Source organism: Henckelia pumila, chromosome 4 (genome assembly GCF_033568475.1).
Source record: "Henckelia pumila isolate YLH828 chromosome 4, ASM3356847v2, whole genome shotgun sequence".
NCBI lineage: Eukaryota > Viridiplantae > Streptophyta > Magnoliopsida > Lamiales > Gesneriaceae > Henckelia > Henckelia pumila.
Genome location: NC_133123.1, coordinates 147,835,062 through 147,907,150, shown reverse-complemented (window position 1 = coordinate 147,907,150; position 72,089 = coordinate 147,835,062). Strand labels below are relative to the sequence as shown.

At 34.3% G+C, this 72,089-nt stretch overlaps 6 protein-coding genes across 8 annotated transcripts; 2 read left to right on the top strand and 4 right to left on the bottom strand.

Annotated features, from left to right (window-relative positions):
- Window positions 1-21,555: 21,555 nt before the first annotated feature.
- On the bottom strand, window positions 21,556-22,295 carry LOC140867785 (EPIDERMAL PATTERNING FACTOR-like protein 8). Its single transcript, XM_073272847.1, has 2 exons — window positions 22,167-22,295; window positions 21,556-22,018 (listed from the first exon to the last, which is right to left on the bottom strand). The coding sequence occupies exons 1-2, from the start codon at window positions 22,261-22,263 to the stop codon at window positions 21,732-21,734; spliced, it is 384 nt and encodes a 127-aa protein (XP_073128948.1). The 5' UTR covers window positions 22,264-22,295; the 3' UTR covers window positions 21,556-21,731.
- An 11,587-nt stretch (window positions 22,296-33,882) lies between these two features.
- LOC140867416 (uncharacterized) lies at window positions 33,883-34,746 on the bottom strand. The gene is made up of 2 exons (XM_073272484.1): window positions 34,486-34,746; window positions 33,883-34,397 (listed from the first exon to the last, which is right to left on the bottom strand). The coding sequence occupies exons 1-2, from the start codon at window positions 34,637-34,639 to the stop codon at window positions 34,165-34,167; spliced, it is 387 nt and encodes a 128-aa protein (XP_073128585.1). The 5' UTR covers window positions 34,640-34,746; the 3' UTR covers window positions 33,883-34,164.
- Window positions 34,747-35,743: 997 nt separating this feature from the next.
- On the bottom strand, window positions 35,744-40,143 carry LOC140860139 (phospholipase D alpha 1). 3 transcript variants are annotated; one of them, XM_073262968.1, is made up of 4 exons: window positions 40,026-40,143; window positions 39,705-39,807; window positions 36,529-38,428; window positions 35,744-36,445 (listed from the first exon to the last, which is right to left on the bottom strand). In XM_073262968.1, the coding sequence occupies exons 2-4, from the start codon at window positions 39,795-39,797 to the stop codon at window positions 36,012-36,014; spliced, it is 2,427 nt and encodes an 808-aa protein (XP_073119069.1). In that variant the 5' UTR covers window positions 39,798-39,807; window positions 40,026-40,143; the 3' UTR covers window positions 35,744-36,011. The 3 variants fall into 3 exon arrangements, with proteins under 3 accessions (XP_073119069.1, XP_073119067.1, XP_073119070.1); XM_073262966.1 differs by having other exon boundaries at window positions 39,958-40,104; XM_073262969.1 differs by having other exon boundaries at window positions 39,905-40,038.
- Window positions 40,144-56,987: 16,844 nt separating this feature from the next.
- On the top strand, window positions 56,988-57,783 carry LOC140863106 (ethylene-responsive transcription factor WIN1-like). The gene is made up of 2 exons (XM_073266267.1): window positions 56,988-57,110; window positions 57,226-57,783. The coding sequence occupies exons 1-2, from the start codon at window positions 57,031-57,033 to the stop codon at window positions 57,728-57,730; spliced, it is 585 nt and encodes a 194-aa protein (XP_073122368.1). The 5' UTR covers window positions 56,988-57,030; the 3' UTR covers window positions 57,731-57,783.
- A 4,446-nt stretch (window positions 57,784-62,229) lies between these two features.
- On the top strand, window positions 62,230-63,787 carry LOC140863108 (embryo-specific protein ATS3B-like). The gene is made up of 3 exons (XM_073266269.1): window positions 62,230-62,419; window positions 62,508-62,615; window positions 63,368-63,787. Exons 1-3 carry the CDS (start codon window positions 62,297-62,299, stop codon window positions 63,644-63,646), a joined length of 510 nt encoding a protein of 169 aa, XP_073122370.1. The 5' UTR covers window positions 62,230-62,296; the 3' UTR covers window positions 63,647-63,787.
- A 139-nt stretch (window positions 63,788-63,926) lies between these two features.
- On the bottom strand, window positions 63,927-65,410 carry LOC140863107 (DCC family protein At1g52590, chloroplastic). The gene is made up of 5 exons (XM_073266268.1): window positions 65,195-65,410; window positions 64,952-65,009; window positions 64,359-64,466; window positions 64,155-64,247; window positions 63,927-64,076 (listed from the first exon to the last, which is right to left on the bottom strand). Exons 1-5 carry the CDS (start codon window positions 65,373-65,375, stop codon window positions 63,995-63,997), a joined length of 522 nt encoding a protein of 173 aa, XP_073122369.1. The 5' UTR covers window positions 65,376-65,410; the 3' UTR covers window positions 63,927-63,994.
- Between the last annotated feature and the right edge of the window lie 6,679 nt (window positions 65,411-72,089).

The window sequence follows — 72,089 nt, the reverse complement described above, 5'->3', positions numbered from 1 at the left end:
GATAGAATGCTCAATTGAATTGATGATTGAAATGATATTTGAATGCATGAGATGACATATGCATTCATATTGAGCCGATTGATTATTCATTTTGAATTAGACGTTCTGGTGATTATAGTTGAGTGGTCTTGTAGGCGAATTACTACATGTGCGGAAATAGCTCTCTATAATGCCCCGGAGTCTAGAGGATTAAAATATTCCTCGTCCATCTCGAAAGGAGTGTCGGTGCGATTGTAGGATGTTTTAACCTCGGGATCCCAAACCGAAGAAAGAAAGAAAGAAGAATTCCATTTGATTATCTGAGTCTGATAATCCAGAAGTTTTAAAGACATACATATAATTTTAATTCAGTACTTGGATGAATTACTTGATTTATATTGATGCAATAGATATTTGGAAATTGATACATGTCATGTCTTGATGTGTTTTAAGTGATATGCATGATAGTCTATTTTACTGGGAATTGTATTCTCACCGAATTATCTGGCTGTTGTCTTTGTTTGTATATGTACTTGGCAACAGGTGGGGCGGGACCGAGTCAGAGGCAGCATGACTAGGTGGTTGAGATGATAGAAGTGAGATTTTGATGTTTAGGAGTCGTTTACGTTTTCGAACTCCTTTTTGTAGTTGTATAAGTTCAAACTAGATTGGAGCATGCTTGTTATATTTTGAAGAATTGTATGAACTTAGAATTGAATACTTATATATCATGTTGAATGAAATTTATCTTGTTGTCGTATCGATTGAGTTGAGATTGAATTGAAAGAAAGAAAGAAAAACAAATTCTTTTTCTGGGTTGAGTGTCTCGCTCGATCGGCAGACTTTCACCGATCGAGCGAGCACCCCTTTCAGCGAGGCAGAGGTTGTGATATTTTGTGCCCACTCGATCGGTAAGATTTTACCGATCGAGCGGGGGTCCTGAATTTTTGGGCAGTATGTTGGTTTGTTTTGGCCCGCTCGATCGGTAAGATTTTACCGATCGAGCGAGCACTGTTTGAAAATAAAATAAAATAAAAAATTTATTACTTTTAATCTTGGATCTTGAATGCCCTATTGTTGTTTAATTCCGAGATTAGATGTTTAGAATCGAGGTCTCACATTAAGTGGTATCAGAGAGATAAGATTCTTGGACTGAATTTAGAAGAGAGCGGGGTAGATTGAGTCCGCTTGAATTTAATTCCTCGCATGTGATTGATTAATTATATGATTGAAGAATATGCGAGCATGCTTTATGATTGAGAATTATTTGAATTACTTGAGAATGTGATTTAAATTTTAAAGCATGAATTAATTGAGATATGAACTGTTTCGGGTTACTTGTTGCTTTAATACTCTTGAGATCGATTGAGTATGTCGAGTTGAGGTTGTGGGACACCGGATAGATGTATTTGAGATGTTGTGTCCTAATCCTCTTAAATCAGATTTTCTACTCGGCGAGTTTTGAACAGGATTCAACTAGTAGCGAACCCGATTATACAGAATTGTTCTGTGACTGAACTGATGGATGACACACCGACTCTGATAGAAGCATTACTGATGAGATTTCAGTCTATTAACCCTTCAACTCTGAGGAGTTCTGAGAATGAGTTTGGGTGTGAAAGCTGATTAGAAGAGATCGATCAGATGTTTGATTCTTTTAAACTACAGCGATGAACGACGGATTCAGTTAGTTGGTTACCAACTGCAAGGCTTTAGTACTTGCTCGAGGATTCACAGACTCTAACTGCTCTTGACGATGATGAAGCAGGTAACTGTTCGATTCTAGTCTTTTGACTCTGTTGCTGTTAGATATTGATGCAACTTTTTTCTTCTTATTGAGAAGTTAGATTAATACTTCCTCTACTTTTGAGTATCTGAATTAGTTGCGGTGAGTTTAGTTTGAATTTTTGAACTTTGATTCGATGAGAGTTGATTGTACTGAACAGTACTATGCTTCGGTTATCAGATTTGATTATATTATCGATGTAGTATATTAACCGAGTACAGGGCAACCGAGGTTGATTTCAGACAGTTGCCAGATTCAGATCCGAGACGATAGACGAATGGATTTCCTTCGGTAAAACTCCTGAATTAAGAATTCCTTTCTTATTGATTGTTGATTACCGTTTGTTACAGAATGGTACGGAGGAATGTTTGAGGTATGCAGATGATGTCTTCAATCAGCCGTGTTGGTTGATTTAACAGAGTTGTTGAGTTTGCTGATGTTGTTCTGGTTGAGATTCCAGATTTGCCTCCGAGTCGAGAGGATGTGTTCAGCATTTATTTTAGATCAGAAATCATCGACTGATAATCTGAAGGGTAGAAGTTTCAGAGATTGAATTCGGAATGAGGTACGACCGATTTGAATTTTTATCGTACAGATTGAATTGGAATTGCATCTGCAATAATTATGAGTCCTTTGAACCGAATCTTCCAGAGAGTTGTAGATAAGTTCTTGAGTATTCTTATCGATGAATCTCTTATCCTTCGAAGATCCGTATTGATCTTTCAGATTCTTTAAGAATTGTTCGCAGATTTGCATGTCGATCAATTATGCTATCCTTTTGACGTCTGAATCTTGTTGAGACCGAGTTGTATTTTCCTCGATCTTTTCTCTGGGAAGATGGAATTTTATTGAATACCTTAAGACTAGAGCTGTTATGAATTGATCTGGATCGACGTCCTTATCTGAATTTAAAGATTCTTGGATTTAGCGAGTTCTATCGCGAATCCTTTGAGGAATTCTTATTGTTGATTAGACGAATACTCAGCAGATTATGTTCTTCTGTTTAGTTTGTATCTTGAGACCAGTTCTTATTGAATTGAAGGAGAGATTGATCAGCACCTCAGTATTATTGATTCTTCGGTATTGATGACCTTTCGGTGCTTTGCACTCCTTCTTATTGAGAGTTGAGACTTATTCTTGTTCAGAAGAACTCCTTGTTTTCTTGAGCATCGAAGAAGTTGAAGACGCTCGAGACGCAATGTTAGTTTCCGATTTGAATCTCACGGAGATCTTATTGCTTGGAAGATCTCAGTAATCTACTCTGATCTTGGAAGATATAAGTTTTGATTGTCGCAGTCCGAACTGATTATGAGTTGGGAAAGAGAGTTATGCAGGGCGATTAATCTGACTGCGAATTTTATTGTTATCCGGAGAACTGATGGTAACAGCTACAATTGTAAGCTGTATGATCTGATCTTATTTTATCTACTTCAGTTGTCTTCTTTGACAGATGATTGCTGCACTTTTGATAGAGTCTGGAAAAGATGGAACGTTTATCTTGACTCTTTCATTCGACTTCGAACTAGAGTTGATTGAGAAGATTGATAACGCTTTGGAATCTGATTCGATATTTCAGAATCCGATGAAGATAGATCAGATCTGAGTATAATCTGAGATGCAGAATTTTTATTGATGCCTTATTAGCGAATAACGATGTTGTGCCAGATGTTTTGGTTTGAGACAGAGTATCAAGAGATTTGCACTTTGAAGTTTATTCAGAGTTCTTCCAGATGATCGGAAGATGTTTGTTGATGAATTGAGGAATCGGATTGAATAGAGGATGATGAAGTATGCGATTCGAAGTATAGTTTCTGATGTTGTGAACTGTCAGCAGTCAGAAAGAGAACGATCCAATTTTCTGTTGTACAGTCTATTCTGATTCAGAATGGAGTTGGGATCACAATTCATTGATTTTAGTAGTAAGACTACTTTGTTGAGTTCGAGATGAGATGTTATCTGAGTATCATTGAGCGAGTGATGGAATACTCCGTTAAGAATTCTCGATTCTAAGAATTCTTGATTTATTCTGTTGAATGACTATTGTTACAGAATAGTATGAACGAACTCTCGAAGCTTTTCAGTTGATGTTTTGAATTGTAACCTGAACTGGTTGATGTGTCAGTGGTTATTGAACGACTGAAGTTGTTCGGATTGAACTTCTAGATTGGTCCCGATTGTCAGAACGAGTTCGACATTGAATGGGGATCCGAATTTTATCTTCAGGAAGTTCGTGTTGAGAATTTTCTCAGAATCGTTTCCGAATTGAGGTATGGCCGTTTTGAACTTTTTACAGGCCGTTTGATTTGATGAATGCTCCTGTATTGATGAAGAATTTTCTGTTGACCAAATCTCTCAGAAGTATGAGTTGAAATTAGGAGTTCTTATTGATGAATTCTTGTTTTCTTGATGTGAGAATTGTACTGATCGTTCAGAGCTTCAATCTTTTCAGAATTGTACGCCGATCAGTTGTAGACTAATCTCGATGTTTGAAATTCTGAGCGGAACGAATGAATTTCTTTGATCTGTTTATCTAATGATGGAATTTTTGGTTATCCGTTCTTCTATATTCTGAGTTTCAGTACTGATGATATTGCAGTACTTGGTTTTCTTCTTATTGAGAATTCTGTTTTGAATCTTTTTAACAGAAGGAGTTAATGCATCAACTGATGTTTAGAACCGAAGAATTTGTTCTTATTTTATCTACTGTCTGATTTTGATTGACCGTTAGTCAGGATCCGTTACAGTTGTCTGTTCAGAATGATTATGATGTAGAGGAGAGAATGAATATCTTGTCAGAGGTTGTCAGATGTCATGAATTGCCGAAGTCTGTCAGTTTAGACTGAGATCCTTGATGCATTGTCCTTTCGGCATAGACTTAGAAGAGAAATTTGTTGTTGAATTCATCTACTTTCGATTCAATACCCTCAGAACGACGGCAGTCAGATCAGATGAGTCAAACTTTAGAAGAATTGCTTTGAGTAGTAGTGCTCGACTTAGCACTAGTTGACGGAATTCTTGATGTTTGTGGAAATTTCGTGCAATGACAGAGTTTGACGAGTTATTGGAGGCACATTATAGAAGTTGTGCGAGAATAGACGATGATCGAATTGAATTTTGAGATTAATTCCCTTTGTCTCTTGGTTTAGAGCGTAAGATGATTCGAAGTGTGACTGAAATTAGAGGGATTTTCTGACGACGATGAGTTGACTTTTGATAGATGGACGGAGTGTTGATGAAGTAATCGACTAGAGTTTCTGACATTCTCTGATTGATTGAGATGTCGAACTGTTTGAGACGAACGATTCAGAGTTTGATTAGAAGCAGATTATGGACTTAGTTCCGAGATGTAAATTCGTATTGCAGTCCTTTGATTCAAGCCTCGACATTGTGTTAGAATCATGTTTGATTTCGAGGAAGAAATCGATTCTTAGAGGGGAAGAATTATAACGCCCCAAAATTATCTTAATGGACTTTATTTGAGATAATCAGAGATTTTAGAAGTCGAGGGCCGATTCGATTTTGATCAGGGACTAGAATACAATTTTTGGAATTTTCAGGGTCTAAAATGCAAAATATGGAATTGTTATATATTAGAAGCATTGACTAGTCTCCTCATCACTTCACCCTTCTCCTCCAATCCATCTCCCTCCATTGAAGGCGAGAGAAAAGCTTCCAAGCTTTTGGGATTTCCTTTTTAGCTCGATCCGTCCGTTGGAAATTGATCTGAAGTTGATATTTGCGATCACAGCGACGAGTGCTCCGTTTGAAAGTAAGTTTATCTTATTTCTGAGAGGTTTGAATTTTTGGTTGTCTTTAGAATTGATTTATATTCGGAGAGGATGATTATGAGATAGTTGTGATAGTATACCTAAGACGGTTCGAAGAAATAACGACGATCGGATTTGATATGAATTTTCTTGTTATTTTCGAAGATTGGAGTTTTGAGATGTGTTGGGATTAGATTGGAAATGATATTTGATGATTTAATTGAGTTTATTGAATTGATATCTTGCTGTCTGCGTTTTCGGTTTGATCAGTTTATAGCCGTTATGCCGTCAGTTTGAGTTTTGGACTTCGTTCAATATTTTGATCGTATCGAGTTTGATTGAGCTTTTGGATGTCGATATTGATCCTTATGACTTCTTCTGATAGATTGAATTGAAGTCAGCAGAGTTGCGAGATAGCAGCTTTGGCCAGTTGGAAGATTGAATTCGATTTCAGTACCTTCGAAGAGAATAAGGTAAAAGACGACTTAGACTTGAATGGAACGATTAACTCGAATTAGACTTGATTCGAGTGTTCCGAAGAATTCACATACTTGCATGATTGAATGCTTATTTGAAATCATGATTGAATGTTTATTTGAAATCATGATTGAATGATTATTTGAATTGATGAATGAAATCATGATAGAATGCTCAATTGAATTGATGATTGAAATGATATTTGAATGCATGAGATGACATATGCATTCATATTGAGCCGATTGATTATTCATTTTGAATTAGACGTTCTGGTGATTATAGTTGAGTGGCCTTGTAGGCGAATTACTACATGTGCGGAAATAGCTCTCTATAATGCCCCGGAGTCTAGAGGATTAAAATATTCCTCGTCCACCTCGAGAGGAGTGTCAGTGCGATTGTAGGATGTTTTAACCTCGGGATCCCAAACCGAAGAAAGAAAGAAAGAAGAATTCCATTTGATTATCTGAGTCTGATAATCCAGAAGTTTTAAAGACATGCATATAATTTTAATTCAGTACTTGGATGAATTACTTGATTTATATTGATGCGATAGATATTTGGAAATTGATACATGTCATGCCTTGATGTGTTTTAAGTGATATGCATGATAGTCTATTTTACTGGGAATTGTATTCTCACCGGATTATCCGGCTGTTGTCTTTGTTTGTATGTGTACTTGGCAACAGGTGGGGCAGGACCGAGTCAGAGGCAGCATGACTAGGTGGTTGAGATGATAGAAGTAAGATTTTGATGTTTAGGAATCTTTTACGTTTTCGAACTCCTTTTTGTAGTTGTATAAGTTCAAACTAGATTGGAGCATGCTTGATATATTTTGAAGAATTGTATGAACTTAGAATTGAATACTTATATATCATGTTGAATGGAATTTATCTTGTTGTCGTATCGATTGAGTTGAGATTGAATTGAAAGAAAGAAAGAAAAACAAATTCTTTTTCTGGGCTGAGTGTCTCGCTCGATCGGCAGACTTTCACCGATCGAGCGAGCACCCCTTTCAGCGAGGCAGAGGTTGTGATATTTTGTGCCCGCTCGATCGGTAAGATTTTACCGATCGAGCGGGGGTCCTGAATTTTTGGGCAGTATGTTGGTTTGTTTTGGCCCGCTCGATCGGTAAGATTTTACCGATTGAGCGAGCACTGTTTGAAAAAAAAAATAAAAAATTTATTACTTTAAATCTTGGATCTTGAATGCCCTATTGTTGTTTAATTCCGAGATTAGATGTTTAGAATCGAGGTCTCACAGTATGGCTTTGGTTCCCTATAGTAAATAGGGAGTAGGCTATAGTTTAATTAAGGCTTTTAGAGCCTAGTAGGTGATGTTTGGCATGCTAGGTAATGCATGGTTATTTATGCTGTAGTGCTGCATGGTAGGCTTGGACCTAGAGGGGGAGCTTCTAGGATCTGCCTTAGTAAGGTACGGAAGTATTATTCGAGATATCCAGATTGAGTATGCATGTATTATGTGTTTGCATGGATTATGTGATTGCATGTTTTATATGCCTTTATATATACAGCATGTCATGACTGTATGTTGCATACATGAGCATATTGAGCTTTTACCTTAGAGGTGTCCTGTAGTAGGGCGCTCACCCTACGAGTTTGTGGATGGTTGGATACGTAAGTCTTGTGTCAGGTCACCTTTATGGTTGAACACATGTACTAGTATCTGGTCACCATTATCCACTGGGTATATGAGCCACCTCCTAATGCGACGGCGCAGCGTGATATATACCCTGGGCCCAGTCTATGAGCTTGTTTCTTGACCTGAGAGTCTTGGTATCCAGTTCACTTGCATACATGCACACATAACACCGTATACTCATACTCTCATACTGAGCATGTTAGGCTCACTTCCGGTTATTTTTCTGTTGGCTGGATGCCCTATTCCATGTGGCAGATGCAGGTCGTTCTCCCGAAGACAGGGAGGTTAGGTGGTGACCAAGGCTGGATAGCGGGGTTGACCACTAGGTTTTTCTTACCTGGTATTTGACTTACTTTAATTCCGCAGTTTCTCTGATTAAGATTATTTTATTAATTAATTGCATGTTTAAATTTTGATTAGTAGGTGATCATGGTGCGGGTCACTACAGATTCTATCTATAAACGTTAGAATACAATTGATGAGTTATTATCCAATTTGACTTTCTCACGGGCCCAAGCCCAATGACTCAATCCATATGGGTCTCATATTACTCCGATATTTATTTGGACATTTTATCAAGGCCCATAAATACCTAAAAGCCCATAAGAGGCTCAAGCCCATGAACTCTCTGAATATCTATAAATAGCTCAAGTTCTCTCATTATTAAGGTACGCACTCTATAGTCACATGCTCTAGTTCTGTAGAACTTTTATTGGGCAAATACTGACTTGAGCGTCGGAGTGTCTTCGCCGGGCAACCCCCGGCGCCACTCACTTTGCTTTGTGATGCAGGTGAAAACCCACGAGGTTCGGTATTTGGAACAGATCGAGTATTAATCCGACTATCCAGATCTCCACAAGTTACCCAGATTTTCTCTAATCGGGAAATATCAATTTTTTGCTACATCAGCTTGGCGCCGTCTATAGAAACTTGTTCAATGCATCATTGAGAATGCATACTCCATCACAAACATCTCAAGGAAATAATCGCAATGGAGACCCACCTCCAATTTCCAAACCACCGCCTGAATTTAGTTTTACCCAAGAAACGTTGACAGTCTTAATGGAAGAAACAGCCGCACGCGCAGCGACTGAAGCGGTCGCTCAGTTCGTGGAATCCCGTCAACGTCGATGCACCGAAAAGAGAGCTCATAGAAGAGGGTTCTCATCTCATGACCCCGGTAACAAAGACCCAAAGAAAACTAAGTCTAAAGTGAAAGACAAAGATCATGAGGGGACCAAGAAAAATACTTTTCATAAAGAGAGTGAAACAAGTGCTCACACAATTCGCGACGTCTTTGACGAAAACAACCACTAATCCAACCCGTGGAGATTGATTTCACACATATGCAACTGGAGAGAATTCGTCAGCAATCTTGCCTGTACGTCGGAGCCCGTTCACTAACGTCATTCTATCTGAAGCATTGCCTAAGGAAGTCAAAATCCCTAACCTACTTGAGTTCGATGGAACTGGTGATCCTCAAGATCATATTGACAAATTCTATACGAAGGCAGATTTATATGACATCACAGATGCGGCTTACTGCAAGATATTTCGAACAACGTTATCAGGGCAAGCTCTCACATGGTTCAATAAGCTGCCATCCGAATCCATCGCCAACTTGGAGGAACTCATCCAGCGCTTCATCCAACAATTCTCAATTAACAAGAAATACCCAAAAACAGCAGCATATTTATTCACAATTCTTCAAAAGGAAGGAGAAAGTTTGCGAGACTATGTTAAGAGATTTACTCACGCGGTTCACGCGGTCCCACACTTGAACCATGATATGTTATCTGAAATAATGCAGCAGAACTTGCGTCCTGGAAGGTTCAAGGAATCTATAGCAGGAAAATCTCCGGACACATTGGAGGAGCTGTTGTCTAGAGCGAAAAAATACATCCGCATCGAGGAAACTGATGAGTTGCACTCCTCGAAAAAAAAGAAAACAAAACGAAGAATACAATGAAATATAACGCAGGACAGAGAGTCATGTCAATCTAAAGAAACTCTATACTCATAGAGCAAACATCTGCAAGCTAAAATAAATTGCTTGTCGCTACTTTATTTACTCTGCAGATCAAAATTTTTATTTAATTCTCTTTTATTTTAAGTTTAATAATAAACTTACATTAATTTGTTTAATTTAAATTTAATTATATAGAAAGGAACTCAGCTCCGTTAACGAATACTTAACTCATGCGCCACGACCCATGCATTCATTGAGGCTACTCATCCATCAGAGGCTTGGCCAGCCCTGTAGGACTACTTAAGCCACGATGCTGTAAGAGGTCAAGACGACAAAAATACAGTCCCGGTATACCTCACCACCTAGCAAATATAGTGGGTTCAGGACTTCCCCATGAGACAAAATCTTAGGAACTTGATCCACTCCTAAGTACTCCATGTTAAGCACTACGTTATTTCTGCTAGAGCACAACAAAAATTCATAGTGACTATAAATAATTTACAAAGTCATAGTGACTATAAATAATTCACAAAGTCATAGTGACTATAAATAATTCAAAAAAAGTCATAGTGACTATAAAAAATTCAAAAAAGTCATAGCGACTATAAATAATTCATCAAGTCATGACGACTATAAAAAAGTTTTTTAGAAGAAGTCATAGCGACTATAAACAATTCAGAAAAAGTCAGAGCGACTATAAACAATTCAAAAAAGTCATAGTGACTATAAATAATTCAAGAAATCATATTGACTATAAATAATTCAAAAAAGTCATAATGAGTATAAATAATTCACAGTCATAGAGACTATAAACAATTCAAAAAATTCGTAGCGACTATAAATAATTTATCAAATCATAACGACTATAAAAAAAAATTTCAGAAAAAGTCAGAGCAACGATAAACAATTAAAAAAAAGTCAGAGTGACTATAAACAATTCAAAAAAGTCATAACGACTATAAATAGTCCAAGAAATCATTTTGTCGAAAAATGATGAAAACATGACATTTTGAACAGATAGCTGTATGATTATAAATAATTTATCAAATCATAACGACTATAAAAAAAATTTTCAGAAAAAGTCAGAGCAACGATAAACAATTAAAAAAAAGTCAGAGTGACTATAAACAATTCAAAAAAGTCATAACGACTATAAATAGTCCAAGAAATCATTTTGTCGAAAAATGATGAAAACATGACATTTTGAACAGATAGCTGTATGATTTTAAAAGTTGGAATGATAGTGGTGTTATTATCGTGTGTAATATTAACTTTTGATGAAACTTATAATGATTTATTTATTTTATTTGGCGTGTGATAGAAGGGGCAAGAAGTTGACAGAGATTGTCATACGATAAGATTGAATTTGACAATGCGAGGGGTCAATTATATAATTATAACTATAAAGCATGTCTACTCGAGCGTTGAAGGCACCAACGGTGTACACTTTGTTGAAGGTTCAATTCAACTTTCACCCATCTTTTTCTGGTAAGAAAAGCCAACAAATTTAATAATTATTAAACAATATTTTATGTTTTTTTATATTTATTATTATAATATAAACAAGAAGATAGACTTTAAAATTTAGCATCACGATGTATTTTTTATTTTATATATATGCAGGTTCGAGCAATTTTTCTTCGAAACCACATTAATGTCATCCAAATTATATACTGCTAATAAATTCTTTTCAATTTTTTTTTTTCAAAATTTGATTTTAAGGAAGATTATTTTTTTATCCTATTATATTAAAAAAATATTCTCAATCATCAAATCCATCTGTCTTCCATTTTAATTATAAGCCTCGCTCTCTTTGTATCATTTCGTATTCTTTGATTTTCTGGTGCTTCTCACATACATACTATATATACAAACCTTATTGTTGATCTAAAGTCTAAACTTTGAAGTGTCCACAATTCGTTTATATTTTCTTAGAAGTCAATTGTGAATAAATCCCTAAACTCAAACCTAACTTTTTTATAAATCTCTACAATAAAAATTCTTTCTTAAAACTCCCTAGGACCACCAAACTTGGTCAAATCCAATGTTTAATTTTTGTACCCAATTTATGCATTTATGTACTCCATTTATGCAATGTTTGTGCTCAATTATGGTACTTGAATCATCCGCAAAAATGGTATCAAAGCTTTAGGTTAAATATTCAGACTTAATATTATTCGTTAACTCATACTTTTCTTTGTTGAGTAGAAGATTTTTTACAAAAGATGACTTCAAACGAAAGTTTGAATAAAGAGGATTTTATTTATATGAAATCCTATAAACAAGTTAATCTGTTCACAATAGATTACTTACGACAGAAAGATGATTTCTAACTCTCAATTTTTAGAAATTATCCCAGATTCCTCTAAACTCTCCGGAGATCTTAGAGAAATTCAAAAGACGGTACAATATTACAGCAATCAGCTGTATGAAATATCTCGGCAGATTGAAGGAATCCTTAAGAAACAAGAAGAAATTCTTGTAACCCTAAAGGATCTTCAAAATAAAATCACAAATTTAGAACAAACTTCAGGTTCTAGAAAAGGAAATACAGGAGGAAGGTTACCACTCTCGTTTGGTACCGAACCGTTGTTACATCAGAAAGGTAAAACCAAAATGGTTCAAAAACCTTTAACTGATGATGAAAGGATGATTAATCTTATAAAAGCAGTATCAGAGAAAAACACTATCTGATGACTACTTTAGAGAGATTAAATCTCGAAGATCTACAAGATCTCGCGGATTCTTTTGCGAATCTCAAAGTAGTAGATCTAAAAATAAACTCCCCTGAGGGTGAAAAACCCATAGGGAATCCCCAAAGATATGCGGTTAAAACAGAAGAACCACATAGTGAATTTCAGGTTGGAAAAAATTCACATCCAGCAGGAACCAGATCAAGAAGGAGTAAAATCCCACTCCATCAAACTCCTTACGAAAAAACTGTTTTAGATCCAATACATCCTTACGGGGTTATGTTAAACCTTGATGTTTTGGACTTCAAAAACAGAGAAGATCTTATAGATGATTGGACGTCAGCTATGAGAATTGCAGCAGGGACATTAGATCTCAATAAAGAAGGATTCATTAAACTTCTAAAAATGAGTCTAATGGGATCTGTCAAGATTGCTTGGGAGATGACTATGCCAGATACGAAGGAATCAATCTTAGCAGGAGAATCCCTCAGCGAAATTGGAGAAAGAATGGCCACCCTATTTAAAACACAATTCATAGGGGTAGACTATTTCAACAATCCAGATACAAAGAAAAAGAGAAGATATACTCAAGCTCTGTATAGCCTCGAGTTACATGATATCTGTTTAGTTGATGAATACATTATGTTATTCACTAAATACAGATGGAATTCAGGAGTCGAGGAAAATGTAGCTATTCAGCTATTTTTCGCAAAAATGCCAAGTCCCTTGAGAGAAATGCTGATTAAAGAATACGTTCCAGGTCATCTTGACACTTTGGCAAGACGCGCGTCCTTTTTGAAAGGAAAATTGGCAGAATGGTGCCATATGGCAGCATTACAGAAGAACTACAAGAAAATAAGGGGTATAAATAAACGTACACCTTTATGTTGTAAAGATAATGATCTTTCAACGATCATTGGAAACAGATCACAGGGATTTAAAAGGAAGAAATTCAGAAGTAATCCCTACAATAAAAGAATGAGAAGTTCTTGGAAACCAAGAACATTTTGGTCCAAACAAAAGGCCAGATCTTATAGGTCAGGAAGAAGAAGTGGACCTACAAGAACATCCCCAGTAACAAGCTCATCACAAAGCAGGGGAAGAACACCATCAAGAAGAACTTTCAGAAGAACTCATACAAGAGCAAGTGAAAGTTTCAAGGATTGCAACTGCTGGACATGTAGAGCAAGAGGACATATATCTACAAATTGTCCAAAAAACGAGAAAAAAAGAGTTAAACTCTTTGAAGCAACACCAGATATGGATGATGCGGTCTTCTTTCAAGATCTAGTCCAAGTATATCAATTTGAGGATATCCCCTCAGATGAAAGCATATACGAAGAAGAGATATTGTTTAGTCAAGAAGATTCTGAGGATGGATCAGAATAAGAATCAGAATAGAGAAGAAGTGTTTCGGCATGAAACACATGAAAGTTTGGCTGGATTATTTAGCCAAACCACGATATCTCATAATATGGTCCAAAGGATTATGAGAGAAAATCCAACGTTACAAAAGTACCAGGGATTTTTGGCAGGACAAGTAGAAAGAGTCTTAGGCAACCTAGGGCTTAGACAAAGAAGACATAATTTGATTTACAAAGTATCCAGAAGGGAAATAGCAATCCCCATGGAGTTAACAAGTAATAAAATAGAGATGCAGTTAATTCCTTTTGAAGAAATAAGAGAGTAATTGCAAAAGTTGAAAGGTGAGGTAGCAAGGACGATGTCTTGGATTCATATTGGAGCAATCCAAATAATGATCAAGACAACTTTTAAAGAAGGAATATATTCACCCATAGATATCGTAGTATGCGATAAAAGAATGGGGAATATTCAAGATGCTGTCCTGGGTACTATCTCAGAAAATCTTTGTGCAGGAAAAATTGTAGGAGTTATCTATCCAAGAATAGCCTACAATTTAGCTGACAGGGACTTTAGTCGAGCCTTGACGTTGCATAAAAACTTCAAGGAAAAGAGACTAATGAAGGAAGGTAATATACCATATTCTATTACATATCAAATTTCATATGCTCTTTCTAATACTCATCATTCTGAATTATTTATTAGAAATGAGTTCATTGAAATTCCAGAGATCTTTGGGAAAGTTGCTCATGCAATATACCCAGAAAGAATCGAGTTTCCTTTAATTCAGGAAACAGACATTCAAATTCAAGACAGGCCAGTTCTATACAGAGACTTTAAAATAGAACCTCGAAGGTTATCTTTTCAAGGAAACCGAATGACAAGTAGGAGATGGGACAAATCTCCTATTCAAGAAATTCCACCAGAAGAAAAAGAGTTTTCTATAATAGGAAAACTTAGATCTCCAGAAGGATGGAAAGAAGTGAAAATAGTATTCGATATTACAAGTCATCGGAACCAGTTCCCTTGTAACTCGATTTACTATTTGGAACAACATGAAAAAGGAACTTACCAAGGATTGATAAATATTGTAGAATTGGAAGTTCAAATATGTGGAATTCCAGGAAAAGAAGTTGATCAGCTCATTCTTGGCCTAGAGTTTCTGGAGGACAATAAACCATGGAAACGCCTTGAAAAAGGAATAGAGTTCATGGCAAAAGAAAAGACTTGGAGGATTCAATAAGAATTTTAAGAAATGGAAAACCAAGAGAATTGGATAAGGGACAATCCCTTAATCAGATTCGAGAACTCTGTTTACAAACAAAGGAAGAAGCAGCTGTTGAAATTAGTAAGTCATGAACATGATTTACTAGATCGCATTGAAGAGGTAGAAAGGAGTAACCATACTCTACCTTCTGAAGCCTTAGGAAGACTAAAGGTGAATAGTCTTAATCGGATTACTGAGTTACAACACAGTCTGTTAAAAATGGCAGGGCCATTTAGTAATCCCTTTAAAAAATGACAACAAGTCCTTTCTCCATATACATTTCGATAGGGATGTTGTATGAACAATATATGGCTGAATACTTTGCAGCTTATATTGATTTGGGAGCAGGAATTTGTACAGCAAAAAGAGGAGTCTTCCCTGAAAAATGTGAAGAAGATTTGCCAAAAATTGATGGACGAGATTTTTCTCGAAGAATTTTAATTCTTTGCAAAGGAATAAAACAAGCAGATATCCTTATAGGAGGAGCAGGTCAGACACCTTGATACAAGGTAAAGACACCACCAATCTATTTCCATGATACAGGAGCTGATATCCTGTTAGGAAATAACTTCTTACAAATGTTTAAGAAGTACACACAAGACAATGATTCAAGAAGACTTATGTTCACTACAATTTGTAATCATAAAATTATCATTCAAAGACTCAAAGTTGCTTTTTATCGACAATTTCCGATAATATTTCGCAGCCAGCGTGGTGATAAGGGACAACTTTTTCACCCAAAAATGAAAGATCCAAGAAGGTTTGGAGAAACCATGTTGAAAATAACAACAGAACAAGAACTCCAAACAGAGGATATGGAGCTTCTCAAGGTAACTCTAAATCATAGAGATATAGAGTTAGAAAATAAGGTATCCCTTGAAGATGTCAAAAATAGGCTCAAAGAAAGTTATAATGAGCATCATTTGGCATGGTGGGATAAAAATCAACTCAAAGCCAGTCTTACTCTAAAGGAAGGCAAAGAGTATGAATTCGTCAGATATAAGCCTATCCCAATGAACATAACAGATCAAAGGGATATGAGAATGATTATCAAGGAACATTTGGACCTTGGTCTAATCAAAGAAGGAGTTTCACCATATAGTAGCCCAGGTTTTCTGGTCAGAAATCATGGTGAAATAAAAAGAGGAAAACCCAGGTTAGTTATTAACTACCAAGGTATTAATAAAATCCTGGAGTTTGACGGGTACTTCATACCTAGTAGAGAACATCTAATTAGCTGCGTACGAAATGCTAGAGTGTTCTCAAAATTTGATTGTAAGTCTGGATTCTACCAGATAAGAATGAAAGAAGGCAGTAAGAAATTCACAGTTTTCTCTACTCCACAAGGACACTATATTTGGGAAGTTATGCCTATGGGATTGGCCAATGCACCCCAAATATTTCAAAGAAAGATGGATAATCTTTTTAAAGATTACTTCAACTTTATGTTTGTTTATATTGATGATATTCTTATAACATCAAAAAACATAGACGAACATGTTAAACACTTAGAGATTTTCTCTAAGATTTGTAAACAAGAAGGACTGGTTTTATCTGAAAAGAAAGCAGTCATAGCAACAAGGAAAATTGAATTCCTTGGTATTGAGATTGATGAAACTGGAATAATTCTACAACCCCATATTGTGGAAAAGGTAAAGAATTTTCCAGATAAACTCAAAGATGTAAAGCAACTCCAGAGTTTTCTAGGAGTAGTTAATTTTGCAGGGATGTTCATAAACAACCTAGCAATGTACAGAAAGGTGTTCAGTCCTTTGTTAAAAAAGGATGCCAGATTTATATGGACCGATGATCATACTAAAGGGGTAAACCAATTAAAGGAGATATGTAAGAATCTCCCAAAAATGGCTATACCCGTAGATGAAGATGATCTGGTATTATTCACGGATGCCAGTGACGAATGGTGGGCTGTAGTCCTTACCAAGATCACCCCGGATGGAGAAATACCATGCAGATACTGTAGCGGTCTTTTTTCAGAATCTGAGGCCATCAGATGGCATATCAACGAGAAGGAATTCTATGCAGTTAAAAGGGATTTTGAAAAATGACCATTATTTTTACTTGCTAAAAAATTCACGCTAAAGGTTGATAACACCCAGGTAAAAGCTTTCTTAAGAAATAAGATTGAATCCAAACCTGAGAAATCTAGGTTATTAAGATGGCAAGCATTATGTCAAAATTATATTTTTGATATTGTTATTATTAAATCTCATGAAAATATTCTTGCAGATTTCTTAACAAGAGATGGAAGGCAGTGACGTGGATTCCATCATGAAAATGCAGAGGCATCTCAGGGAACACCTTGGGTTGCTTCAAACCGAGTTCAACCAGTTAGTCATTAATGCTGAAATGGCTGGCAGGTTACAACAAGCCGATCGGATCAAAGTATCTAATCGTATTACTGGATGTATGCAAGCTCAAACTCAACTATGGGCTGCTATTCAAGGGCCAATTGTTAAGGCTATAGAGAAACCATTGGTTTCTTATAAACATGATATGTTAAAACCATTGGTTTTACAAGAAGAAAAATTACAGCCACTGGTTGTAGAACAAAAGGTTGAGGATTCCAAAACCCAAGAAACAAGTGCTAATCTATCATCAGCTTTTGATGAATTGGATGAAGCAACAATTGATGAGAAAAACTCATCAAGTCAACCCTTCGCCTCTGGGGTAAAAGAGGAAGAGATCAATCTTAGGCCCAACACTGACAAGGGTAAATCTAATATTGATACTAATCCAGCTATTATTTCTCCATTCCAGGTTTATCAACAAAGGTGGAAGAAATTAAAGACAAGGAGTGAAATCAATCCGAAAACTTGCAGGGTTGATGTTGCAGGAATATATCCAAGGGTTTGGCTAAAAAACAATGTCAATCCTAAGGATGTAAAGCTCTGGTATGAATTTGGGGCTTTGGCCTCAGTTTATACAACGTCGCCAAGCTTCCCGGAGATATCACAGTTACCAAAATGGATCCATGAAGCAGTTCAAGAAACATGGGCAAATAATGATCATTTGTCCAGAGGAAATGTGCTAGAATTATATTTCTTCAGTGCAGCTCCAGAACCAACAGGGAGAGGATCACACGAACCCTTTCATTTCATCAAGCTAAGGAGACCTGATTTGACGAGCCATAAATTTATCAAGGATCCTAAAGCTGAAGAAATACCCTTGGTGTCCACTTTTGGAGAAAATGAAATCTCAACCAGAAGGGCATGGGGTATTTGGGTCTGTCTCACCGAGATGGACAAAGTCAAATTTTCGTTCAAATTCTACCAAAATTCTGTGAATGGATCGTTCCTGTTAAACACAATGACAGGAAAAACTACGGCTTTCGCAGAAGAACTCTTCGAAAAGAAGAGAAACTTTTTGTGGAACAACAAGCTGCCGGGGAGTAAAGAAACTCGTCGAAAATTTTGTAACATGACTCACATAGGAAGATGGTCAGAGGTTATCTGCCCAGAATGTCCTGATCAAAAGGAGCCAGAGTTCGGAAAAACATTCAGACCCCGAACGGATTGAAAAGATTTTTCCGAGACAAGCAAAGGTGGACAGGGACCACCAAAGATGCGTTTTTTCAGGGGACCACTGCAAAAGCAGAAGATGCCCCGACAAGAATAAAGAAGACATGTGAGGAGTATAGAGCCAAAAGAAAAAGGACGACATGTGACTCCTCCACCAACAAACGATGCCATCAATAATGGCATAACAGGACAAGGTGGATAACAGGTGATTCATCCACTAGCTAAAATGCCATTAATAATGGCATAGAAGGACAAGACAAACAACTGTAAGATTCCCTGAAGTTTCTCGGTGAAACGAGTCGAACCTCAGCTATAAATGCAAGCGTTCAAGGAAGCTGAAGATATCGATCATTCCTTTCAGTTTTCTTACAAATAAATTGTTGTAAAATTTCTCTTTCTATTGTATTAATTTTTCTTTTATGTATTTGAAGAACAAGGCTACTATGAGTAGCTAAACAAGTTGTCTTCCATTCTTCAAAGGAGTTGATTTATGTAATAATATTATGTCTGAATAATGTTTTTAAAGTCTCTTGTTCTTTCATGCTCATATTTTATACTTAAATTCATATACCATACGCCTTAAGGTAGAAAACGAATTAAGGCTGTGCTGGGTGTCGTTGAAGGAGTTTGTGCAGAAACCATCTGTTGCGACTGCGTGGTTGGAGTGTGAGGAGCACTTCGTAAAACTCGGCAGGTATGACCCGACGACACTATGGTCAAAGAGGTTTTTGAATTTAATTCATCTTACGGAAGCATGTTGGACCCTAATCCAAAGTATATCGGCTGGAAACCTTGCGTAACCGATAGTTCGGCTTAGCCTGAACTGGTTCGATAGGTAAAACAATGACACGTACAAAGGATTAAATGCTAAACACTTTATTAAGATAAATTTGGGGACCACTAGGGAGTTGAAACAAAGAAATTGGAGTGTAGGGAGTTAAGAGAAAGAAATGTTTGGGTTTGGGGATTTTAAAATAATTTGCCCAAAAATAAGTGATTTAAAAATATTCTTCATAGAGCACACGATATAATCATTTGAAGATGAAAATAAATAAATAAAAATTCATATTCTTTTTATGATTAATATTATTTAGTGGTATTAATTTACGGCACAGATGACCGAAAAATTGGTATTGGATTAATATTATGTCATTATAATAATTATGATTATAATAGTTCATATTATTATTGTTTTTTTATGTAAAAAAAAATGTTTGGAAAGAAAATATAATTTTACTTCAAATTATTTTATTTCTCGAGATGGTTAATTTGTACGCATGGGCTGAACACCGCCCATTTGATTAAAAATTTTACCCTGATTTCAGTGAGATGAGCCCATTAACCAAATGCATTTATAATTTCGATCGAATGATTTATAGGAAATGAGAGTTTTATTGGGCTTATCATTCTTTATTTACATTATAAATACTAAAGAAGTCAATTTTTTTTTTTTGCGAAAAGTAAATAAACAAATAAAATTTGGTTCAAGTAAAAATAATGAGGAGTCATGGAGTGAAATGCATTTTAATATCTGTTGATATTAGAAGTATTTAAAAAAGTTCTCATTAAACAGATATAAATCTCTATTTGATCTTTAATATGTTGCGGTTATTGTTTTTATTTTTAATTGTTTGGTTTTTTTTACTTTGGTTTTCAGGTTTATTGAATCTTGTACTTGGCTATGTTGTTTATGGAAAAAAAGGAGGTAGCTAAACTTGATTTAGAATGGTTTTGCGCAATAAAAAAAAACATGAAAAGTGTGGACATTTTGTTAATTAGATTCGATTTAGTTTATATGTCATTCCTATAATTTAATAAATTTATATTAATGATAAATTAATATGCTCATTTAATTATCAATCCGTATAGTTTTATTCTTAATAATTAATATTATATAGGACATTTTTCTTAAAATTAGTTTAGGGTTTCCAATTTCTATAGACATACTAACAAAACATTTTTATTAAAATGTTTTTTTACAAAATTTTTACAAAGAGTTTCAAGGATTGTTTTAAGAATAAACATATGTTTGGATAACAATTCTATATAAAAATGGTTTTGTTGTTGATGAGATGTTTGATTATTCTAAAAACATCAAAAAAATATCTCTCAATCTTTAAAAAAACAATATTTGGAACACTTTTCTAAAAATGTTACACAAAATTCTTACTTAAACAAATACTTTAATTTTTTCCACTTTTAAAATGATAAAAATATTTTTAAAGTAATTGTCCAAACGAAACCTTAAATTAAAAAAATTATATTTGACTAATGAATTATCTCATACAATATATTAAATTTGGATCTAATAGAGATAAATCAGTAACATTATCAGTATCGTGATCATTTTTTTATATCCTCAAAACGCATCATATTTTTTTCAGTAGCATGGAGAAGTAAATTAAATTAATAAAAATAAAATTTCTAAAAATACTCATTAAAAATAAGGAAAATTTTAAATTATATTTTTTTAACAAGAATATCTAGAAATAATCGAATTAATTAATAATCACACAGCACATGAAAAGAATGAAAAGAGATATCACAGCAGAACTTAAATATATTTGCATGGGTTATTTGTGCGGAGGAATTATTGCCAGGCTCAGTTCACGCATGCAATTGAAATAGTGATTGATTTTGAAAGAGAAAAAAAGAAAATACAGATTAATATTCGATGGCCGTAATTTATCATAAAATACCAACAAAATTAAATATGGTGGTGTCATGTCATTTGAATGCTTTCAAACAAAATAGTACACCAACTATAGAAAAGAGAGTGGGGGAAATGTCCAATCAATTTTGAAAATAAAAGGACGATTTTTCTATCCTACCTTGGCCCCATTATTTTAACAAAAATAATATCATCATCAAAATATAATACGATATTACATGATAACCTATAATATATAGTTACATACATCGTGATATTTAATACGGCCGACATCATAATAAAGGGGATCGGAGGAAATATATTAATTTACATATAATTAATTTCTAAATTAATCGCATATCAGCTACATTATATATTACTCCCTAATAAAACAATATTATGCAAGTACTACATTTCAAACATGCATAAAACACATGATGATCGATCTCAAGAAAAATGCCACCACCAAAAAAAAAAAAAAAACACACAATTACATAAACAAATATAATTACAGAAAATAACGATCATGATCTGCAACCCACCATGAAAGGATCCATATTATATCCTAATATTTTGATAAATTTCAAGGTTGAAAAAACTTATCACCACACCTGCATTTCCAAGAAAGAAGATAGTAGCTATCGTCCTCTCTGCTGCGGGACAATTTTGCTTCCATGTTTTTGTTTTTGTTTTTGTTTTTGTTATCGTTGTTCCGGTGAGGTGGGATCACTAGCGTCGCCTCACACGGCCTGCAGTTCATGCATTTGTCCACGCTGCAAGCCGGCGGCCTCGATCCCAGGATCGTCTTCTTCATTTGCTCGTCAACATTCTTCGATTTTTCGTCCATTAATCCATTAATCCCACCTGCGCCTGAGATTTATTCGTATGTCAATCGAGTGAGTCCATCGTCTCAGACACAGGTCTGAACAAAAAATAATATGTACATGCACCCACACATGATATAACATTTTGTTACGTATTAAATCGTCGATTTTTTAAACTTATATAATGAAATTACCTGATATAGAAGGGAGCAAAGTGAGAGAAAAAAAGAAGAAGATGACCAAGAGTGATAAACTGAGAGATAGATGATAGTTTGATGATAGAGCAGCCATCCCACAAAATTCAGACAGCAAATGAAAGGAAGGGAAGCTAGCTAACATATGTGCATGCTAACATAAGATTATAATATTTATTTATTTATTAATATTAAGGGAAAAAATGTGGATAGGAAAGTGAATTATTTTTTTTTTATACAGACAAGGTGAAGCATTGTAAACAGAGGAAGGGACATGAGTGGTACAGTGTTGTGATTTCATTGGGTTTAGGATGACATCTCACACAGAAAATAATGTTTTGGTTTCTCCTTTTGGGAAAATGTTGCGTTTCATCACTGTGGTATGGGGGGAAAGTTTGAAATGACCTTTTCAGAATCTTGCGCCACTACAATTTTCATTTATTTTACTACGGAAAATTAAAAAGAAAAAAATTTAAAATTGAAGAAGAAATTATATTTTTGGGGTGTGGTGTGTCTCGTTGTTGGAACAAAACAAAAAAGTTTGTGAAAAGTATTATGATTCTTGAAAAGAGAAAAATAAAAATAAAAAATGAGTGAACATTAAATTAATTAAACTATATATCTCCATGATGATTACTAACAACTTTCTTGGGGAAATGGACTTTTCTTTCCGGAGGACATGAAGTCAATGATATGCATTAGTTCAAGTTGATTGTGGACTTCGTTTGTTTTGTTCTTGAATGTTGATTGAATAGTTGGAACTTATGTAAAGATTGAAAATAGGAAAATCTATGTTGAAGGGGATCGCGGATGGTTTTTATGTTACGATTTTCTCAATCTCTTGTTTCTAAACTTGAACGAACAAATATGCAGATGAAAATCGAGTAATATTATCTCCAATCATTGAGTGATTTGCAAGTATTCTGAAGATGATTTGTATATATAAGAACCTCAAATGCTTGTATTTATAGACAATATCGTACCATCAATGAGTACATTGAGAGCGTGATAGGTATATGTACAAAAGTCTAATGAGCCTACGCATATATACATCTCTACGGTATTCGCCAATGCAAAGTTAATCATTTCTCCCCTTATATATGATCCTGATCCTTGATATATATATGGGCTACAATATGATTTTGTCAAATTCAAATCTTTCTAACATTTTGTGAATTGTTAGACATGAAATGCATATGTTTTCCTATATTAAGAAAAATTTCCGATAATTAGACAAGTTTTATGATTTCGTTTTCAGCTGTCATTACAAGAAACCAAAAGAGGTGGGAGCAATTCCATTCTTGAAAAAGAAAAAAAAAACACACACAGACCCTTTGTTAGATTTCACAGTGGCAACCTCTGCAGTAGTACTCCAGCCTGTAAAAAAAAAAAAAGAAAAAGGTTTAGTAGTTCAACTGAAACTAAAGCAAAGCATTTTCACGTACCCACTTTTACCACAGTAATTAACATGGAGATTTAAGTAGAAGATTTGGAGAATCCAAAAGCGCCTATTTGCAACGACTGTAGAAACACGCTTTCAACGTCATTTATCAGTTATCTTTCCTCCCCGCTGTTGCGTGCAGTTTCCATTTCAGAGAATACTGAGCCTCCCCTCTTGTGACTAAAGCTTTCGTGACTATGTTCTTCATTAGGACCAAAAATAAAATAAACTTGTGCATTTTCCCATTAATTAAACATAATACTCCCGGTGGAACATAGACTAGTGTTCGTTCACTCCAAAACAAGCGGAGTGGCCTACGGGACGAATAATAGTTATCAAATCCAACATTTACTGATGTTTTACGGTTAAAACAGTTGGATCGCGGCAGCAAGGAACAAGTAAAACTTATGCAAAGCAAGATAGCTAGGACTGCAAAAGGGCTTGTTGCTGCTAAATAAGTAGCATCCCAGATGACTAATAGTCTACTTGAGACATGTCTCAAGATTTGTCTCCAGGACCTTGCATGAGGGAGTGAGTCCATCGCCTCAAGCCCAGGTCTAAGAGAGGATCCAAAAAAATACATAAACTATTATTAGTTTATGTGTGCAATAAAATTTTTTAAATGTCGTGATTTTTCCAAAAATATATATATATATATATATATTGTCGGAAGTTCTCATCACATCGCATGATAATTAATACAGAACAACTCTTGGGTTTCAAAACTTTTACCACTTTTTTTCATTGTTGATTCTCGGATTTCATCGACTTACATGTTATTTTTATATTTTTTTCTCTAATTTTTCTGATTTTTTTAGGAATGTATGTGATATTTTTTTATTCGTTAGCATGATTAGATACAATGTAAGAAATTTCTTCAACTAATGCATTAATTTTCTTGACTTTCGTATATTGTCAAATAATTGATGTTTTTGCTGTTAAAATAACAAAATATTATTTAAATGATTATTTATAACATTTTAGTTTTATTACTTAATGTCATTATAAAGTTTTTGAATATTATATGAATAAAATTATAAAATTTTGCATATTTAATTTTCAAAAACTATCTTTAATAATTTTTAAAAAGTTGGAAAAAAATTATTGTTAAGTTCGACTCAGGCCCTAAAAATCATAGGTACGACACTGTTTGTCTCGCAGTTCTAAAACTCAGAAATCAAATTCTTAAGATATTCGTGCGAACATCTCAATTTTTAAAAAACAATATATATATATATATATTATATGTTACGGTCCATGCGAAACATGCGAAACATCACCGTTTCGCTACATAGCACCACCTTATGTTTTCCACTGCCCTGCAGAGGATCCGTGTCCTCCAAAGTACATTTACACATATACAGATTCTGTGTTATAACTTACAAACTTCCGATAAACAATTTTCCTTCCTAGTTGTATTTTGTATGTGAAACCAATTATTTAATCGTTTTGTTATTAAAAAACGAAGAAAAGGGGAAAACGAAGAAGAAAAAGAGAGAGCATATCTCTCTTTGTGCAGACTGTTCAGTTAAAATCGATAAAACTTGTGGTTACGTTATAATGGATTACACATTGCCCTTAAAATTATCGAATTATTATAAATGCACTTTTGAAATATTTTTCTTCAAATAAAAAATAATAATTTTATTATTTCAAAACAAATGTGTAAGAGGTGGCATACCGTATCATATCGAAAAACGCATATCGTATACCGTAACGAAAATTATGATATATGAAAATTTTATACCGATACCGTACCAAAAATTTCGGTATACCGATTTTCGATATACCGAAAATTCGGTATCTATAACTAGCATACCGATTATACCAAAATTTTACGGTATACCGAGATTTCGGTACGGTATCGGTATATACCGTTTTATATCGAAAAAAAATCCTTATATTTTTAAAAACTTATTGTTTAAAAATATTATATATTTTTAAATTTTTATATAATATTTTGGTATACCGGTATATACCGAAATTTTTAAATTTCATATCGTACCGTATCAAAAAATTCGGCATTGTTACCGTACCGTACCGAAATCTTCGGTATACCAAAAATTCAGAAAATTCGACATTTTTTTCGGTATAGTACCTTCGATATACTGGAAATTCGGTATTTTTTTCCACCTATATTAACGAGTAATTCAATGTGTACATGCATGTAACATTTTCTTTATTGGGTTTCCGTATTTTGCCCAAATTCTATCGACACCAATTGAATATTCATTCATGCACTGATTTTTTTTGGCCCATTATTTGTACTCGGTACTCTTTGAGTTATAGAATGATTTCTTTTGCCCATAATTTGTACAATAAGTTTTTTGTTTTAAAAAAAGAAATTTATAGTTATTTCTGTTGAAAATATATATAAATATATATTATTATTTATTGTTGAATGTTGAAGGTTGAAAGTTGAAAATTGAGTTGTAAAATATTGAAAATTAGTGTGTGATGATGTAATTAATGATGTATTAATTTTTGACTAATCTCCAATTGAGATCTATAAATAGGTCTCTCCATTTGTGTAGAAAAACACAATTGTGAAGAGAGAAAAATTTTATAAAGTGTAGAATTAGATAAATTTTGAGTTTTTGAGTTTTTACTTTTTACCGTAAATTTTTACTTTTTCACAACACGTTATCAGCACGATCGCTCGAAGATTCTCTATATTTTCCGACGCTCCAAAATACAAGAAGAAGTCAAAAATATTCAACAAGTAAGAATTTTTATTTTACTGTTTATATATTTTTTGTGTATATATTAATATATAATATCATGTTATGAAAAAAAAAATAAGTTTTTTTTCAAAACTTGTTATAAATCCTGGGAGGATGTTAAGACGACATCCCACACTCCCGGTAAGGGATACGACAAGTATAAAAGCCTCTAAGGTTTTTAAACAATAACGTGATATATATTTATTATGTATATATATTAACTATATTAATATATAATTTCATGTTATTATATAAAAGGTTGTCTATGACACTGACCTTATAATAACGTGATATGATATATATTATTGTGTATTTATATACTAACCATATTTGTATAATCTCATGTTATTATATAAAAGGTTGTCTACGACACCGATCTTATAATAATGTGATATGATATACTATACCTGACTTTATACTAACTATATTGGTATAATTTCACAACATTATATAAAAGGCTGTCTACGACACTGACCTTATAATAATGTGATATGATATACATAATTATTTAATTATGATTATCATTATATGCATTACATGATTATCACGAATTTTTATTCAACACATACTCAATTTTTTCTTTACCCCCAACGGTCACAAACGGTAACAAAACGGCTAGTTTTTGCCCTATAAATATGTTCACTCAAACTCATTTTCAATCACACCAAATTCATTCTTTCTCTCAAAATATTTTATCCTCGGTTTTTTCGAAGATGGAGATGATGACATTTATAAGGATATTTTTCATAACGACTATGATCATCATGCTCACGAGTCTTTTACTCACCAGCGATTTTCCAACACATATTTTTTCTCTATTTGTATACGCACTTGTAATTTACGTTCTTCCATTATTTTGTATTGTCATATTTATGGAAATTAACTAATAAAATTCATTGTTATTTTCTAGTACCACCATGTCGAACTTGGCGAAACTCGAATTCATTGCACTTGATATAACCGGAAAGAATTATATGCCATGGACCCTCGATGTAGAAATGCATCTCGAGTCATTGGGTCTTAACGAAACTATCAAAGAAAATAACATATCATCCTCACAAGATAAAGCAAAAGCGATGATATTTTTACGCAGACATCTTGATGAGGGGTTGAAATGTGAATATTTGACCGAAAAAGACCCAATGATTTTGTGGAAAGGGTTAAAAGAACGTTTTGAGCATATACGGGAAGTTATACTTCCGACCGCACGAGATGAATGGAATACTTTAAGATTCCAAGATTTTAAAAAGATGAGTGATTATAATTCTGCGATGTATCGAATTGTCTCACAGCTGAAATTTTGTGGGCATAATATTACTGAGATGGAAATGCTTGAAAAGACATTTTCCACATTCCACGCATCAAATATAACTCTACAACAGCAATATAGAGTGCGTGGATTTTCAAGATACTCAGAACTCATCGCATGTTTACTCGTGGCGGAAAAGAATAATGAATTGCTCATGAGAAATCATCAGTCCAGACCTACTGGTTCAACGGCATTTCCTGAAGCAAATGTCGTAAGTAAAAATGAAAACCAAAATCAAAGATATAGACAAGATTTTGGTCGAGGTCGTGGACGAGGACGTGGGCGTAGAAATGATCGCGGTCGTGGTCGAGGCCGTGGATTTGAAAATAAAAGAGATAGTTATTTCAATAACTCATCTCAAAGGAACGTCACGAACCACCCACAAAAGAGGCAGCATGATAATACGGCTGAAAATGAAAATCATCCAAAAAGAACTGAGAGTGTTTGTTATAGATGTGGCACTCCAGGACATTGGTCAAGAACTTGTCGAGCCCCTGAGCATCTGTGTAAGCTCTATAAAGATTCAATAAAGGGGAAAGAAAAAGAGACCAATTTTACTGAAAACATTGACCATGCAAGTGGTTCAATGAATTTAGATGCTGCCTACTTTTTGAATGATTTCGAAGATATTGATTAAATGTACTGGTGGGAAAAGAATGTAACAATGTAATTTTTATTTTATAAAACATATTATATTTTGCATGTATTGTTTGCATGTATCTTTCTTAATTCATTTTATTGCATATTGTTTTTGAAGATCATTATGGAAAATGCTATGATCAAAGATGGAAATAATGCACTGGAAGTTTGCATACCAGATAGTGGTACAACGCACACTATCCTCAGAAATGAAAAATATTTCTTGGAATTAAAACCAACAAAAACAATGGTGAATACAATATCAGGTCCTGTAGACTTGATTGAAGGATGTGGCAAAGCACAATTTTTGTTACCTAATGGTACAAAATTTTTGATAAATAGTGCTTTATATTCACCACGATCACAAAGAAATTTGTTGAGTTTTAATGATATATATTCTCATGGTTATGATACGGAAACAATAACCGAAGGAAATGAGAAATATATGTGTCTTACTACATATAAATCAGGAAAGAAATATGTAGTTGAGAAATTATCAATGCTCCCTACTGGATTGCATTATACACATATAAGTCCAATCGAATCAAATATGGTTATTGGAAATTCTTCAATACTAACAAATTGACATGATCGATTGGGACATCCTGGTTCAATAATGATGCGAAGGATTATAGAAAATACAAGTGGTCATCCACTGAAAGACCAGAAGATCTTTCAGAATAATAAGTTTCAGTGTAAGGCATGTTCTCTGGGGAAACTTATTATAAGACCATCACCAGCTAAAATCCAAAAGGAATCACCCATATTTCTTGAACGTATTCAAGGTGATATTTGTGGGCCAATTCATCCACCATGTGGACCATTTCGATACTTTATGGTATTGATCGATGCCTCTAGCAGATGGTCACATGTATGTTTATTGTCCACTCGGAATGTGGCATTTGCAAAATTGATGGCTCAAATAATAAAATTGCGGAATCAATTTCCCGAATATACGATCAAGAAAATAAGACTTGATAATGCTGGAGAATTTACTTCCCAGACTTTTAACGACTATTGTATGTCGATGGGAATTACTGTTGAACATCCTGTAGCTCATGTTCATACACAAAATGGATTAGCTGAATCATTGATTAAACGTCTGCAGTTGATTGCTAGACCAATGATTATGAGAACGAAACTTCCTATTTCTATATGGGGACATGCAATTTTACATGCTGCTGCATTGATTCGCATCAGGTCAAGTGCATATCATAAACACTCCCCATTGCAGCTTGTATTTGGCAAAGAACCAGATATTTCTCATTTGAGAATTTTTGGATGTATGGTGTATGTGCCTATTGCACCACCTCAAAGAACAAAAATGGGACCTCAAAGAAAGAATGGTATTTATATCGGCTATGATATTCCATCAATCATTAGATATCTTGAGGCTCAGACAGGCGATGTGTTTACAGCACGGTTTGCTGATTGTCATTTTGATGAAAATAACTTCCCAATGTTAGGGGGAGAAAAGAAACACATCGAAAAAGAAATCACATGGTATGTACCATCATTATTACATTTGGATCCTAGAACTAAACAATGTGATAAAGATGTACAGCAAATTGTGCATTTGCAAAGAATAGCAAATCAAATGCCAGATGCATTTGCAGACACAAAAGGGGTAACAAAATCATATATACCTGCTGTAAATGCCCCTGCTCGAGTTGAAATTCCAAAGAAACAAAATGAAGACATTCATGATGTCATAAAACGCCTGAAGCGTGGAAGGCCAATCGGTTCAAAGGATAAAAATCCTCGGAAAAGAAAATACATAGAGAAAAATGATGATCAGAAAATAGAAAATGGTGTTCCAGAAGAAACACACGATGATGAAAATATTTTGTCAGAACCACAAACTGACGAGAATCATGAAATCTCTATCAATTATATTAATACTGGAAAAATATGGAACCGAAAGAATGTACAAGATATTGATGAGATATTTTCGTACAATGTGGCATGTGACATCGTAAATGAAGATAATGAACCAAAATCTTTTGGTGAATGCAAAACTCGAAAGGATTGGTCAAAATGGAAAGATGCCATCCAGGTTGAATTAAATTCGCTAAATAAACGTAGTGTTTTTGGACCTATAGTCCTTACACCTAAAGGTATTAAACCTGTTGGGTACAAATGGGTTTTTATTCGAAAGAGAAATGAGAAAAATGAAATAGTGAGATATAAAGCTCGACTTGTTGCACAAGGTTTTTCTCAAAGACCTGGAATTGATTATGAAGAAACATATTCTCCTGTTATGGATGCAATTACGTTTCGGTATTTGATCAGTTTAGCAGTGTCTGAAAACTTGGACATGCGTCTAATGGATGTTGTTACAGCTTATTTATACGGATCACTTGATAGTGATATATACATGAAAATCCCTGAAGGATTTAAGATGCTAGAAGCACAAAGTTCAGAACCCAGAGAATTTTATTCTGTGAAATTACAAAGATCATTGTATGGATTAAAGCAATCCGGCCGAATGTGGTATAATCGGCTAAGTGAACACTTGATGAAAAAGGGATATGTAAATGATCCAATATGCCCTTGTGTTTTCATCAAGAAAACAACATCGGGATGCGTGATTATTGCTGTATATGTTGATGATTTAAACATCATTGGAACGAATAAAGAAATTCAAGAAGTGATGTTATACTTGAAGGAAGAATTTGAAATGAAAGACCTTGGAAAAACCAAGTATTGTCTTGGTTTACAAATTGAACAAAAAGAATGTGGAATTTTTGTTCACCAGTCTAATTATACAGAGAAGGTCCTTAAACGTTTCAATATGGATCAATCAAATCCTTTAAGTACTCCAATGGTTGTCAGATCATTGAATATAGAAAAGGATCCATTTCGTCCATGTGAAGATGATGAAGTTGTTCTTGGTCCTGAAGTACCATATCTAAGTGCCATTGGTGCCCTTATGTATCTTGCAAATTGCACTAGACCAGACATATCTTTTGCAGTAAATTTATTGGCAAGATTCAGTTCATGTCCAACGAAGAGGCACTGGAACGGAATTAAACATATATTCCGTTATTTACGAGGAACGACGGATTTGGGACTTTTGTATCCAAAAGATACAAATCAGAGAATAATTGGTTATGCTGATGCTGGATACTTATCTGATCCACATAAGGCACGTTCCCAAACCGGATATGTATTTACTCGTGGAGGCACTGCAATCTCTTGGCGATCACAGAAACAAACACTTGTTACAACTTCATCAAATCATGCCGAGATTATTGCACTACATGAAGCAAGCCGTGAATGTGTCTGGCTTAAATCAATGACTCGGCATATCCAAACTTCTTGTGGATTATCAGTGGACAAGAATCCAATCACACTGTATGAAGATAATGCCGCATGTGTTGCCCAAATGAAAGAAGGATACATCAAAAGTGACAGAACTAAACATATTCCTCCTAAATTCTTTGCATACACTCAAGAGCTGGAGAAGAATAAAGATATTGATATCTGTTACATTCAATCAAGTGAGAACTCATCCGATCTCTTCACAAAGGCACTTCCCACGGCGATATTCAGAAAACACATTTATAATATTGGGATGCGCAATCTACGAAATATGTGAAGAATCATTCATGTTGACATCAGGGGGAGTTTACGTGGCTGCACTTTTTTTTCCTTACTATGGTTTTTGTCCCAATGGGTTTTTCCTAGTAAGGTTTTTAACGAGGCAGTATACAACACGTAATGGAGATAGTCATTCTATCATGATCATCATCACAAGGGGGAGTGTTGAAAATATATATAAATATATATTATTATTTATTGTTGAATGTTGAAGGTTGAAAGTTGAAAATTGAGTTGTAAAATATTGAAAATTAGTGTGTGATGATGTAATTAATGATGTATTAATTTTTGACTAATCTCCAATTGAGATCTATAAATAGGTCTCTCCATTTGTGTAGAAAAACACAATTGTGAAGAGAGAAAAATTTTATAAAGTGTAGAATTTGATAAATTTTGAGTTTTTGAGTTTTTACTTTTTACCGTAAATTTTTACTTTTTCACAACAATTTCAATTTTTTTGATTACATTTTTGTATGGAACATTTCTCAGACGTCTCATGTTCGAACCCAAATTACGGTATCACGTTAATCCGGCGATTTGGTTCCAAATTATATATTATTTGGTAAGATTTTAGCTAGAGTTTCATATATTCAACTAGAGTAATCACTATCTACTGAAAGGTTCTCTTGCATGCATGCTCCAGTTTTCAAATCATCAGGAGCAGAAGAGCATTATAAAATTAATGTTAAAGTCTTGAAGAAATAGAAATGAAGGGCTTAAGTTAATATAGTAGGTGATTATAAAGAGAGGACAAAAAGGAAAGTCACATTTCTTGTTATGCAACTTGTAAGTTTTTTTAATTTCTTGTTTTTTTTTTTTCACTTTATAGTCTTAGTCCACTATTTATTTATTTTTTTCATTTTCAGCCCACTTTCATATTGGAGTAATTGATGCTAATGCGTGCAATGTCACGTTGACACTTCACTTAAAAATAATTGAAATTGAAATTGAAATTAATAAAAGGTGCAAATTAATTAGTATATTGTATGCTATATGTATATAAAATGACCAATAACATGATGACAATGCTTGGAAAACAAACGAAATGACAAAAAATGAGAAGCGTGAAAGTTATAAGACCAAAAACATACTTCTTCGTTAAAACATACTTACGTTTAAATCTCAAGGGAAAAAACTTAAATTCAGTAAAAGTGAAAATCGGGGGGAAATTACTTCGGATGTGATTTTCAGTATCAGCAAAAACCAAGAATCAAAATATTAAATATCAGGTATAATAAAAGCAAAAAATATGTTAATAATTAACTTTTGATCCCCTGCAACCTACGGTGCATGGATCTGTGAGCGACCACTAAAATTCAATAGTGAAAAAACTCAGTAGGGAGTTTTAGTGGTGCAAAAAAATAATAAAAAAAATCACTCGCACACAAATTTTCTGCACCCGTGCAAAGATCATTTCTGTAATAAAATTTTGATCCCTGCACCATAGTGATTAAAAGGTGAACCTATAAAAGAGTTAAACATTCTATATCTTTTACACCTTTGAAAATTTTTTATATGAAAATGATAATCTGGAGTTAAGATTCCAATGCATGTAGATGAAACGTAATATCAGAAAATGACACCAACCTACTTACATTACAAAAATTGCAATTGTCGTAATTAAAAGGTGAACCTACAATAGAGTTTTTTTTTTTTTTTGAACATTCTATATCTTTTACACCTTTGAAAATTTTTTATATGAAAATGATCATCTGGAGTTAGATTCCAATGCATGTAGATGAAACGTAATATAAGAAAATGACACCAACCAACTTACATTACGTTACAAAAATTGCAATTGTCGTTAAATTAATTAAACACTTCGTAATTAATGGGAAATTAATATTGTTAATTTGAAGGTAGCATTAGAACTTTATGGAGCTTAGATAGGATTGCACGATGATTAATCAAGAAATTCTTGAAAAGAATACAATAAAAGCATAAAAGTCAGAAGAAGAGAAATATGCAATACATCGGAGACCAAAGGGAAGACAAAAAAAATTAAGAAAATTATTTATATTATATATATATATATATTTAATTATTTTGTAACATGAAGTTCTCGAATTTATACACCCCAAAAACTGGAGATTTCAGAGCTAATTAAATCTTGTTCCTGCATTTACAAAATGGTGGAGAAAATCCAAGAACCACTTCTTTTCTGTTTTTCCCATCATTTTTCTGTACAAGAATATAATTCTTCGAAAACCAAATTTTTTTTTAAAAAAAAAAAAGAAAAAAAAAAAGAGAAAATATACATGAATCCAAACCAATCAAATTGAGTCAATACGAATATTCCATCCTCTGGAAACGATTCTTGAGAATCCCACTGTACAAAGCCACCCGATTCGCAGGCATCATATTATTTCTCCCGCAAGGAATATTTCTCTCAATTTCACCCACTTTCTTCCCGAATTTCCCATTCCAGTCCCTTGTTGAATCCAGCTGCTTTTTCACATCCTCTGCAAATCGAACCCTTTTCCTCCTTCTCCCATCCCCCCTCCTCCTCTTCCCACCTACACATGCAAATCAATTCTGGATTAATTGAATCATGAAATTAAACATCAATTTTAAAAAAAAAAACCCATATATATCTGCGTTTACCTGGGGATAAACAAGGTTTCAGAGCTTGTTTTTCATGGACATGATGGATTCTGGGAATGGGGTAATATCTTTCCTGGAAAAGATTGAAGATGATTATGGTGCCAGCGGAGGCAGCCATGGCTGTGGCCAGGACTAGAGCTTGAGAAGTCAACATTTTTAGTCCACAGACCCAAACAATTTGCTGGAATTGTAATGTATGGGGGCCTAACACCCTTTTTCTTATTTTTTTCTGAATATCAAAATCTTGTGGGGTTTGTTTGAGAGTTGGTATTTTTGTCGACAATTATTTCTTTATACATATATATGTATATATATTGTTTGCCTATGGTTTAGAGTGTTTGGTGGGGTAGTTTATCATTTTCTTTCTATTTTTAGCATTTTTTTTTAAAAAAAACATACTTTTATTTATTATATATTTACAAGCCAACCATTTCTCTCGTTTAGTATCCAAAAATAAATCCTCGAGCTAACGTAATATCTTGCAAATCCACCAACTTGAATACCTTTTGGAGACTTAAGCCAGTATTTGATTATCTCATCTCACGGATCAAACAATGTATAGGATTATAAGGGGACACGTATACGGCAAATCAAAATTTCCTTTTTGGTGAATTAATGAGAAGAAACAGTCTGGAAAGAGACCATCCAGTCATGGTCTTCATGCGTGTGTGCCGAAGGTTATTTCCAGAGTTACGTATGATATTGTTACATGTGGCGTATGTGTCATCTTTCGTAGAGTGTTGGATCATATTTCTTTGGTTCTTTCTAGTTCCCTTACTTTTTGTGTCGTGTCCTTTCCCCCTTCTTCCATTTTGTTTAGGCTAATCAAATGAGAGGCAACGAGTTTATAATATACTATATTAGACAAAATAATATCGATGTTTCTTGTTTCGAGTGATAAAGAGTTCGAGTATCTTTAGAACGAGATCTCGAGTTCGAGTCTCATGAGTGCGTAGAAAGAACTATATGAAGAGAACTTGTTATGAACCGGATAGGATTCCCACTTTCTATTTGTCTAAGCCCCTACAAAGGACAATGGGTCCAAGATTCTTATTTCGTGTAGGAGAAAATACCAGGCAAAAATTGAATTCTTGTATCAAAGGGACAAAATCACAAATGTAAGCAAACGATAATATACACGCGTAGATTTTTTATGCCATATTTTTCTATTATTATATATATTTATCAGAATTCAGATATATGAGGTTTTAAATGCGAATTTAATCCATACTTCAGCATAACAAAAATACATGATAAAAAAATGCAAAAGTAAGATGAAAACTCGAGGTGCAAAAACTGAAAACTTGCTATTCAACACACATCGGGATTCAGTCACAAGCCTATGATAAAGATCAGAAACAGTTAAACAACAACTCGAAACACCAAAATCAACGCAACATTCCTGCGGAAGTAAAGCAGGATATCCGCAGAATAGCACACAAAAACGACGGTTTTATTCGCAGGAAATAATAAAAGTTCCTCGCTCGTTAAGATGACAAAATATATGCATGGCATTGTTGCACATCTTAGGTGGTAAGGATAGGCGGGAGGTAATCAGACTTTGTACCGAGGACGCGTGCTTTGGTATCAGGGAAGAATTCGGTTCCAGGAAGCTCTGTGATATCGCCTTCACTGGCGATACCGACGGGGTAGCGGAGCAAGTGACCAGGAAGATCCCTTTCAAGCTCTTCACTAGAGTAGAGATCCCAATACTTGTCAGCTATCTCATTCACTTTCAAAGCGCATTCCTCGCTTCCCGGATGAAGAAACATCTCGTCCAGCATGCCCAAATGCTCGTACCATAGTGCCATTCGGAAACCATGGATTTGGCCTCTTGCCGGCTTCCTGGAAGCTAAATGATAGGGTTGGTAGGCTCCCATGGCTATCTCTGAATCCCTGGCACCATCCATTGATCTTTGGTTGATGTTGGCTGATCCAATTATTATGTATTCATCGTCAACTGCAAGGCAAAAAAGATTATCAGAAACCTGTAAGAATCAGTTTATGGAGAGATTCAAACATCAAGCCAGAATTATAACAAACCTATCATCATCTTGGCATGTACGTATATCATAAAACGGCGAGCCTCCTGTGCTTTGAGATAATTTGAATCAGATTCCGGTTGTTCGGAAGGCTCATATTCGCCACTTTTCTTGACCTCTCTATTCCCAAGGCAGAAGAACGTTAAGTAATTTCGAGGGTCCTCCTCAATCCCTTTAGCTTGAAGGGCTTGAACTATGTCTTTATACATCATCTCCATTGTTCTCCTCTGCCAATCTAAGATAGCCTGAACAGATGCACTCTCTGGAATCCCTTCAGGCCACATAGGAACAACAATGTACACGGTGAACCTTTCTCCAGCCTCAATCTTACTAACAATCTTCAAAGAAAGTTCCTTAGGAATGAGATGCAGAGCTCCAATATCTTCGACCTTAATATCATGGCTATCCCAGCCAAAACAGCTTCCAAGAAAATACTGATTTTCAATGTAAATAAAATCTTTGGCCCGACGTATGGCATGAATATATGCATCTTGAATGCTCCTGTCAATTATATTATCTTTTCCACTAACCAGACCTGCTTTGGCAGCATCTTCTGGTGTTTCAGGGAATCCAAAGGCCGCCCCACCATCAATAGATCTGAACAACTGAACATTCCACGTCTCTTGATCATCAGGGTATGTAGCTGGCGATGGAGGAATAATAACATCCTCCAGATCTCTAAAGTTGAGTAATATATCCTTCCCACCTTGCTTCTTCCATCTCTGTTCAAAATTAAAGAGAACATCCCACGCAATTGGCCCTTCCAACCGAGAATGAATATCATGCCAGGGTTCCCTTGGTCCACCTTTTGTTATTACAGCTCCAGTATAATTAGGCTGATGAAAATCATCGTGATGGGCGGTGTCTAGCGTCCTGAAAAGTGAATGGAAGGGAGTGTCGTATCTCCCATCACAAAGATCAATACCCCCAACAAAACTCACAATTCTCCTCCTCTCCTCCTCTCCATTAGGCAAACTGCTATCCACCACAACAATCTTCTGATGATGAGTGAACATGGTAGAAATTTGCAAATCTTGAACAAAGCTTCCGCCATCATCTGGATTACGAGGGCACAGCACACAATGCACTTCCGTCCCTTGGAAGTAATGTTCGGTTTCTTCATCATGGGTAGCCATCAAACCATCTTTTTTCAGCAGACCAACAGAAGTTCTATCATCCCAAACAAGCATAATAACCTTCACGCCTTCACTTGCTTTCTTCTTAAGCAACTCACCCAGAGTCGTATCACCTCCTTCCTTTTGCCTCCTAGAGTCTCGTATCAATGGTATTTCCGTGTAGACTGACCATCCAGTGATGTAGATTAAATGTTTTGCATTGGTAATCGCATCAAAAACATCTTCCCAGCATCTGTGGGGCTCGTAATAATTTCCCCCAGATAGAGGGATCTTCGGAATAAATTGGTCCGGCACATGAGCATCCTGGTATAAAGAAACCCGACAAGCTTTTCTCTGCGCGAAGAACGTATATGGAACCCCAGGATATTTGGAACTTTTAATTCCACGAGCCCAGTTACGATCTCGAGTCACATCAAAAAACTGCAACTTTACATGGATCTTAGAACCTTCACTTATAGGATTCTTGTCATTGTCCAATATCTCGACCCACTTATCCACTTCTTCTCCTTCCATAAGCTCAGGAACAGGTACATAAGCTCTTCCGATTAAAGTGGCACCAATGGGATTGTCGTCTTTGACAGTGAATATCACATTTGATGCCATATGTGCACAGTAAATATGAAAAGACTCGTACCACCTAGGGTTGTTAGGTTCGTGTTCAATGATTTTTGTTCTCCCAACTCTAGCTTTTTCTAAATCAATAGTTGCATAAATTTTTTGAGTTCCTTTGCCAAAACCAATCTTTTCCTCAAAGTTCTCCTTAAACTGATTTAAACATTAACCAATGAGAAACATTAATATTGATCAATAATCAACACAACAGTCAATATGGTAAACAGCAACTCAGGAAAAAGTTAATGAAAATGTTAATAGTTTCATCAAATATCAGTATAACTATTGAAACGACCAGGCCTGTAGAGCTGATATCATTCCAAATTGATTGTCAAATTCGGATACAGTTCACTGGTTGTTGATCACGGTAACCAGGCAGTCAACTTATATTGATCATACATCCTCCTTTGAATTACCAGTCGTGTTACGGAGTCAAGAAATACCCAATCCCAACTCCCAATTTATATTTCATAAAGAATTTAAGACAGATGGAGTTTCAATGAGATCGAGATTTTCGGGGCGGTTATACTTATACTCAGAACCACTCTATCATTCTGGACAAAATAAATTCAGAAATTCAAGTTCTTGACTATCAACAAGGAACATATATATCCGCTACATATCCAGATACATAAAGAGCATTAAGAAGGGGTGCACACTCCTGATAGGTGTAAAAAAGTAACGAATTTATAATCTGCAAGCTCTATAAAGTCCTTGAACAATTGCAGTAATGTTGATGATTGCTACAGAGACTCGAAAAAGAAACAAAAGAACTTTCAATAATACAGTCGAAGAAATATTGTGTCAATCTGATCAATGACTTATTTGAAAAGATCAAACACAAATTTGCTCGGCAAGTTTAATTGAGCTAAAGCATCATCATTACCTAGGATTTTCTAAAAAGTATAAAGATGTGGAATTTTCACCAGTACGAATGCACATTCCCTTTAAATTATTGCATAATGAATAACTGTTTCAGCTGATGAAAAACAATTAACCAATGAAGGAGGTGGAACTTCATATTTACCACAAGCACAGGGTTACAGATCGGCCGAAAAATTCAATTTTGCATGAACCATACAACTATAGAGACCAATTAGAGACCATATCAAGCTTTGGTGCCATGAGAGCTTGGTCAACATCAAGTTCGAGCAAAGTCAACAAAATTCAAACAGCAACCATACCCAAAAATTCAAAATGATCAAAACTCTATAGATCCTGAGGGCGTCAAATCAAACTATCAAATGCTTCACAAGATCCCATCTCCATCTCACGAATTCCACAAGCAAATGGCATATAACTAAACTTATATGAATAAAAGTCAAATCTTTACAAGAACAGAGCCAACCCACATGAAAAAAAATGTAAAAACACTGAAATCCAAGGAAAAAGGTCAAAGATTTTAACCAAATGAACAATCATTTTGTACCTTGCTGAAAAAATTACCACCCCCTCCACTTCCCAGACTATCCACTTCATAGATCGTCACATGGAGAGTCCCATGAAGTAAAATCTGAGCCATTTTCTTTCACCTGAAACTCAAAACAAAGCAAGATGTCCCGCATCATTTTCCAGGCTAACCATAACATATAAAACCATTTCCTAGTCAAAATCAAGAAAAAATAGAACCTTCAAACATGAGTTATTTTTTTAATTTTTACAACGGAAGAAGATCTTAAAACCTTGCAAAATGGGAAATTAGCAGAAGGGTTTTGTCAGGCCAAAAAACTGAATTCGATCCGATTATTACCGCGTGCAGAAGTTGGACAGAACTCCGAGAAAATGGATTGTTTTTATGCAGAGCAGTACGCGGCTCGATTTAGCAAAGAGAAAGGATATTCTATTATTTTTTATATTAATAATAATTATTTTACTAATATATTGAGGCCCGGATCTCTATGATATATCCAAAATTGGTATGATATGCATTGAAGATCATTTTTTAAATTTTATAGTTAATTATATTTATTGATTAGTTTATTAGTTAAAACTTTTTATAAACCTAGGCTCCATTTGGTAGACATTATTATTAATTTATGTATAATTTATTTGATTCAATCTCACGTTCTTTTCGCCATATTATTTATTTACCTATTCATTATTAATTTAACATCAATCAAATCATTAATAATTTTTCTTAATCAATCAAATCATTGAATTTAAATTATTATATTATTTATTATAAATAATATTATTTTATATTTTATTTATTTTTAAAAGTACAAAATAATAATTTATCATTTTAATATAAAATTTAATCAATCAAGTCAAATATATTATAATCTATGTATCAATCAAATCAAATATTATATTATATTAACTATATTTTTTTATTTATTTTTTAATACATTATATTGTTGAATCTTGTGATAAGATAAGATTATTAATTTAATAAAATTGAAATTTTTTAAAAAGAATTGACAAGTTGGTATCATATTAAAATCGAAGTAGGTTTTAAATGAGAGATCTGAGTAATCTACAAGTGTACAATCAGGGGCGGATCCATAAATATTATCAAGGGAGTGCATAATAAAATTTAAATATAGTACTCCAATAATGTAAATAATATTGTTAGATTTCAAATTTAACTTACAATATACCCCTACAACTTGACAGTTTTTTAAAATTATTAATAACTTCAATCGAAAAACTACAAAATATATATTTTTCAGTATAAGTAATTTATAATATTCGTATTAATTTTCACAACAAAAAAAAAATTTCTTCTTTGCGGTTGTTACGAATGTTAAAATCAAATTCAAACTCACAAACTTGTAAGCTAACAATTCTTGATTCAACAATTTGTTTTCAGGTTTAAAAAAACTTAAACTCATTTGTGTTTAGGTTTAAAAACTTAGTGTTTGGGTTTCAATTTTTAAAAAATTATGAGCCACAAATTTTCGGATCACTTTACACACATTAAATAACAAAAAATAACTAAGGTTTTTTGCCCCTCTCTTGTATTTTCGTATTTGGTTCATAATCTATACTCATAAATTATAAATTTATTTTACATGTAAGGGTCTTAAAAAAGAAAATCAAGGGAGGGCGGCTGCCCTCCCTTGCCCCTAATGGAGCGCCCATGTGTACAATGAGTCGATTTGATCAATATTTAAAAATAAAAATGATAATTGTAGCTGAAAAGGTGATATTTTTCTTGAATCGAGTTGATATAAAATTCGTCTCACTAAATTATTTGTGGGACATTTTGTATTAAAATCAGACATGTTTTTTGTTTTTAATTTTACTGTTTATATGTTTAGAATATTGTTAGGTATCCGTCCTCTTCGTTGTTCAGTTGGTCATCTTGTTGCTTGTTAATAATCTGCACAACAGGAAGAATAAAGCAGAGCAAGCCAATAACAAGAAGCCACAAGCAACGTAATATACTCGATACTTCCGGGGCTCAGACGCTACGCCTTCTCCTATTCTCCAGCAATCTACGATGAAGACCAAAGGATTCCCACTCCTGATGCTCACTGCCCTCCTAATCTCACACTAATCTCACAGTAGAAACTCAATCCCACGCTCGAGATAGGTTCACACAGAACCGCACAAAGCACAAAGCAAAGAGATGACACTCAGTCACCGGAAGAGGTAAGACACGCAGAAGCTCAACTCAAATCTCAATCTCTATTTGTCTCCCTAACTCTAGCAATCGACTGCTCTACCATATATATAGAAAAAAAGCTACTTACCAAGATTTCAGTCGCCCAAAATCATGGAAAAAATGGGTGCTGTCGGAAGCCCCTTGTCTCATGCAGAAAGAAGACTTCTCAGCCGTAGAAGAAGAAAAGAGTACGCACAATAGTTATTAGGGTGGTTAGGGAGAAAACTAGAAGGGACTTTTGGTAGTGGGCTGGGATATAAAAAGATGAGTTGGGCCAAAACCCAACAAATCTCTACCTTTTGGCCCAACGTCGGTTCACTGGTTACGAGAGTTACCTATAGCCATCATCATCGCCCCAACAACATAACACAAAGTTAATGTAACAACCAATACGTAGCAAACACAAAATAAGCTAGAACACAACACACAAACAAAAAAAATCTGTCAACAACATCAAAGTTTAGAATTTTCAAACAACATCTAAACATTTCAACAGGTAAAAGCTCCACCTTGTTTGGAATAGTAACAGGTTTGAGAATAGGGGAATTTGGAAATTTAACTCTACCAAGAACACAAAGTTCAGATTCAGTATGACAAACATTCAAGTTTTTTATTTTCACATCGTTGAAAATTACTATTGACCCTTTCATAATTTTCATGACCCCATTACCCCCATCTACCTTGTAAACCAACATCTTCCAAAACAGCACATGAAATCAAATTGTGACACAAGTCAGGAACATGTCTCACATTCTTCAAAGTTAACACATAACCAAAATCAAACTTCAATAAGACATCACCAACACCAGCAACTTGACACAATCTTTTATTTGCCACAGAAACATAGACATGCTTCACTTCTTCATAACTAGAAAACATATTTTTAAATGGAAACATATGAAAAGGGCTTGCAAAATCAATAAGCCATTCATTGTCACATAAAGAACTTGAATGCACAGAATTCACCATAGACACATCATCTATCTCAGTCACCATAAAAACATCACCCATGTTTTCACTACAAGAAGCCATATTAACATGCTCATCATATTCTTTTTGACAATCTTTGTTTTGGTTTTGATTTTGCTTAGGCCTAGAACAATCTTTCATGTAATGACCAATTTCACCACAGTTGTAGCATTTTCTATTCTTAGGTCTCGACTGGAATCTATTTTTAGACTTTTCTCTGACAAACATAGCTTCTCCAGAATTATTATCACCCTTATTAGCCTTTAAATCTATTTCTTTGCATTTCAAGCTATTCACAACATTATCTAAAGTTATCTGATCTCTACCATATTTAATAGCAGATTTAACATCAATGTAAGAATCAGGAATAACATTTAAAAGAACAATAGGTGTATATTCATCAATATATATATCTTCGGTTTGCTTAATATCTTGAACTAATTTGGTAAACACATCAATATTCTCGTCAATGTCTTTTTCTAAATCAAGTTTGAACCGGAAAAATTTATCAAGCAAAAACAATTTACTGGGCAACGAATTTTCAGTATAAAGTTCTTCTAATTTTTCCCAAAGTTCCTTAGCAGATTTTAGTTTACCAACTTTTCTTAACACCGAGTCAGACAAGTTCAAGATAATAGACGAATAAGCAAACTCATCTATTTCAGCTTTTTTTCTCAGCCTTTTCATCAGCAGAATATGACAAATTTATTGCTTTGAAAACTTTTTGTTGAATCACAATCCCTTTAATTTTCTGCTGCCAAATTGAAAAATCCGTTTTCCCATTAAACGGTTGGAGATTATAACCAGTCAAAGCCATTTTTTTTTCACACAGAAAAACACAAAAGCAAAACCAACAAGTTTTCACACAGAAAACACACACAACAGATTTTCACAAAGAAATCTGTAAAATCGCACAAAGCATAGAGAACGCAGCGGATATAAATATTTTTAGAAGATTGAAACACAACAGTAATCAATCACACAAATAAATCCTATGTTCTACCAGCACGTAATCCCAGAACCTAAACCGCGGTTAGCGGCTACTACTAATGCAATAAAAGAGGTTCAAGGTCAAGCAAATATACCAGAGCGAAACTCCCTTACTTAGAGTTTCGATTCCACGAATCAGTAAGGCCAACGAGCTCACGGCGGTGACAGCAACAAGCTCACGGCGATGACGGAAAGTGGGCTGTCCAGCGACGGCGGCTGCTGTCCAGCGATGGCGGCGGCTGTCCAGGCGGCTCGGCGACGAACCAGTGGCTCTGATACCACTGTTAGGTATCCGTCCTCTTCGTTGTCCAGTTGGCCATCTTGTTGCTTGTTAATAATCTGCACAACAGGAAGAAAAAAGCAGAGCAAGCCAATAACAAGAAGCCACAAGCAACGTAATATACTCGATACTTCCAGGGCTCAGACGCTACGCCTTCTCCTATTTTCCAGCAATCTATGACGAATACCAAAGGATTCCCACTCCTGATGCTCACTGCCCTCCTAATCTCACACTAATCTCACAGTAGAAACTCAATCCCACGCTCGAGATAGGTTCACACAGAACCGCACAAAGCACAAAGCAAAGAGATGACACTCAGTCACCGGAAGAGGTAAGACACGCTGAAGCTCAACTCAGATCTCAATCTCTATCTGTCTCCCTAACTCTAGCAATCGACTGCTCTACCATATATATAGAAAAAGAGCTACTTACCAAGATTTCAGTCGCCCAAAATCATGGAAAAAATGGGTGCTATCGGCAGCCCCTTGTCTCATGCAGAAAGAAGACTTCTCAGCCGTAGAAGAAGAAAAGAGTACACACAATAGTTATTAGGGTGGTTAGGGAGAAAACTAAAAGGGACTTTTGGTAGTGGGCTGAGATATAAAAAGATAAATTGGGTCAAAGCCCAACAAATATGATAATTTGAGTTGACATTACAATCATCCCGACGTCATAAGCCCTTGCTTTATCACCAATCTTAAACTGAAAAATAATAAGTAATATTAGGCAGTTGCTTTTATTTGCAATTGAATGCTTCATAAAAGAATTACAAGTACATGTTATTATCAATGTAAACATCATTATATGAGTAAGATTGTGGCTGCTCACCACTTCTCTAGCAATTATGTCGCAATAACTTTTGCAAATTGCATATATTTTATGGACGTCACCGTTTTGGTGAGAAAAAGCGAGTAATCAGATTATTACATATATTTATTTCATCCAATGTTTTGCTCCATAAATGAAAAGAGTTATAAATCATTGCGTTGTTCATATATATCTATACTATATTTTTAAATCTGAGCATCTCATTACTCATACCAATTAATTTTGATATGTCACGTACGTAACACTAACACCAAAACTTGTTTATAGTTCCTATGGACGGATATTTATTAGTACATGTGACGTTAATATTGTTTCAATAGAATCAACATATGAATACAGAATACTATTGAACTATTATCTTAATTAGGATAACATGCAATTTTGCGTAAAGAATGCTAAAATGTCGATAATAATTTGGGAAAAAAATATGTTTAGAGAGAAACAGGGGATTCATATCCTAGGTCCCCCAATCACGCTCAATGATCGTTTTTTGAGCTTTCCTTTTTCTCAATCATGTGCCCTTTGTCTTTATAAAAAAGGTTCGTGATAATAATAAGAACTTTGCTATGGTAAATTCTAAAATTATTGGGAAAATATAATGTGAATTTTGGGGAAAACAAGCAATATCCTTTCAAAATATAGAAATTTTCACAAACTTAAAAATACAGGACCATATATACTAAGGTATTTCTATGTTATATCAGGTGATTGAGTCGACTCTCTATGTTCGTTGATAATTCCTCTACACCAAAACATATTGTACTCACATCATCCACTTAATGACGGGGAATACGTCGAAATATAATGGTTTAAATAAATGTTAAAAATATGTTATCACAACAAAACATTCGTTCTTCCTCATATTTATGACCATGTTAGCACATTTTGTAGCTACATCCAAATTTTTCACCGAAAATATCATACACATGACCAATAATTCAGTGGGCAGTCACCAGATATGAAATGTGGGGAGGACTTGACAAGTCAAGGTATAGGTGTACATATCTTCCCGAAGGTTTGGTTTAATCATGGGAGGGAGACCATTTCATATTCTTGAAATATTCACGTGCAATAGCGCGGAGGCAGGATTAAAAAAATTATCTAAGTTAAAATTTTAAATTTCTGAATTTTTTATTTTTTTAAATCGAGTTATCCGAACTAATATCAAATTAATTCAAAATTTATATATATATATATATATATATATATATATAAAATTGGATCACCCGGACTTACATGCAGCTCTGCCACTATTCACATGACATCTGAGTTGTGCAACTTGTGCTGCATTGACGTAAATTAACTTCTTTCAATAGGAGAGAAATCTGAATACGATCTTGAGTAATAGCGAAGAAGCCTCTACTCCAATGTGATTAATATTTTTAAAGATATTCATGCTTTGGAAAGGAAATTAAAAAAAAAAACATCTCTCCAATCAACCAATAAATAATGGCAGTGTTAATGCCTACATAGGGGGCTATTTCTCAAGGGTTGGCAACAAATTTTTTATTCATACATATACTTTATAACTTGCAATTAATTAAAGGGAAAAATACTAATAAAGGGTAAGAATCACTAATCTCGGTGATTAATATAGACAAAAGATTATGAAGTCAAAATTCATTGGATCCGGGAGGCAAAATTATTAAATTAATGAAGATATAACTTACCGACATTGAATTCAAAGGTTGCGTAGCGTCGGGGTTCTTTGGAAGTATTAATATAGATTTAATTTTGACGTGCCTGCACGTGGAAAGTTGAATTTTATATTTATTACTCCATCCATATTTTCAAATTATTATTATTACAATTATCAGCAAGTATCTTGTACTTTCGATTTCGATTTCGATTTCGATTTTCAATTCTCAACATTTTAAAATCATTTAATTTTATTCAAAAGTGTATTTTTTTCAGTTGTCGATTTGTCTTTTTTGTCTTTCATGTTTTAAAAACTTCAGTTGTAGTTTTGCATATTCATATTTTTGACAATTTTTGTTTTAATCGGAAATGCTGATATAACACGATATATATGTCAACCCATATCAGAGTTACATTGATGTCACATCAGTGTCACATCCAAAAAAAGTATAAATTGACAAAAAAACAAAGATAATAGACTAAAACCAGAGCCGCTCCTTCCTTGAGTCTGAAGAGTCAATGGACGTAGGCCCCAAAATTTCAATTTTTTTAGGGTCCATTTTTTTGGGTTTATATAAGTATATAGTAATAATAATAAATAGGAAAAAATCCCGGTTTAGTCCTAAATATTTGAACACATTCCCGGTTCAGTCCTAAATGTTTGAACGCTTCCGGTTTGGTCCCAAATGTTTTCCAAAAATTCTCGATTCAGTCCTAAATATTTTTATGTTTCCGGTTTGATCCCAAATGTTTTAAAAAGTTTCCAGTTCAGTCCTAAATATTTTACGTTCCAGATTTTGTCCTAAATATTTTTCAAAATATTTCGGTTTGGTCCTTTCATCTACAAACAAAACGTGATAAAAAAAACTTACAAACAAAATAAAAAGTTAAATAAAATAGAAGGTAATAATAATAATAATAAATGAACAATAATTTCTTCCAAATGGAAATATAATATAAATTATGCAAAATAAAATTATAGAATAAAAAAATAATTGAACCGTGCATGCAATCTTATATTAAAAACATTATCAATCACAAACAAATAAACAAACGTTTTAGCAAATAACTAGTATTACTTATTTCACAAAATATTTGAAATTTTTAATAAATTTTTCAAGAGAAGAATACTTATGGTTAACAATTGAGAAAATATAATGAATTATTTGACCACCGTTAAAGTAGTGATATGAAATTAAGTTTTATTTAATAATAAATTTTCTCAAATACTAATTATTTAAATTATAAAAAAGAGTTTTAAAAAGATATATATCTTTTTCCAACCTCCAAATTTTTTCTTAAATGTGCAAGCATCATGAATGAGAATATAACAAAATTAATAGAAATGTGAAATAATTTTAATTCCTCAAGTTTCGTTTAATTTATTTAAGTTTTTATTTTGTAGCATCATGAATTTAATATTCTCATTTTGAACATTGTGTAAAATTGATTTAAATTTGGATAAAAACTCTAATAAATTTGTGTTTTATTTACAACTTGTTTAATGTTAAATATATAATAACTAATATAAAACTCAATCATAAATGATATAACACTATGCGGTGTTAGTTTTAACATACAAGTAGATGGAAGGATCAAACCGGGAAATTTTAAGAAATATTTGGCACAAAATCGGTAATGTAAAAATATTTAGGACTGAACTTGGAACTTTTAGGAAACATTTAGGACCAAACCGGGAACGTATAAACATTTAGGACTGAACCGAAAATTTTTGAGAAACATTTAGGACTGAACCGAAAACGTCCAAACATTTAGGACTGAACCAGAAATGCGTCCAAACATTTAGGACTGAACCGAGATTTTGCCCTATTAAATACAAGTCCATTAATTTTATGATTGTAAAAAAGCCCAATTATGTTAAAATTAAATTGTACTTCCAATCCAATCGGCCCATTTTATAATTCTTTCTCATTCAACCATTCTCAGAAAGTCAGAATCTCATTTTACGTTGAGGGCAAATATTTTTTTCTGCTTTTCGTTTCTCTGAGAAAAATATTTCTCTGCTTTGGAGGCTTGGAACTTTAAGCTTTTCATCATAATTTATCAAGATTAGCAGAGAAATTTCATCAAATCAATAAAATCTACCATCCACGCCACGGGTTAGTAAATATGAAATATTTTTTGTGTTTTAGATTTGAGGATCCGGGTAGGGGTGTTCATATTTCGGATAAAACCGAAAAAATCGGAAATCCAAACCGATAAAATCAAAGAGCGAATCGAACCGAAAATCGTATTTTGTAATTCGGATATAAATATTAAAATCGAAGTTTATTTGGTTCGATTTTGGATTATATATGTCAAAACCGAACCGACCGAAAAAACCGAAATTGAATTAAATTAATAATTTTATTTATATATTTTTTATTTATATAATATATGTTATGAGATAATATTTAGTGAATGAATAATCATTTTGAATAATTTTTTGTTGATTGTTGTTTATTTAATCATTGTTGTTGTTTATGTAATTTATAGTTGATTAGTTAATTGTTCTTTATGTAATTTGTAGTTGATTGTTGTTTTTGTAAGTTATTTAAACTTTATTTTTGAAGTTTTTACTAAGAAATCATGTAAAAAACATATTATATTTTACAATGTATTTATATTATTAATTTTAATAATTGTATCAAAATCGAAATAACCATATCAAAATTTGTGTTGTTTTTTTGAAATTATTATAGAATGTGGTTCGATGTTTGTCCTTGTATTGTTTGTTTTTTCACTATATGACTATAATTTTATTGTGTTATGTATTATGAATGATCAAACCGATCAAACCGAACCATATAAACCGGCTCATTATAGTACAAAAACCGAACCGAACCGAAGTAGAACGGTTTGACTTCGTATTACATTTTTTATAAACCGAAAACCAGAAAACCGAACTGAAATCAGACAAATTAAAATCGAACCGACCGATGAACACCCCTAGATCCGGAGCCCTAACTTGATATGATTGTTTATTTGTTTTGATTTTTTAATATTATTAAATTATTGTTTGATGTGCTTCAAAATTTGTATTGGCTTGTTAAACATCTTTCTTAAATTAAAGTATTGAAATTAATTTCTAAATTATATAATTGGGTTGTGTTGATTTATTCTTCTCGGATAATCGGATTGTCCATCTTGCTTTGAATTGTTCCATCTAATTTATATTATTTTTTTTATTGTGATTGCATTTTTATATATATTACATTGTTATTTTGTCAATTGGTTTAGGGAAAAAAAAATTATATTTTATTTCATTGTTTGTTTGCTAGGAAAATTTATATATGTTTGCCACTAAAACTGTAAGGCGAGTTGTGTTTAAGTGACCATTTGCAATATGTTTGGTATGATTATTTAGTTATAATAGAAATATTGCATTATAATAAATATTGGATTTAGTTTTGCTGATTTAACTTAAGAAAATTATTATGAAGTATTATGAGTGTTTACAAGACCTTTTTTTTAAGTTAAACTCAAGCCAAAAAACTAATAGGATCGACCTTAATTAAAATGATATTTGACAACACAGAAAACTGAAATATTCGCAAAAAAGACAAACATATATATATGATCAAAAAAATAATTTTCTTTTTAATTCATAAATATGTTTAATTAATTGAAATCTTATCTTTCACATGCAACAATGTGACGTGTATGATTAGAGGTGATCAAATACAAGATTGATTAAAGTTGAATAATTTTCTCTTCGCTCATCTAATTTCCTATGATATGAGATGGTGTCAGCAGTAATTTTTTGTCATTGCAACTCATAATCAATCACAATCAAATTCATTGTTGCTCTGATCACTTCCTAACAAACATTGAACATATACAAGAAGATTAACATTATAAATCTTTCTTGTTTTTCGCCATTTGATTGGTTCATGTGACACAACATATATATCTTGTAAGTTATAAGTTAGAAATATGATATTCATGTTAAGGGACACATGAAACATGTGGAAGATTCTATCTTATATCAAGATAAATACTCTCTCACATTTTGTCTTCTTCAGTATGATCTTGGACTGAACATTTTGAACAAAAAACATAATAATAGAGTACTTATTTCGTATAGTGCGGAGTCAAGATTAAAAAATTATATGGCTAAAATTTTAAATTTTTGAATCTTTTATTTTTTTGAACCAAGTCATCCGAACTATTATCAAATTAATTCAAAATTTTATAAAATTTATATATATATAAATTTTTTTAAAAAAAATGGGTCACCCTGGCTTACATGTGGCTCCGCCACTGTTCACGTGACATCTGAGTTGTGGTGCATTGACGTAAACTTCTTTCCATAGGAGAGAAATCTGAGGGCAAAATCCCGGTTCAATCCTAAATATTTGGACACATTTCAAGTTCAATCCTAAATGTTTGGACGTTCCCGGTTTGGTCCTAAATGTTTCTCAAAAGTTTTTGGTTCAGTCCTAAATGTTTATATGTTCCCGGTTTGGTCCTAAATATTTCCCAAAAGTTCCCGATTCAGTCCTAAAAATTTTCACATTGCCGATTTCATGCCAAATATTTCTCAAAAGTTCCCGGTTTGATCATTTCATCTACTTGTGTGTTAAAACTAACACCGCGTAGTGTTATATAATTTATGATTGAGTTTTATATTATTTATTATATATTTAACATTAAACAAGTTGTAAATAAAATACAAATTTATTAGAGTTTTTATCCAAATTTAAATCAATTTTTACACAATGTTCAAAATAAAAATATTAAATTTATGATGCTAAAAAATAAAAACTTAAATAAAATAAACAAAACTTGAGAAATTAAAATTTAATGATGTTATTTAACATTTTTATTAATTTTGTTATATTCTCTTCATGATGGTTGCACATTTAAAAAAAAATTGGAGGTTGTAAAAAGATATATATCTTTTTAAAACTCTTTTTATAATTTAAAAAATTAGTATTTGAGAAAAAATTACTATTAAATAAAACTTAATTTCATATCACTACTTCAAAGGTGGTCAAATAATTCATTATATTTTCTCAATTGTTAAGCATAAATATTTTTCTCTTGAAAAATTTGTTGAAAATTTCAAATATTTTGTGAAATAAGTAATAATAGTTATTTGCTAAAACATTTGTTTATTTGTTTGTGATTGATAATGTTTTTAACTATAAGATTGCACGGTTCAATTATTTTTTTATTCTATAATTTTATTTTGTATAATTTATATTATATTTTCATTTGAAAGAAATTTTTGTTCATTTATTATTATTATTATTATTATTATTATTATTATTATTATTATTATTATTATTAGCTTCTATTTTATTTAACTTTGTTTTTTGTTTGTAAGTATTTTTTTATTACGCTTTGTTTGTAGATGGAAGGACCAAATCGAGAACTTTTGGAAAATATTTAGGGAAATCTTTAACGTAAAACATTTAGGACTGAACTGGAAACTTTTTAAAATATTTGGGACCAAACCGGGAACATAAAAACATTTAGGACTGAACCAAGAATTTTTGGAAAACATTTGGGACCAAACCGAAAACATTGAAACATTTAGGACTGAACCGGAAATGTATCCAAATATTTAGGACTGAACCAGGATTTTTTCCGAAATCTGAATACGATATCGAGTAATAGCGAAAAAGCCTCTACTCCAATGTGATTAATATTTTTAAAGATATTCATGCTTTGGAAAGGAAAAAAAACGTCTCCAATCAACCAATAAATAATGGCAGTGTTAATTAGGCACATAGGGGGCTATTAGTAAGTTACATAACAATTTAGAGAATTATTGCAATCACACCACAAAAATGATTCTTGACTTTTAATCCAGATTTATATTAAATTTTGTTTAATTTAATTAAATCCAAATGCTGATAGGATGTTGCAGCATGTTTTTGCTCGAACGAAAGTGATTTTGATTATAAAAAAATAGTATTAGAATCATTTATTTATCACACTACCCATTTCTGATTTTCAATGTTTTATTTTCAAACACTATTCACTGTTTTTGTAATTTATAAATTTAATCAGGACATCTTTAAAAAAATATAATTTTTGCAGAAACTCCCTAAATTATCTTTTATTCTTGGATTCAAGTATGCTTAAATCAATTATTTGGAAGGAATCCTTGACCAAACACAATAAAATATTGTAATTTTTTGTTGAGCATGATATGGCACAACTAGGAAATCCGAACAAATTTTATTTTATCCACCAAAGTATTTAGCATCAATATCATCCCTACCCAATAAGTTACAAAACCGATCAATCTCATTCGGTGCAACGACATAAACCAGCTTTCTCATTAAAATAAAAGACTATTCGAAGTCAGATGACAGCAAAAATAACTCCACCACCACTTAAATAAAAATAAATAAATGAAACAATGGTCTTTTTATTTCTTTTATTTTATTTTATTTTTATCATAAGACATAAGCTTGGTTATATATATTTTTTATCTTTCAGATGTGAAAGAATTTAAGAAAATAGAGGGATACAGTATACTAAATAATAAAAACAACTTCCATATACATATATTATATATTAGCATTGCCTTATTTTATGGACTTTTTCTTTTTGGTGTGATGGGACTTGAAGTAATTAATTCCACATGCAATTATATTGATCAAATCATAGACATTGGAAATTTACAACAAAGCAACATACATAGCCAAAGGTACAATTACACATTAGCAGCAATTATATTAAATTCGTCCCAATTATGTGCCCAATAAAACACTGGTGATTCTGACAGTGAATATTGGCTCATTATTTATGTAGCATATATAGTTACTAGCTAGCATTCAACTTACCCAACAGGACCACGTTTTCATGAACATTTTTTGTCACTATAAAGTGTACAAACTTCACACACAAACTTCAGCTAACTGTACTAAAATTACTGTAAAGTGCAAAATATTCTGAAATTTGACACAACAAAATATTTTGTGAGGAAGATTCCATACTGGCACGCCAAGTGTGAAGCGCCATACATGAAAGAACTCATGTACAACATACCCTGTCTTTCGGCTCAATGACGATGGTTTTTTTCAAAAAAAATATTATTTTATTAGTAAACTAGTATTAATATATATATATATATATATATATATAGATAATATTTTTGGTTGTATAACTTGTTCGTTTACAATTTGATCATGCTATTATCTATGAATTTATAATATTAGTCAATTATTAACTCATGAGACCTTATTTTTTCGAGGGATTTTCTAAATAGCTGTAAGTCCCAAAAATTTAAATAGCTCTATAAAACCTTTAAAAAAAATATTTAGCCTTCCTTTGATAAATGTTTACATGAACACAAAAACATATTATATTAATTAAATTACAATTGTACAAATTCATTATTAAAACCCGGAAGTTTATGTGTGTAAACGTCTAACAATAAAATAAAGGAGTGTTTATAAACTCTAAAAATTATAAGTGGTTATGAATTTTTTTCTTCACAAAATCAAAATAAACAAAAAAAAAATTCATTCCATTGTTATTTATTTTTCATCATAACACTGATGTAACATCATATTTATCAATAATTTTCATACTAATTTCAGCATTTTTTTTATATCAAGTCATTTTATTCAATGCCGTATCAACATTTCGAAATTCACATTTAACTATCATAATGGTCTCATTTTTCAAATCCATGAACTTATTAAAATATTTCTCTATCTTTTTTTAAGCAAATATTTCTCTATCTTATATTCTTATTAATATATATATGAGAAGTTTTAAGCTGCCCAATAAATTCATGCCCACTTCATCCTCAACTACTAAAACTCGCTACCGGGTTTTAGTTGTTTTTGTTTTTTTATTTTTCGCACCACTAAAACACGGCACCAAGTTTTAGTGGTCGGGACTCGGGCACGAAGTGAAAATCATTTGTTGGACAGCTGAAATTTTTATATATATATGATAAATTATATAAAACTTTATCATGTTTATTAACTACGATCGGTTGCATAGATATAAGATTTTAAGTTTGTAACTAGTTCATGTACATGCGTATCGAAGCATGTGAGTGGGACGCATGATTAATACTCTCGAAAGGAGTAATAATAGATCCGAATGTTAATCCAAATTAGTTATAAAAAAAAATACTATGTATCATGTCATTAACAATAATTTGTGTAGGCTTTTAATGATTATTAGGCGGTTTGAAGCTAATCTTGGTATGAATTATATTTATTCATCTCTTTCATAATCGATAGAACATAAAATCATGTCACATATATATGCTACTTTTTAAAAAAAATATTATATATTATTGAAAAGGACCCATTATTCTCTATATATAGTACCGACACTAGAGAATATAGAGAGTAGATTTCTTAGGAAATAGTCTCAATAATCTATATCTGTTAGATAGATCAATCCGATGCATATTGTAGTAAAACACAAAATTTTATTGAAGGCTAGCCCCTGCATGAGGATTCAATAATGTATTATTATGTAGTGGATGCTAGTCGCTCATCAAATTAATATCATACATACCTTGCTCATGCATACGCAAATACATATTTTTCCTGATACATGATTGAATTGAGTATGGGTGGAATAGGGTCGGGACCCATCCCGTAAACCCCCTACTCAACTTCTGTCCCGAAAAGAATCGAAAAACTTTTTTTTCTCCCGATTCCGTATCCGAAATATTTCGGGACCCGACTAACGGGATCCCGAACATAGAAACTTATATTTATAAATAAAAATAAATAAATATTCAATTTAAACATATAATATTAAAATATTTCGGATAATGTTTCAAAGTTTTGTTAAGAGAAAAAAAATGTATAGGATAATTATTAATAAAATATTCGGATACAATTACTAAATAATTTTGTTAAATAGATTGTCAAATTAATCTCTTGAGTCTTGTTCTACATATTTGTTCTAATTAGATAATTATAAATATGAATTAATTAAATTATTAATTTAATTTTTTTAAAAAATACACAAAAAATAAAATGGCGTGATTTTACAATTTAATCGTCTCAACAATAAAAATTATGCGAATTAAGTCCACAATTAAGTGTTATATGAGTTGAAACATAATAATATTTAGCTTATTATATTAATAAAGTTATTAATAAAACATATTATCATATTATTTCGGGACGGTTCGGGAATCCCGCCGGGATAAGGTTTTATTTCCGATCCCGCTCCCGATATTAATCGGGATGGAAAAAATCCCGAAAGTTCAGGTCGGGAAAATTTCGGGTTGGGATTTTTTCGGGACGAGAATGAAATGAGATTCGTGAAGGATCAGGATTTCGAGAATTTTTGTCACCCATAAAATTGAGACCAAAGTATAACAGAAGTGGAAGCGCTAGTTTAATCTAAATATAAAGATATAATTAAACGTAAATTAATTCTGATCATGAAGCAACATATATTTCTATATATGGTGGGTTTAGTTATTGAAGAATATTGTAAGCTTCTTGGGCTGGGAAAATTAATAAAAATTTGTTTTTGTTAAAATCAGCAAATCATTTTGCTCATGTGTTAGTAATTAGAAGAACTGTTTCTTTGTCTAATCTATAAGGTCGAGTCTTATCATCTTCTTTCATTTCTACTGTATGTAATGTTAAACAACTTAGTTTGAACACTAAATTACGTGCTTTATTTAAAAAAAAATATGTAATGTTATGTGTACATAGAGTCTTACATGTTGGGTTACATATAAGACTTAAAATTACATGATTATCCTACATGCATTTTTGAAAGATTTTTTGCAAATAAAGTGCAAAGATAATCATGTAATTTTAAGTATCATGTGTAATCCAACGTGTAAGACTCTGTGTACACGTAACATTACCCAAAAATTAATCAATTCAATTTTTCTAAGTTACTGTTCATATATAAAATTATCGATCCGTCCATCGATTGTTCATAAATTGCGCATAAAATTTATGGGAAAATTGTCTCCTTTTTTTCTTTTTTTCCCCCTCCTCCTGTATATTAATCTATTTGCGATTTTGATCATATATCTATGTTTTTCAAATTTAGTTATACCGTTATCTTTGAATTTTTTCTTTTGGCAATTCTAAATTTTTTTAAAATCATGTGACGATATAAATGTGACACAAAATGCAACGGATACACTCTCAACGAAAAAAGAATTATTAATTAAATTAGCCAAAATATTGGAAGGTATAACTACGAAACTAATATTGAAATTTGATAAACGATAAGAACCAAAATCACAAAATGAACGTAGATACGAACCAAAAAACTAAAATTTTCTCAAAATTAAATTATATTCATTTTCCTTTTTTCCCACAAGAGGGAGCAACAGAAACCCTACCTCACATGTTAATTGGTACGTACGTCCAATAATATTATAACCTTCATCGATCTCTTGTATGTTTATAAATCTCCTCTCCACTCTCTGCTCATACAATCTCGAGTTTTCTTAATAATCGAACCAAAATCATGGTACAAACGAAAAAGTACAGAGGTGTAAGACAGCGCCACTGGGGTTCTTGGGTGTCCGAAATTCGCCACCCTTTGCTGTAAAAATTAATTCCAAATTACATCTGATGACATATATATATCATGTTTTTTTGACTTTTTTGAGATTCTTGGATTAATGGGTTTTTTAATTTTTGGTGTTGTTTGTTTCGGCAGGAAGAGGAGGGTGTGGCTGGGGACTTTCGAGACGGCGGAGGCGGCGGCGCGAGCCTACGACGAGGCGGCGGTGCTGATGAGCGGCAGAAATGCGAAGACCAACTTCCCAGCTGTCGTGAGGAGCCAAGAATTAATAAACGGCGGCGATATCTCTACTCCGATGCTGAATCCAAGTTCCCAGCTCGCATCCATTCTCAATGCGAAGCTTCGAAAATCATGCAAGTCTCCGTCTCCTTCGCTCACCTGCCTCAGGCTGGACACGGAGAGCTCCCACATCGGGGTGTGGCAGAAACGGGCCGGGTCCAGGTCCGAATCCAACTGGGTCATGACCGTTGAGCTCGGGAAGAGATCAAAGACGACGACGGACGGTGGCCGCGAGGCGGAGGAGTATCAAATGCCGCCGCCTGTGGCGGTTCCGGGATCTGCTATGGAAGTAAGGAACGGGATTAATGAAGAAGAAAGGGTTGCATTGCAAATGATCGAGGAACTACTAAACAGGAATTAATCTATATTTTTCTTTTTCTTTTAATTATTACAAATTTCATATATATATATATATATATAAGTTTTTGCCTGTGTTATATTAATTTGTTCAATCATATGCTTTGTTTTTTTGTTTTGGAGCGAGCAAATAAACCACTTAAGAATCATTTGTGTTCATTATTAATTGATGTTAAGAGGTTGGTTGTGGTGTGTATGTGTTTGTCGACCTATGTACGAGATTTGGAAGATGAATACTATTAATGCATGCTACATTGGTGGAGCAAGCTATCAAGAATTGATATATATAGTAATTTCGAGTGGTCTCTTTTTGGATATTTCGTGGATACTGCAATACGTTCACATGAACATCTTGTGCAAATGTATTAAATTTTTTTACGAGGTTCACATTAATATCTTGCGGTGATCATGATTTATTATAATATAATATTTATTTTGATCTGATATTATATATAATATTATGTCCACTCAAATTAACTTCGCAAATCTTTTAATCAACATATATAATTTATCAAATAATGAATTTTTAGAAATTTAATTTACACCGGTCATGGTTCATTTCAATTTAGAGATAACAAAAGGTGAATTTGTATTTTCGGTGTTGTAATTTGTATGGTTTTTTTTTGTTAAGTTAAGATGAATTTTTATTTTTAGTCCTCTAACTTGTATATTATTTTCATTTTTTTATTTTTTCACTTGTATTTCTTTTATTTTCGGCCATTTTATGATCGATAAAGAATATAAAAAATGAAAATAAATACAAATTAAAGGCAAAAAATGCAAACAACATACAGGTTAGAGGTTACAGGACTGAAAATGAAATTCATCGTAACATGAACAAAATGAAAAAAAAAACATACAAGTTACTGGACTAAAAATACAAATTCATCATTAACAAAATCAAAAATAAAAAATATAAATAACAAAACAAAAAATATAGTTATCTCTTTAATTGTCGCCGATCACATTTCACAAGCATTCTCTGTTATATTTGAATAAATTGAAGGAATATGTGGGGTGCAGTTGATGAACGTGAGAATTAAAATAATAATAATAATAATAATAATAATAATAATAATAATAATAATAATAATAATATGATAATGCATGAACCCTTTAGAACAACTATATTGGTCAAATTAATGGATGGACAAAAATTTCCCTTACTACTTATAACTACCATCTTTCAATTTTATTTTTTAATTTAAAAATAAAAAAAAATGTTCATTATTTTTAGATTTAATATAAATTACAACATAATAATGCATGAACCCTTTAGAATAACTATATTGGTCAAATTAATGGATGGAAAAAAGATGTCCCTTAATACTTATAACTATCATCTTTCAATTTTATTTCTCAATTTAAAAATATAAAAAATGTTATATTTTTAGATTTAATATAAATTATTTATGCTCGCGAAATTTCGCGTGCGTGAATTGCTTGTTACATTTAAGTCTCTGCCCTAGCATCCAAGCACACACTTTGCATGTGATATAATATATAAATCATATGTATTTACATGTCTATATCTATATTTATTTTATTTTAAATATTTGATTTGAAAAACTAAATGAAATTATAGATCAACGTGGCTTATTCTCACTACTACAAAAAAGGTGGTTGATGAAAGAATATGAGGAAGAATGTGAGAAAGTGGGGTAGTGTATGATAACTTTAGTGAATAATATTAAGAGTAATTTGGTACAACCATTAAAATGATCAAAAATGGTTACTATAATATCTTCGTGCTGTCGTGCATTATAATATTGTATAGATAAGATATTAAACTGAATAATTATCTTTTTAAATTAGTCTTATTTGGTATCTGCCATCTGGTAGGCTAGTATAAGATGACTGAAGAATGTTGATATGTGAGTGATCAATATATTGCTTATTTTGGAAAAATAATCAAAATGTGACGTTTGATCTGTCTTACGCTTTTAAGATTTTGAATTATCAGATAAAGCATATTAAGAAAACCTTATACAACATATTCACCGGTTGATTAAGTGATATTTAAGTTGATAGAATGCATTAACATATGATAGTTGATAAAGCATATTAAGAAAACCTTATACAACATATTCACCGGTTGATTAAGTGATATTTAAGTTGATAGATGTAGTTGCTAATAACATGAAATTAGGAGTGTATCAACTATCATATGTTAATGCATTTTTGCCAAATGAATAGGAACATTAAAATGATAGATGACACAAGTCCATCTTTGCATTTTATTTTTTTTGGCAAAGATTGCGACAGTGTAATTATAGGTTTTTAATAGTGGTAGATGTAACAATGTAACAAATTCTCTTATGCCTAGTCCCTAGCTACCTCATTGCATGTCATGTCTATTTTAGTATCCTATGATTCATTTTAAATTATAAAATGAAGGTATACTTTTTTCTATTGCAATTTTAAAATCAAAATCGAAATATAAGTTCATTTTCACAATTCGAATTCTGTCGCAAAAATATATTTGCCATAGGAAAATTGAGATCCACATAATTAAAACATTTTCTAATTAAACCTGTTTTATGACAGATTAGAGACCGAATTTTTGGTTCCCGAACCCCTTTTTTAGTGTATTTGATTTGATTAATTAATCCAGAAAGTTAAACGTCGGTTTAAGAATCATAATCATACTAAAAGAGAACCATATAAATAATTGATAAATTACCATAGCCATATTAATAAATGTTATCAAATTTGTTTTAATTAATATCTAATAAAACATCGATTAGAGAATCAAATAATGCAATGTGTACGTCCTATAACATTAACACCTACAAGAAGCCTAAAGTGACTTCAATATCGGGGGCAAAGCTAAATAGCTGTCATTATTAAGAAATTACTTCTTGTAATTAATAACTATGCTTTGGAGTTGGAATATGATTAAAGCATGTTTAATGGTGAGATGAAGTTGGTGTGATGAAGTTGGTAACTTTATTGCATGATGATGTCAGCGATGATAACTTAATTGCTTGGTTCTGCGAGAGTGTGATGATGTTGTAGAGAAGATGTTGAAATATTAAATTTTTATTTTATTAAATATAATTTATTTAAACACAAAATAAATGCACATAATTAAAAAAATTAGAATTACTCATAATTAAATTTTTAATATTACAAAAAATTAATAAAATTTTCTAAATTAAAAAATTTAAAAATTACAAATAATTAAAATAAATTACCAACAAAAAAGTAAATTATTTTTCAAATCAAATTAATTTTTTTCATCATTAATTTTGTAATTTTAAAATTATTTTTTATAATTTAAAAGATCATAATCTGGACCGTTGAATCTCCAACTATCCAAATTAATCTGACCATTAGATTAATTTAAAGTTTTAAAACCAAAATAAAAAATTTAAAAAAAAGAAAAGAAGATTGCAGGCGGGTCATCGGCCCCGCCTACATTATCGCACGAGGAGCTTTCCTCGTGCGATGTCCTCGCCCCTTCAAGGGGCGAGGAGAGGAAGTGGGGCGAGGAAGCCCGCTACCTTGTACATACCCTTATAAAATCCTTTCGTAATCAAATAAATTTGGCAATAATTAAAAAAATGATTAAAAAAATCTTAAAAAAAATAAAAGAGTCCCTGTGGCATTTCTAAGTTCTAACTCACCGACATCTCATATTTGAGATGATATCAAGGTTTAAAATATAATTGTAACTTCGCCAAAAAAAATATATAATTATAACGAATCAGTTAAGGGTGTGTTTGAAGTTATATATTATTAATCTATCTATAAATTATATTATTCAGTCTTACATTTTTTTGTCATATTATTTATTCATCTTTCAATTATTTATCTCACATCAATTAAATCATAAATTATTTATCTTACATCAATCAAATCATTTAATTTAAATTATTATATTACCCTTATAAATAATATTATTAATTAATAAAAAGATAAAATAGTAATTTACTATTTTCATATAATATATAATCAATCAAATCAAACAAACTATAATTTATCAATCAAATCAAATCTTATATTAACTATCATTTATTATTTTTTTATCTCTATATTATTTATCATATCACCTCAAAGCACTCTAAAAATAAAATAATAGTTTGAAGATAGGCGAGTGAGTTTATCACACAAAAATTATCTACTATATTTTGTCTTACTAACATAATTCAGATACTATTATTGAAAAATCGCGGTTATGATTTTAAGTTATCAAAAATTAACGATAAAATTTGTAATAATAGAAAACGAGTAGGTTTTTTGTAAGACGGTCTCATTTACAATAAAAAATAATATTTTTTTATATAAAAATAATACTTTTCATAGATAACTTAAATATGGATTCGTTTCACAAAATTAATTCGTGACATCTCACGTAAATTTTTGTGATAGAATACCGTCCACGTGGCAAATTGAAAAGTACGTGTGCATAGTAATATGCTAACGTTGTATCGTACAATTCGTCCTGGAAAATAATAAAAATTAGAAATAAATAAATAAATCTGCCACCCACACAAGATAGTCTCGTAACTATTCATTTCCCCGCAAATTTGGCAAGAAGACTAGAAATCACAAGAGTTTTTGTTCGATGAAAATGTTCGAATCCGTGTGTTTTCTGCTCATTTTCTCACTCGCAATCTCTGTTTCTCAATCAAGGTCAATAATCCCACGCCCTCAGCCTCTCGATTCCCTCAAAATCAACGCCACCCAGGTCTTGAATCTCTCTTTCTTGGGAAAGAATTTCTCCAAGTATGAGTACGAAGTTTCATTGATTAATTTGTTTTTGTGGGATTTTTCAGAATCAAAGAAGCTGTTCCTTTACGGTGAGCATAAGGACGAGCTGTTCTTCCACTCGATACACACGGGATCAAATCAGTCTCGCCTTTGGTGATGCTTATGGAAATCAGGTCCTAATTTCTTGTACAAATACATGGGATGCTATTTTCTTGTGGTTTGTGTGGAGTTTATGTTCAATTTTACTCTGGGTGGATGTTATGTTAGGAGTTAAGCTCAGGTTTTTGGAGAGGGTTTAGCCAAGTTCTTTCCTTTTTGCCTTTTTCCTTCAAAGAAAGAAATATGTTTGGAAAGTTTAATGTAGTGTTTTTTTATAAGCTATTCAACCTAGGCAAAAATGAACCCAAATGATACTTTTGTTTAATTTGGTAACTTAGAACCATAAAGGGTAGAGGCGAAACCAAGAAATGTAAATCTATGAAATATGAAGAGGTGATATGCATTTCTGGTTTCTGAACGGTGTATATAGATCGGATATTTTAAGGAGGCGGCTTGTTTACATGAAGTAGAAATGCAATATTTTCTTGGACAGAGTCCCTAAATTGTTTTAGCTTTGCAATAGTTTTCAAATATTGGCAATATGCATTTGTTTGATTTTGTTTGGTTACATAGTTATGCTTGATCCAATAAGTGGTTATCATATGAATCTTACTCGTTTTGAAAATTTGGATGGCTTCCATATGTTAGAGGGGAAGGTTCTGTTTTGAACGATTGTTTTGCTAGTGCTTTTGTTCAAAAGACGTATTCCTTTTTTATCTGCATTGAGGACAAAAATTAGTCAGGACATCCAAGAGTGAAGCTCGGAAATCTTGTGAGTCATCGGTCTTTCATCATTTTATGTTTGATTCTTGAATTCTATATATAGGTGTATGCACCAAGACTGGATGATCCACGTTCGAGGACATTTGAGCGATGTTCAACGGATACATTTCAGGTATATGGCCCTTGTACATACCAGATATGCTATTTGTACCTCTACCGAAGTGGCTATGATGGATGGATCCCATATGATGTAACAGTCTATGGATATAACACAAGCCCTGCGGCTTTCTACTACAATGTGATGGTGCCTGGTGATATTTGGTATGGATTTAACTATTGTTATGGTACCACAGCATCTTCTTCAGTTGTAAAAGACGCATGAAATTAATGTCTCTGCCACGAATAAAGCAATGTGAATGAAGTTCACAAATGTGACGAGTTCTTTGATTATTTTGTATCAGCCTGATGAGAAAATGCTTGTATCGGATTAGTGATGATCTATTGCCATGTTATCTCTGGTAAATATGAAGTTTTGCCTCATTTGAAAATCCGAGTGATTCTTTAGCAAATGCTGATATACTGTATCCTGTTCTAAGAAAAGATTCAAAATTTCTGCTGTGGTCTATTAGGTAACTTCTTTCGCAGGAAAACGAGGTTCTAAGTTATTTATAAGGTTTAATTTATAGCAAATTCAGAAATTTACTAAGACATATATGCATACGACAGCATGCTACAAGTCACACGAATCAGATCGCCCGAAAAAGCTGTATCTGTTATCTGCGATGTTGTCATATACAAAATCTCGAACGAATCTGCAGAAATTAATAGCAAGAATGAAGTGAAATGAGAGCGTTTTAACTGATTCTTGGAGATGGAATAACTGGACTTACAGTGGTATGAATTGCAGAAAGAGAGCAAGCTGGGGAAAGGGCAAGTTGATGTTTTCCATTATCTTCAGTACAGCCGCTGACTTGATATATGACCTGAAATTATCAAGCCTCCAACAAATAACATTGAGTTTTACGCCTTGGGAACATGATTTTGCTTGTTGGGGATGCCATTTTTTATATTAAAAGGAGTGTAGGGAGATATACCTATCTTTTTCAACAAGCACAACACTTGAAATATCATCTGGTGCTCTTCCAGATCTCTGCAGCAGCTTTTTTCCTGCTTCACTCTGCAGAGCTTCAAATCTAACGTTCCTGGAAAGTAATTCCATGCAAAGTGAGAAGAAGAAAGTCACTTGAATGGAGAATCAACTACATACCTTAGCCCATGATATGAAACAGATCCACCTACTATAAGGAATCTCTAACATGCCATTCTTAAAAGTTTCTAGGGAGAGGATATGCAAGCGAATTCAAGTTGTCTAATGGAATTGCCTTGATTTATCAGATAAAAACACGGAGTCAAGAAAGGGATGCTTATGGTTTTTTACGCAGCAAGAGATACATATCAAGAAAGTGAAGCCCACAAAACAGACTAAGTTTAGCAATACTTGTTATGATTTATCAAATACCAGATTCAAAATATTTTACCGTTCTCAGCACCTGGCAAAGATGAAATTATCAAGAAAGATCAGATTTTTCATGTGCAGCAAGGTCAAAGCTTAAAAGGGCATATTCCTAAAAATACAAAATAACTGATTTTAAATTCGATCTTTCAAAACAAGTTGAGGTATTCCAACCTTTTCCGATCGTTGTCTCGGACAAACTTCACACCTCCATTGCATAAATTGCACACACCTGCCACGCAACAAAAGAAAATTTCTTGACTTCCTCCGAGAAAGAAACCAAATAAAAATCTAATCTTTAGCAGGAACTTGAAATTCTTACGAGACCAATATTAACAAAAACACTTGGATATCGAACGCGAAAAATCTATTGCAAAAAACATCTTTATTGCAATCTTCTGCTAAATTGGACAGTACCGTCGAACAACATGATGGGTCGAGGGTCCTTCTCAAAGAAGCTGGCGGTTTCTTTCACCCAGTCCACCTCCGTCGGAGACGACAAGCTGGCGGAGATGATAATCCCGCGACGGCGCGGGCTAACGTGCGCGGGGAGGGGCACTGCCACGCTCGGGCCCTTGGCAGGTGAAATGAGCGCCATACCACCAGTAAGGGAAATGTTGAGGCTCGTTCACACTTCACAGTATCTGATTCAGCGAAAAAGAAAGCAAGAAAATTTTGAAAAGACCAAAAGCACCATGGGGATTTATTGGGGGCCGAAGGGAACTGTGTTAAATTTGGAATGTTTCAGGGGTAAAATAATGATTCCACTTAATAAATGTAGCCACTCTATTTGCGCCACGTGGAGTTTCATGCAACTCTACTTTTTAAACAAATAATGATAATGATAAAGATAAAGAAACTAATATAAGTTATATAACTGAAAAATTGTCGTCAAAGAGATGAGTTGGATTTATAAATTTTCAACTCGTTCTTTCCTGAGTCGTTCGGTTTATTACTATCAGATTGGTGAGTCAAATTGTCAATCATGGTGAATTAATTGCTATACGTAAACGTCTAAAGTTTATATGCGATCGATTTTGAAATTTTCTTGACAGTTTTTTATTTAAATTGTCATCGACTCAAGTGAAGATCTATGTTACGTTAGAGTTTGTGTATAAGAGGTAAAAGAGGTACGAGTGCGATTGACCGTTAATGAATTTATTTATATTCGACGATCCTTCTACCGAATCACTCATTCTTTAGCTACTTATGTTTTTTCCAATCGTTTATCCTTTTGTTGGGTGAATGAGTCATTTCCCCTTGCTTGTGAATTTTGTAAAGACGAACTCTTAATAAATAGATTCACACGTGAAAAAAAAAAAATCGAACCATTGTAATTACCAATAATAAAAATGAATATTGATCTACCTCAATAAAGTGATCTCCTTGGACGAGCTGAAGAAACTCCTCCAAATAAGAGATGAACTGCTGCTGACCTGAAACCACTAATAAGAATGTTAAGGGGGGCCGGAAGGTGTTCCGGCGTATCCCCTCCGACGCTCAAGTCAGATGTTAGGATAGCGAAAATATAGAGAGTGGTGTGTGCCCACGAGTGAAGAATTAGGATGCAAATAATGAAAATGAACCTGGTATTTATAGGAGAGAGCTCCGGATTTAGCGCCTACCTTCCTTATCAAGAATCCGCGAATCCCGGGATCACAATCCCGAATATTTAGGCTGAGATCTCGCCCGAATCTTGTCTGACAAAGGAAATAACAAACATTTAATCTGAGCTGAACTGTTATCATGAGGACGCTATACTACCTGGGGTCATATGGAAAAGGGATGAGTGATCTATTGCTGAACCCCTGAACTCAACCCGAGCACTGATCCTAACATCTTAGCTAGCTCATCAAGGTTGTCCAACCCCTTTACCGAGCTAACTCCCTACTGACATCGGGGCTGAGATGAATTCCAGAGCTCCCAACCTAAGATGGAGATGATGGTGGAGGAGTTTGAAGGAGGTCCTGAGCTCCCGAGCTGAGCTCCCGAGCCGAACTGGATGATGGTGTGGAGGAGCTTGACTGAGCTCCCGAGCTCCCGAGCTCCCGAGCTGGGTGATGGTGGTGGAGGAGCTTGACGGATCTCCCGAGCCGACCTCCTGGACCATCCTGTCTATCTAAGGATTGATCTTTACCTTAGGGTCGTCTTTGAGCTGAGGTGATTTCCTCATCGGGGTATCACAAGTCCCTCCCATAAAAGTCGAATTGAGGTCAAAGACTCGAAATTCGTTTTTATGTTGAGATGACCTAAGTGGATGCCGAGCTAAGGTGCCTCACCGAGCCCAGCTGTCATTCCGGCAAGTACTATGTAACGGTAATTTTTTGAATTCTACTCGATCTGAGCCGTCCACCTGTCCCAAGATCAACGACCTGGATTGATCCGAACTTTCTATAAATAGGCCTCACTGTAAAAATTTCACTTTTACTTTCTCCGTCTCTTGTTTTTGTGAATTCTCTCTTGGATTCCTTTCTTTTTCCGAGCTCCTTTGCTTTTCTTCCCTTCTCAAAGTTTCCGAGCTCCTTTGCTTTTCTTCCCTTCTCAAAGTTTCTGAGCTCCCTAAGTAAGTAAACACTCCTCATGGCTACTTCTTCCCGAGCTTATTCTGGAAGCTCAGACGAAGTATTTGCTGAGGTGGATCGATTTGATTCCCTCACTCTTACTGCAGGAGAGCCTACAGGCCAGGATCCTGCTTTCGAATCATCCCCTGCTCAGGATGATGACCTGGGCTACGACCCTGAAGCCCCTGTGGTGCCGTGGTATGAGCAATACCCCTCCGAGCTGGATGCTTCGGATGAGGAGAAGATAAGAGCTCTAACCCACGCCCCTAAAAATTACGAGTTTGTCATTCCTGACCCCACAGACCGAGCTAACCACCCTCCTCCAGGATTTTATACTTTTTATTTAGATCAGCTGGAGGCAGGTCTTAGATTTCCCCTCCCCTTACTTTTCCAACAGCTCAGCCAATATTATGAGCTTCACCTAGGACAGTTCACCCCCAACTCCTTCCGAACTCTTTGTAGTTTTGTAGTTCTTTTTAGGACTCTGGGCTTTGAAGTTAACTGTTTTACCATTTGTAACTTCTTGCTGCCCAAACGTTCTGAGGAGGGCCCCTTTTATTTTTCCTGCCGACCCAACTGTAAATTTTTTAAGGGTTCTCCCAGCTCCAATAAAAATTGGAAAAATGCCTTCTTTTTTTTATGTCCCTCCGACGATTGGGACATATGTTCTGCTTGGAGGGATGTTCTCCCCCTCCTACCTGTTCCCACCCCGGGCTTTCGTCAAGGGGAATTGTTTACTGGAGCCCAAAGGGCTATAGGGGGAAGGTGCTTTGATGTCTCTGCCCTTTTGGCAGAGGACCTGCTCTGCCACCATGGGCTCAGCTCGGCAGATGTTTTTGTTCGAGGAAACTTAAGTACGGCCCTTCCCCCGCCCGTGCTCCGCTTTACTAATATTATGCTATCTCATTTCTTGTCCTGACCTTCCCTATGTCTCGTGCAGAAAAAAGGGTTATGGACTCATCCATGAGGAGAATGTTGGAGAAGAAGAAAACAACTGCCCCATCAGGGAGCCGAGCTGCAGGGAGCTCAGCCAAATCTAAAGCCCCTTCACCACGGGCCACCAGCAAGCCGGAGCCTTCTGCCACCCCGTCCAAAGGCTCCAAAAGGCGGGCACCGTCAAGCCCTCACCCGGAGGTAGTGGAGCTGGACTCCGGGAAGTCTTCTATTTCGGAGGTGGCGCCCCTTCGTCAGTTCAGGGCGGAGAAGCCTCAGACTCCCGTGGTCCGGTGCAGGACCAATTTCTTCGAAATGTACCACGATGCCCTGCGCATTGTGGGGGTCGGGCCTACTCCCACGGCTGGGTCAGTCCTCCGGGATATGATTTCCCAGGCTGATGCCGATTATGTGAAAAGCCTTGGATGGGCTGAGCTGATGCAACGTTCTAACACTGCCTCAGCTGAGGTAACCTTCCTTTGTTCAGTACTTTATGTTCTTCTTTTGCATTCTCTTTTAATTGTTCTTTTCCTTTCCTAGGCTGCTGTCCTAAACGCCGAGATGTCCCTCCGAGCTTCCATGACTCGAAAGCAACTTTCTAAGGATGCCCGAGGTTATGAAGCTCATTTTGCTGAGCTTAGCCAGTTAGCGGAGGAGGCGAAGCTTGGTTATGAGAAGGAGGTAGCCAATCTCCGAGCCCAGATGGAGGAAATGAGGATGGGCTTCCAAACTGAGCGGCTGAAGCATCAAAATGACCTCCGGGTTTCCGAGGTGCAGAAGGAGAATCTTCGGGGCGAACTCAAGGGGTCCCATGATCAACTTGCTCAGGCCCTTCAAGAACTGGAAGATTCCCGAGCTGAGCTTTCCAAGGGAGCTGAAGGCTTCAAGGAGGCATTCTTGAAGTCTAATGAGTATATGGACGAGGTGGCTGCTCAAGCCTATGGTTATCTGGCCAAAGGGTTCGACGGCTGCACTCAGCAGTTCAGGGCGGCAGGCTATCCTCCCGAAGGGACCCCTGTGGACTTCCTGGACCTAGACGGGTTTACCCTCTCCCTTACCTCAGCAGAGGCAGCAAAAGAGGATGGGGGCGCAGATGAACAGGGTGAGGATGAGGGCGAGGGAGAGAATGAGAGTTAATTTAGGGTTTTTGGAGATGTAAACATTTAATTTTTTTGCAGATTATGCAAACTCAATTCTATTATTATTCTTTTAGGTTATCACAATTTGAGTTGCGATTACTAACACCTTAAAATGAGCTGAGCCGAGCTCCCTGGAGGGATGCAAAATTAACACTTAAAAATAAACGAACACCCAAAAGGCATTGAGCTGAGCTTCCCTCTAGGTGGCCGAGCTGATCTCCTTAAGGGGAGGTAAAATAACCACTTAAAAATAAAACAACACCCGAAAGGCCTTGAGATGAGCTGATCTCTAGGTAGTCGAGCCGAATTCCCTAAGGTGGCCGAGCTCCTGAAAGGGAGGCAAGATAAATACTTAAAAATTAACTAACTCCCGAAGGTGAGCTGAGCTGAGCTCCTGAAGGGCGGCAAAATAGATGCTTAAAAATTAACTAACTCCCGAAGGTGAGCTGAGCTGAGCTCCTGAAGGGAGGCAAAATAGATGCTTAAAAATTAACTAACTCCCGAAGGTGAGCCGAGCTGAGCTCCTGAAGGGAGGCAAAATAGATGCTTAAAAATTAACTGTGAGCTGAGCTAAGCTCCTGAAGGGAGGCAAAATAGATGCTTAAAAATTAACTAACTCCCGAAGGTGAGCTGAGCTGAGCTCCTGAAGGGAGGCAAAATAGATGCTTAAAAATTAACTAACTCCCGAAGGTGAGCTGAGCTGAGCTCCCCGGAGAGAGCACAGTACAGATTTACAAATAAACTAACATTCGGAGGCGCTGAACAGAGCTGAGCTCCTTAAGGGGAGCAAAGTACTTGTCTTAAAATAAACTAACACCCGGAGGCGTTGAACATAGCTGAGCTCCCTAAGAGGAGCAAAGTACTTGTTTTAAAAATAAACTAACACCCGGAGGCGTTGAACAGAGCTGACCTCCCTAAGAGGAGCAAAACACTTGTCTTAAAATAAACTAACACCCGGAGGCGTTAAACAGAGCTAAGCTCCCTAAGAGGAGCAAAGTACTTGTTTTAAAAATAAACTAACACCCGGAATCCGAGCTGAGCTGCCGGAGCCGAGCTGAGCCTCTGGAACCAAACTTCCGACCTGACCTAAAATGTGTTCTCAGATTGCCTAAATGGACTCCCGAGCTCCCGAGCTCCCCAGCCAATATTCCTGGACCGCCAGCTCATCTACATGAGACCACTATGAAGTGACCCGCAACTGAACTGCGCCCGAAAATCAGGGTCGAGGTGACTAGACTAAGGCAAAGGGCTGAACCAAAGTCAGGGGCCTAAGAGGCGTGACTAAGGTGATGAGCTGAACCCAAGTCAGGGGCTCAAGGAGCGTGACTAAGGTGATGAGCCGAACCCAAGTCAGGGGCCTAAGAGGCGTGACTAAGGTGATGAGTTGAACCCAAGTCAGGGGCTCAAGGAGCGTGATTAAGGTGATGAGCTGAACCAAAGTCAGGGGCTTAAGACGCGTGAATAAGGCGATGAGCTGAACCCAACTCAGGGGCTCAAGGAGCGTGAGTAAGGTGATGAGCTGAACCAAAGTCAGGGGCTTAAGACGCGTGACTAAGGTGATGAGCTGAACCCAAGTCAGGGGCTCAAGGAGCGTGACTAAGGTGATGAGCTGAACCCAATCAGGGGCTCAAGGAGCGTGACTAAGGTGATGAGTTGAACCCAAGTCAGGGGCTCAAGGAGCGTGACTAAGGTGATGAGCTGAACCAAAGTCAGGGGCTTAAGAAGCGTAACTAAGGTGATGAGCTGAACCAAAGTCAGGGGCTTAAGAAGCGTGACTAAGGTGATGAGCTGAACCAAAGTCAGGGGCTTAAGAAGCGTGACTAAGGTGATGAGCTGAACCTAAGTCAGGGGCTTAAGGAGCGTGACTAAGGTGATGAGCTGAACCAAAGTCAGGGGCTTAAGAAGCGTGACTAAGGTGATGAGCTGAACCAAAGTCAGGGGTTCAAGGAGCGTGACTAAGGTGATGAGCTGAACCAAAGTCAGGGGCTTAAGAAGCGTGACTAAGGTGATGAGCTGAACCAAAGTTAGGGGCTTAAGAAGCGTGACTAAGGTGATGAGCTGAACCAAAGTCAGGGGCTTAAGAAGCGTGACTAAGGTGATGAGCTGAACCCAAGTCAGGGGCTTAAGGAGCGTGACTAAGGTGATGAGCTGAACCAAAGTCAGGGGCTTAAGAAGCGTGACTAAGGTGATGAGCTGAACCAAAGTCAGGGGCTCAAGGAGCGTGACTAAGGTGATGAGCTGAACCAAAGTCAGGGGCTTAAGAAGCGTGACTAAGGTGATGGGCTGAACCAAAGTCAGGGGCTCAAGGAGCGTGACTAAGGTGATGAGCTGAACCAAAGTCAGGGGCTTAAGAAGCGTGACTAAGGTGATGGGCTGAACCAAAGTCAGGGGCTTAAGAAGCGTGACTAAGGTGATGAGCTGAGGCACATTTACATCAATATTTCTGAAAAAATAACTGCTTATAGATAAACGTAGAAAGTAGCTTGTACAAATTACAACTTAAAGGAAAATTGAACTTGCAACATTTAAGAATAATATTTGCGTAAATTGTAAGCGCTCCAAGGTCTCTTCAACATCTTTCCTTTTGAATCCTCCAAGTAGTAAGCATCCGAACTGAGCCTCATCACCACCTTGCATGGTCCTTCCCATTTAGGGTCGAGCTTCCCTACAGCCACCTCC

What these genes read in the sequence shown, in the direction of transcription:
- LOC140867785 (XM_073272847.1), bottom strand. Translation starts at nt 22,263, where the DNA reads ATGGCTGCTCTATCATCAAACTATCATCTATCTCTCAGTTTATCACTC. An exon ending in TTTGCTCCCTTCTATATCAG is followed by an intron (nt 22,019 to 22,166) that starts GTAATTTCATTA and finishes AATAAATCTCAG; the next exon opens with GCGCAGGTGGGATTAATGGA.
- LOC140867416 (XM_073272484.1), bottom strand. Translation starts at nt 34,639, where the DNA reads ATGTTGACTTCTCAAGCTCTAGTCCTGGCCACAGCCATGGCTGCCTCC. An exon ending in GAAACCTTGTTTATCCCCAG is followed by an intron (nt 34,398 to 34,485) that starts GTAAACGCAGAT and finishes TTGCATGTGTAG; the next exon opens with GTGGGAAGAGGAGGAGGGGG.
- LOC140860139 (XM_073262968.1), bottom strand. Translation starts at nt 39,797, where the DNA reads ATGGCTCAGATTTTACTTCATGGGACTCTCCATGTGACGATCTATGAA. An exon ending in GTGGTAATTTTTTCAGCAAG is followed by an intron (nt 38,429 to 39,704) that starts GTACAAAATGAT and finishes TGTTTAAATCAG; the next exon opens with TTTAAGGAGAACTTTGAGGA. An exon ending in ACATGCCAAGATGATGATAG is followed by an intron (nt 36,446 to 36,528) that starts GTTTGTTATAAT and finishes TTTGCCTTGCAG; the next exon opens with TTGACGATGAATACATAATA.
- LOC140863106 (XM_073266267.1), top strand. Translation starts at nt 57,031, where the DNA reads ATGGTACAAACGAAAAAGTACAGAGGTGTAAGACAGCGCCACTGGGGT. An exon ending in GAAATTCGCCACCCTTTGCT is followed by an intron (nt 57,111 to 57,225) that starts GTAAAAATTAAT and finishes TTGTTTCGGCAG; the next exon opens with GAAGAGGAGGGTGTGGCTGG.
- LOC140863108 (XM_073266269.1), top strand. Translation starts at nt 62,297, where the DNA reads ATGAAAATGTTCGAATCCGTGTGTTTTCTGCTCATTTTCTCACTCGCA. An exon ending in TCAAAATCAACGCCACCCAG is followed by an intron (nt 62,420 to 62,507) that starts GTCTTGAATCTC and finishes GGGATTTTTCAG; the next exon opens with AATCAAAGAAGCTGTTCCTT. An exon ending in GTGATGCTTATGGAAATCAG is followed by an intron (nt 62,616 to 63,367) that starts GTCCTAATTTCT and finishes TTCTATATATAG; the next exon opens with GTGTATGCACCAAGACTGGA.
- LOC140863107 (XM_073266268.1), bottom strand. Translation starts at nt 65,375, where the DNA reads ATGGCGCTCATTTCACCTGCCAAGGGCCCGAGCGTGGCAGTGCCCCTC. An exon ending in CGAGACAACGATCGGAAAAG is followed by an intron (nt 64,467 to 64,951) that starts GTTGGAATACCT and finishes ATTACTTTCCAG; the next exon opens with GAACGTTAGATTTGAAGCTC. An exon ending in GTGCTTGTTGAAAAAGATAG is followed by an intron (nt 64,248 to 64,358) that starts GTATATCTCCCT and finishes TGATAATTTCAG; the next exon opens with GTCATATATCAAGTCAGCGG.